Genomic DNA, 71041 nt, shown 5'->3' with positions numbered 1-71041 from the left:
AGGGAAGGCAGCCCCTGGTGCCCCACCTTCAGACCGACCCAATCCGCAGCCCAGAGCTCAGCTGACCCCGCGGACAGGGTGGGGACAGAGACCAGAAGGACCTGAGAAGGGGAGGAACAGTTGGAGTAGATAGCGAGGGCATGGGTGCCAGAGCAGGGACAATGGGCAAGGCCGGAGTGGCAGGGTGCCCCAGCCCATCCTTCAGCCTCAGGGGGGCCCACCCACCCCTCCCCCAGCATCCATGCAGAGGTCAGAGGGCAGGGCGTGGCTGTGTGAAGAGGAGGAGCTGGGGAAGGAAGAGGATCAGCCTCCTTACAGGACTGCTCTCTTGGGCTGTTTGGAAGTTCTCCCAAGCATCTAGCCTCAATCCTTCCTGCTGGGATTGGAGAGGACTTCTCCCTGGAGATTACTCTGGCTTTCTGCCCCTGTTATAAGCCAAACAAATAATCCTGAAACATGAAGATAAAGAAGGAGAAGCAAAAATTGGCAATAGATGAGAGGGAGAGAGCCAGAGCCAATCAGGTAAGACAGGTGTCAGTCAGAAACATTCGATGTGTATAACCCTCTCTCCTCGCCACCGATGAGGAAGGAACAGGGACTAGGCACTCCCCTTGGAGGAGGGACAGGGGCAGATGACTGGGAGGACTTCCCCTACAGGGGTTGAGGAGGCCATTCCCTGAAGATACGTAAGATTATTAGAAACTGGAGATGACAGGAAGAGGGAGGAAGGGAAGATGGCGGAGATAAGAAGGGAAGTGTCTTATCCACAAAAAGAGGAGAAGCCAACACAGAGTGGGCGGGTGGGAGCCATCCGCCTGAAGGGGTGGGGATCTGTCATAGACAAGATCGGTCCACATAACAGCTCTGGGCTTCAGTTTCCTTCCCACGATGGAGGTAACAGTGCCCGTCTGGGGTCTAAATGAACGCAGCTCAGTGCCTGGCACTGTAGAAAGTCAAGCACAGTGGCTTCCTCCCAATAGCAGTGGACAAGGACTCGGAGTAGGAGGCAGGAGGGACCCTAGGAGACCCTCCGGTCTTCCAGCACCACCGCCCATCACCTGGCTGTCCTTCAGAACCACGGAGGCCTAGAGAAACGAAGCCAGGTCCTGTCCCTGGAGCTCCGGTATCAGAGGGGCCCAGGAATCTGACTCTTAAGCCCCCAAGTGATTCTGGGTCAGCACCTGCGAACTGCTGACTTAGCTTCGTGCTGCCATTTTCCAGGGGAGGGAAACTAGGCCCAGAGAAGCAGAGCCACCTGCCCAGGTCTCCATCTGCACACCAGCCCGCCCTACCCCCGCCCCCATGTGCAAGCAGGGAGGGCTTCTCACTTCCCCATGCCTCCTCAGCACCCAACTCCAGGAGAGGTCTTCCCGGCCTCACCTCCCGGTTGGTTCTGGTGTGGCTGAGGCCTCCCTCCCATTCTCTGGCCCATGTACGGACCCCTCCTCTTTCTTCACCAGGACCTGAGCTGGGACTAAGCATCTGATGTCCACCCCAGCCCCGAACTTATGGCAAGTGTGCAATAGGCATTTGTAGAATGAGCGACTCCGGGGGGCGGGGGGGGGGGGCGGAACTTGCCTAGAGCCCCTGGGGAAAGGCCAGGAAGAGGGGTGCTTGCTCCTGTTCCCTCCAGTGAGAGCCCTGCAGAGAGCGGGGACCCAGATGCCTGGGCCCCAGTCCTTCCCCGCCAGCCCTATGGGCTTCCTGGGCGAGCTGCTGGCTTCCTCATTTTCCAGGTAAGCACGTGAGGTCAGCAGGCTCCTTGGGAGGTCAGGCAGTGTCAGTGGCATGAAAAGACCACAGGACATAGGTGCTCCACTGCACCCCCAGCGGAAGGCCAGGAGAGAGATCAACCTAAAGGCTGCTGCTGGATACAGGGTGAGCTTCTGGGGGGCTCCAGCCAGCCTGGCTGAGACCCACCTTCCTGCTGTAGGGCCTCCCAGACGGGCACCCCCCTCGCCCCCACTGTCAGCCTTGGGAGGTTTATCCACCCACCCAAAAGTTCTCTGCAGAAGGCCAGGAGGGCCCAGAGCATGGGAAGGTCAGATGGCGTGGGAGAAAGGGAGTGGATCTGTCCATGCCATTGGTCCGTGCCGTCCGAAGTCACACCTGCAACTGCACGCTGGCAGGCTGGGAACAAGTAGGAGGGAGCCAACCAGATTGGAACAGAGATGGGGTGAGATGCCAGGGCATAGAGAGTAGGCACAGCAAGAAACAAAGAAAGGAGGGGAGGAGAGAGAAACCAAGACAGACAGGATGGCGCCAACGCAGGGAGGGCAATGGCTCCCCACAAGGACTGCATCACGCAGCCTCTTACGGGAGCCCCAGCCCTCACTGCCCAGGCCTGGCCTCCCTGGGGGTTCCTAGAGCACCCAAGGCCCTTCAGAAAGAGCCTTTGGCACCTGCCTGGAAGTCGGGAATATGGGTTCCAGTTCCACATCTGCCACAAATGTGCTCTGTGATTTTGAGATAGGACCCACCGCCACCAGAGTCCTAGTTGTCCCAGCTGGGGGCACACCAGAGGTCCTTAAGACCTTCTGCCTGTTCTCCGTTCTCCACTCCGAGAGAGCAGGAAGCCAAGTGCTTAGAGAGGGGATCGGGCAATGGTGGGGGGTGGAAAGAGCCTGAGCTGAGAACCTGGACGCCAGGGATCCTCTTCTTTTTTTTTTCTTTTTTTTTTAATTTTTTTTTTAAATATATTTTATTGATTTTTTACAGAGAGGAAGGGAGAGAGATAGAGAGTTAGAAACATCAATGAGAGAGAAACATCGATCAGCTGCCTCCTGCACATCTCCCACTGGGGATGTGCCCGCAACCCAAGTACCTGCCCTTGACCGGAATCGAACCTGGGACCCTTCAGTCCGCAGGCCGACGCTCTATCCACTGAACCAAACCGGTTTTGGCCAGGGATCCTCTTCTTTTACAGACGGGGGACACTGAGGCCCAGAGAAAGCCCATGATGCCAGCACTGGAAGGAGCCACAGAGCCTTCGTGTTCAAAGTATGATCTGTGCACCAGCAGCATCGGCGACACCGGAAGTAGCTGATGGAGATGCAGTATCTCAGGCCCTGCCCAGACCTACTGGACCAGAACCTGCATTTGAACAAGCTCCCTGGGGATGGAAAGCTTGAGAGCACCAGGCCAGATGGCTACGTGTGTGGGTTTCACACGGAGCCTGGCTCCTCTGCGTACTGAGCTTCCACTTCCTCGTCTGCAAAGTGACGATCAAACCTACGTCTCAGGCCACCCTGAGGAGGAGAGCCCATGGGGATGAGAAGTGTCTGGCACAGTGCGTGGCACGGGGTGGGCCCTCAGTAAGCAGTCAGCGTGCTTGCTGGGGAAGAGCCGCACCATTGCAGGATACATTATGCTCAGTGCTTGGAGCTTCCCCGGGACAGCCTGGTTCCTGCTGGCTGTGTGATCTTGGGCAAGGATCTTGAGCTCTCTGTGCCTCCATTGCCTCGTGTGTAAATTAAGAATAGTCAGAGTGCCTTCCTTGTAAGGTTGTTGAAGGTTTAAGTCATTAAGTGATCTGATCCATGTGGCAACAACCGCTCTACACATGTTTCTACTGTTGTGATTAACAGAGCCCTGATCTCCAGAGACCTAGAATCTGGGGAAGAAGGCAATCTCCTCTCTGCAGCTGGGCCATGAGGAAGAGGCCAGGGCAGAGCCAGGGGAGCCAGGGGAGGGGAAGACAGGGCCACTTCCGGGGCAGCCTCAGGGGCCGGGCACTGAGCAGGCACTCCTTGGGGAGCCCAAGCTCCCGAATGGAGCAGCACCCACACGCCCAGCTCGTGCTACACACAGACACGCACTTGGTAGAGCAACAGAACAGGAGCCTGGAAGCTCCGCAAACTCGCTGTGCAAAGCTGGACAAGCGGCTTGCCCTCTCTGGGCCTCAGCCTCCTCGTGAAGACAATCAGGCCGTTCGACAATTTCTGAGTCTCTTCTGGCTCTAACATGCCCTCTGGTGGTTCTGGTACATTCAAAAGCAGTCACCTGCCCTGTCCATGTCACACCATGGGTCACCACAGGCGGACACCCCCTCACGCATACAGAGACACAGGGGCAAGAGAAAGGCCCCCGGGAATCAGCCTGGCCTGACCACAGAGACACAACCACGGGCTACTCCTCCTCCATCCTTAGCGCCTTCTCTCAGCAGGGCCAGGGGAGCTGGGGCACCCCCTCTCCTGCGCATCACAGTCCAGGCATCTGCTGCCCCCTGCTGGCTCGAAGAGGGATGGCTGCCTGGTCTGCAGAACCAGGCCTAGGAGCCTGCTCTGGTGGCTATTCTGCATGGGCTCCGTCCTTAGACCCCTCCTCCCCCTCAGCCGCTTCCCCTCCAGGATCCAGATGACGATTGTGAGAAGAAATTGGGGGAATAAGGCCCATGACTAACCCGGATCCCTCAGCAGAGAGAAGAAACAGGAATAAACAAATACACTGATATTTATTATATCAACAGACCATTAGCACTTTATGTGAGCCAGGCACTGTCCTGAGTGCTTTACAAATATTACCTCATCTAGCCTTTGAGATGGGTACTAGTATGATTCCCCACCTTACAGATGACAGGAGCAAAGCAAAGAAATCCCAAAGTTACAGCCGACAGGCTCCCACGGGGGCTGTACCACCCCTCAGAGAGGAAGGGGCCGAGAGGGATCTAGTAGAGGTAGAGACACCACTGCAGAAAGAGGGGGCAGGGAAGGGAAAAGAGAGAGTGGCAGGATGGCCAGGAGAGGGAGGGGAGGGAGGCGGGCTCCCCTTTGACCCCGGGGCCCCAAAGATGCTATCAGGCCAGACCCTGCCGGAAAATCCTTCCTGGATCCCTCCACATTCCGGCCTCTGCTCGGCTGGTTTTACAGCCTGGCGGTGCAGCCGGACACCGTTTATGGCAGCCCCATTCTCCAGCCCTTGTCTCCAGGCCCCAAAGGCATCTGGCCAGGCTAAGGGAGGCTTGTGGGGGCAGGGGTCCCCCCCCCAGCCTCCCAACCCCTTCTTTGAACCCTGCTGGACTCCGGAAGGAGGGGGTGGGTGGGCGCAGGGAGGCCCCTTCCAGGCTCCTCACTGAGTGTCTGGGAGGAAGAGGCAGACCCCAGGCAGAGCCACCTCATCATGACCACTGAATTCCACTCGGCCGGTCCCTGGCCCTGTGACCTTGGGCACAGGATTCCACATGATTTAACCTTCCCCAGTCTCGGTTTACCCTTCTGTACAGTGAAAATAAAAGCACCTCACGGTTATTTTGAGAAGCTGACATATCATATCTAAAGAATCGGCCCCACATGTCGCTGATAGTATTAGCTACCTTCGAGTGTGTAAAAAGGCAAAGAACTAGAGATTCCCACCCCCACTGGGTGAGCCTAGGATGTTCCACTAATTCTTCCCCCAAATCACTACCTGCCTACAGGCTTCTGTCCCACCTCTCACCAGGCACCCCAGACCCCTCAGCCTCCACACTCTTCTGCCTGGGCTTGTGTGTGTTGCCCTCTGCTGTCAGTGGGAAGAACTGCATCCTCCTCTGCCCTCTCGGGGCTAGAAATCTGAGCCTGGAAGGACAGGGGACCCAGGAAGGCGGGAGGTGTTCCTAGAATCTGGGGAAAGCTCTATGGAACCCATAAAGGGGCCCAGAGCAATAGGGCCCAGGGCGGTTTGGGAGTGGGACAGGGACTGGACCGCCTGTGTTCTAAGGAAAAGTTTGGGCAGATGAAACTGATTGGAAGAGGACCCTGAAGAAGGCTTCCCAGTGAGGCAGAGAGAGAGGTCAGGGGAAGGGAGCTACACGAAATAGTTACCTCCTTTCCAGCAACGCCCCAGCCTGACAAAGACTGGGGACGGTGCACACAGAGGAGGAGGAGGAATACCTGTGGTGCCCCAGAGACACACGGAAAGGGGCCGCTGGGGGTGAGGGAGGGTGCCCCCACACGCCCCGAGGACGGGAAGAGGTGAATTGAGTCTGTCTTCAGGCAGAAAAAGGCTCTGGCAGGGCTGGAGCGGGCCCCTGGAGTGTCTTCCTGAAAACGTTCAGAACCTGGCTGAAGATGAACAACTCCGGGGAGATCCCGGCCTCCTCTGCTCCCCCGTCCCTCCCCACTCCCTCGGTCCCTTACAAAGACAGCAAGTCAGACAAGAGGAAGAACTGATAACCACGAGAGAGATGGGCTGCACCCCCCCCCCCGCCCCCGCCGCCGCCCCCTGACCTCCCCAGATCTCCCCGCCTCTGCCCATGCCCACTGCCTAGTGACTTCATAAGCAGGCAGGTCAATCTCAGGGCCTTTAAATGCTAGACCTTTCCTCAAAGTCATCGGCAACAAGCCCTAGAGCAACGTCAAGGGCTGAAGGGCTGTGGTCCCCTCTTTCTGCACCCTGAGACCCTGTAGTAGGTCTGCTCTCCCCCCTCCCCACAACCCCTTCCCTTTCCCACCAACTGCCCCCTCCGCAGCCCCCCTCCCTCAGTCAAGAATTCCAAACAAGAGGCCGGGTTCCAGGCCCCGTGTTTGTGTGTTTATCTCCTGACAGGCTCTGTCTTGTCAGAAGCTGCCCCTGCGCCTGACCCCCTGCCCTGCCCCCAGGGCTCCGCTGAGAGGATACACTGAACAGGGATGCTCAGTGGACAGGCCCTGCGGAGGCCAGGCTGGGTGTGGGTGTCCATATTCTCAGGGCCTGGGCATGGGAGGCCTCCTCCTGAAAGCCCTCCTCAGGAAGCAGGGCCCCTCCACCCCCCCCACCCCCCCACCCCGCTCTCTAGGTAGGGATCCCTGTGTTCAGCCTCCCCAGGCCAAGCCCCCTCCCGCCCCATGTCTCCTCAACCTGCAGGGCTCCGGTCCTCAGACCCAGGCCTTCCCTGCCCTGTGCCCCCCGCAGAGTGGGGTCTTGGGGAAGGGCCTGCCAAGAGGGCGCCAAGAGGAGAAATAAACACACAGTGCGTGAGAGAGGAACCGGAGATACCACATGAAACTGACCCCCAGCAGGTCATAAACAAAGCAGGACCTCTTGTAAATAAAGAGTGAAAGTCACTGTAAACAGACAGGGAACGGGCTGTAACAGGGACCAGGGTGGTCAGAATGATCGCGGGGCCCTCCCCCAGGGGGCAGCGAAGGGAAGGACCTGGGAGCACCTGGCCCAACATGGGAAGGCCTGGGGACAGGGGCAACATACGGGACAAGAGCCTGCTGCCGCTGAAGGGACACCACACAGGATATGAGTGATGGGATCTCCAGACAGCAAGCGGGATGGAGGTGAGACCTACAGAGTGACTTCCTGGTGTCAAGGACAGTGTCATCTGCCATCACTTCACCTTTTCCTTTTATGCTCATACCTCCCCGCCCTCCAGCCCCACAGGACAGTGGGTGGATTCCCAAGAGGTAGCCAAGGGGAAAGACTCAGAGGCTGAGGCCACTCCAAACCCCAGAGGAGTGGAGGTCCTGAGTGGAGTGGAATGTATGGAAAGAGGGCACAGAGGGAATCATCAGACATCCAAGCAAGACAACAATACAAAATCCTGGAGCCGGCAGGGCCCCAAATCCAAAGGCGAAGAGTCACGCCCATCCTTCCCTCCTTCCTCACTTTCCCTTCCCCGACTCCGTCTCATCTGGCCCTTCCCCTCCACCTCCTCTGGTTTCTACCTCCTCTAGTTCTCCTCCTCTCTCGTGACATCTGCACGGTCCCAACACATCAGGTTCAAAGACAAAACTCCGAGTCAATCCCAGCATTGCTCTGACATATCAACTGATGGGTCAGACTGACACTGGGGAGGAGGGGGGAACGGACATCTGGACATCCGGCTCTGCCTTTGTCTCTCCCCATTGGGTCCCCACTGTCCTCACCCTGTACACACACACACACACACTCCCCAGTGAACGTTCCCTTCATTTTCCTCTCACCTCTGTGTACATGTCTGGCCTCCACATCCTGCATCCGGCTAAACTCTGAAAGTCAGGAAGACAAGGATGAAATTGGTGCTTGCCCTTCCAAAGGGATCAGGTGGGCCCCGTTCTGTTCCTAATCCTTATGCATTGCGGGGTGGGGGGGCGGGGGGGGGGGCGGGAGAAGAGATGGGGCCTTCCCAAACCTGCCTAGGACCAGGAGCAGGTCCAGATGTTGCCAAACCTTGGAGCCATAACCTGCTTCACCCTGCTCCCCACCACCACCACTCAATTACTATTCATAGTGCACAGCTGGGTGATTAATGACCTGATTAATAATTACTCGGGCTAATAAAATAATTAATTAATTTGGCAAGCCATTATTTATCTGCTCATCCTCAGCCTGAAACTCTGCAACTAGGAATTTGGGAATCTCCCCTCCAGGCTCTTTCAAAAATGTGCTCATTAATGTGGGCAGGGAAGGGTGGGGGATGGGACTTCTCCATCCTGAGACCCTCGCAAGGTAGGAGAGGAGAGGTCCTGAGGGCCTGAGGACAAGATAGGAAGGCGCTGACCAGGGAGGCCTGGGTGGGGGCTGGGGGAGCATAAGAGAGGGCTTGGGGGTGGCTGAGCACCCATGTTTGGGGAATTCGTGGATGTGTTCTCTCTAGCCAATGATTGATTACACTATTTTCAACAAATGATCTTTATCTCACCTCTTGTCTCCCGAATTTATGATTCTGCCCCCAAGCCCCAGGCTGGACAAGCAAGGACCAGGATGGGGAGAGTTCTGGTGTGGGGGTGGGCTGACTTGGGGTGGGGCCAAGAACCAGTGCCGCGTCTCCAGGACCCTGCAGGGAGAAGTCTCCCCTACCGTCTGTTTCTGGGGTCTTGAGAAATAAAGCTCTAACTGGAGTTAGAGGTGGGTCTCCAGAACCTAGAGGTCTGCAGCACCTCCTCCCGCAGGGAGGAGAGCCAAAAGCAGGGAGAAAGAGCTGATCCCCTGCAGTGGTCGGCAAACTCATTAGTCAACAGAGCCAAATATCAACAGTACAACAACTGAAATTTCTTTTGAGAGCCAAATTTTTTAAACTTAAACTATATAGGTAGGTACATTGTTATTAACTGAATTAGGGAACTCCTAAGGCTTAGGAAGAGCCACACTCAAGGGGCCCAAGAGCCGCATGTGGCTCGAGAGCCGCAGTTTGCTGACCACGGCCCTGGGGGAGGGGCGGCAGAGGCCTGCCCGAGCTGAGAGCAAAGGAGAGACTGGCATGTCCAGTCAGTCTGTAAACAGGCAGGGCGTCTCTGTGTGTTCCAGGCCCAGACACGAGAAACTGGCTCTCCATGTCTGGGGCTAAGGTGCCAGTTGCTCAGTCATGGGATGTGCAAGGACAAATCAGAATCAGGCCTTGCCCTGAGGAACTGAAGTCCTATGGGGGGGGAAAACAGACTTATAAATAGTTAATGCCTTGACCTAAGTGTCTTATTTAAGACAAAATAGGCATGTGTATACAGTCGCTGGCAGCACAGAAGCAGCCTGCCCAGGGGGATCCCAGAGGAAATAATCCCAGAGAGGGGACATTTGAACTGGGCCTTGAGGAATGCATAGGAGTTTGCAGAGTAAAGCCGGAACAGTATGTGCAAAGACATGGAAGAGCAGGATGAGTCTGGAGAACTGTGGGTAGGGAGGCAGGGAGGCAACCTGGTGAGACAGGAGGCCACATCATAAAGGATGGAGCCTGGATCTGGACTTTTTCCTATGGGCAATGGGGAGCTACTAGAGTTTTAAGTAGGCGAGCGACCTGCGATTTAGAAAGAGACTCTGCAAAGGGGAGACAGTAGGTAGGGCGTCCAGGCAGGAGGCTGAAGCCTGAGCTGAGGATCCTGAAGGATGAAGGTTGGGCCCTGGCGGTGGCCAGAAGGCTGGGACCAGGCAGGTTGCCTTTCAATCCTCCACTAGTGGGGACAGAGACTCCGCACAGGCGGCTGCTGAGATTTTCCTCACCACCCGCCACCCCACCGCCCACCGCCCAGCGTGGGTGCAAAGATGGGTAGGAAACCTGGGCCTTTGACACACCACCCTTCTGAGGGGTGGGGGGACGGGGAACCCTACTCCACAGAACTGAGGGGCAGGGAGAGCTGGAGCCAGTCCTGGCAGGAGGACTGGACGCCTGGGATCGGTCCGGCTTCCGCACGGGCGTGGTCAGAACAGACACCAGACACCGGCCCACAACGTGGGCCACTGGGGAGGGAGTCGGGCGGCGGTGCCCCAGGTGGCCAGCAGAGGGCGCGCGGAAGGCGGGCCGGCCTGGAGAGGGCCATCGCTAGGGCTGCCGCGAGGTGGCTACGCTAGCCTGGGCGCCCTCTGCTGGACACAGTGGGGTCCCCATTCGGGTTTCTGGAGTCCCGCGGGAAACGCAGGTCCCGCCTGGAGAATTGTACCCTAGGTCTGGCAGAGCCAGTTCTGGGGTCACCCATCGCATTCTTGGGCTCCCTCCCTAGTAGCTCTCCAGCTCTTACTTCACCGGCCTCCGGCGATCGGGACGTGGCCCCTCCAAGAGCCTAAATGTATCTGTGAGCGCACCTATACCTGCGCTCGCGGGTGTCAGCGCGGCTCGAACTCCCACAGCTCAAATCTGCATAAGACAAAACGCTTTTACATCCATTACTTCATGCCGAACAAGGCACGAGTACAGCCCCATTTCACAGATGAGGAAATGGAGGCTTCCAACCTGGGTCACATGGTTAGTGAATGCAAAACCTGAACCCAGGCCTCCACCACAAGGCTATATTGATGTCCCTACTATGTGCTAATCACGCCGTGGTCCCTATTCTCAGATGAAGGGTCACCAGGGAAACTAAGCGAGCAAGCTTCCGCAAGGGTCGCGGGAAGACATTTCAGGAAGTGCCCTGGGTTCTCCAAAGTGCGGGGCTGCTGGCAACGTGCTGCGGTAGCCCATGAAGGACCTTCGGGGAGGTCTATGCCACCAGCGTTTGGTCTGGGACTCGGACACATCCGGACACAGCTCGCCCCATTGGCTGGGCAGAGCCCTTACCCCCACCCCACCCGCACCCCCGCAAGCCCGGGGGGAGAGGGGGGCGGAGAAGTGGTGTCTAGGGACCACCCAGGTGTCTGCCGGGTGGGCAGCCAGAGCAAGAGCACCTGGTCCGGGGCGCCTACTCCTCAGACCCCGTAGGCGCTTCCGTGGAGGGAGGGCTGCCGCCTCTACCTACACTTCCGGCAACTGTCTAACCCTTAACTATATTGTCTCCCCCGCTCCCACCACCCCTGACGGGTTTCCATGGTAAGGGGGTTTCAGGTAATTCGCCCCCAGCTCCCGGGAACAACATCATCATCCCCTCACACCACCCCCTACCCCCACCCCAGATCGGACTCCAACGAGGAAGTCCTTCCTGGTGTCTGACCACCATTTTTCCTGCTGCAGCTTCAGCTAAACCTAACAAGGTCTGCTCTGTTCTCACGGGAGAAAGTGGTGGCTTTACCTTTCCTCCTTTACCTAAATCATCTCAACCCCCAGCCCCTTTCCATGCTGACATCCCATTTCCCCATCCTGACAAGACCTGCCTTTAGGGATCCCCATCTTTCATTTCTCCCGCTTTGTAGTAAAGGTAATTCAAGATGGTCCAATTTCCCTTGTTACTACCGGACCTCTCCAGTTGTGCCGACACCCAAATCCCACGCGCCTGGGCCCACGGATGGCTCAGTTTCCCCAGTGGAGAGTTGCACCCCCCCCCCAGCGGCGCCCTCCTTTTGGGGGGTGGGGGTCCCGCTCCACCGTGTCTAGGTCATCTCGTCCTTCCCCCAGTTTCAGAACAGGACACTGCCACATGCTTTCTTCCATCTCAGAAACATTTCTTGAGCGCCTACTATGTGTCAGCTCCCAGTTCCTCTCCTCCACTCCCAGCCAGAGGGCTGCTCCCTAGGTTTAGAGGAAGGAGCGGGCGATCGCGGAGTGCCGAACTCCAGTCCGGAGCTCTGGGTCCGAGAGCTGAAGGTCGTCCGCGACTGGGTGAAGCCACGGGGTAGGGCGGGTCTGGGTGCGCGGGGGCCGCAGAGAGGACACTGCGCCAGGCGCCCAGCCTCCCGGCGCTGGAGCCTGACGCAGGACTACCATTCCTAGCGCAAGGAAGACCCCTGGTGGCTGCTGTGGGAACAGCGGGCCAGGGAAGGGATCAGCAGGGGGAGGACAGTCCCCAGCCCCGACTCCCTTCTAGGTCCAGCCCGAGGGGGGGAGGGACTTCCCCCCAGGGGGCTTTGCTGGCCAGCCGTGCCCAGAAATCCTTCACCCCGTTCCCATACCCTCAAAACCCAACAACAAGAACTTCGGGAATAGAGTCTTCTCGCCAAACCACAAGGAAAAATAAAACCAACAGCAAGTGTGACTATGGTTAGACTTCTGGAAGGACTTCTTCAGAAGCGGATGGGAAGCAGGAGGACGGGTGGCAATGAAGGGGTAAGAGAGGACAGGCCTTCCGACCCTCCCCTTCCCGGTGGGGAGAGAGGATTCTCTTGGGCTGGGGCGCGCATGGGGTTATGAGACCCGGCCCTGGGGCTCCCTCCCGCTCGAGGGGCAGGAAAGCAGCTCTCACCAGCAGCGGGAGCTCGGTACAGTCGGCTCCTGGAGCCGTCCCTCTGCCCGCACCGTAGGGGGGGAGGGAGAGTGTACAGGCCCTTGGGATCAGGGAGGGGACCCCACGTTCCTCAGGATAGACTGTCATGGTCCCAAGGCGAGACCGTCGGGGCAGGAAAGATGCACCCCACACACTCCAGTCTGAACGTCTTTCGGGGAACGGAAGAGCGCTAACAATGCTGCGCCCCTCCCCCACCCTTTCACACAGCTAGCGCCGGATCCAAGGCCGAGGCGGCGCTAATTTGCATATATTTGCATACCCAGCTGCGCACAGCTGCATCCGGCTTTGGGCCATAAATTCGTGGCGGGCGGCCGCGGGCGGCGGGGCCACACGCTGGGTGGACGCTCTCTCCCGCGCCGCCGCGCTGGCTCGCGCCCCCCGAGCCGGCGGGTTCTCACGCCTCCCTGAGCAGCCTCCGGCGCTGCCCTGCCCGCCCCGCCTCCCGGGTTCGCGCCACCTTCCTGGCATCTGTCTACCTCGCCCAGCCGCAGGCTCTACCTGAAACCCCACTTCCTCTTTCCTCTATCACTCTTGGGCTCCACGTGGGCAGCGTCTCAATGAATTCACCTTTCCCTGACGCCTCGGGCCTGGTTTCTGGTCGGAGTTTCCTGCCAAGACTAGTGTACCCCTTAAGGTGGCAGTCCTGCCTCCCAGGGTATCTTGCTAAAAAAAAAATTCTCGCCCTGGCCGGTTGCTCAGTGGTTAGAGCGTCGGCTTGTGGACTGAAGGGTCGCAGTTTCGATTCCCGGTCAAAGGCACGTGCAGGTTCCATCCCTGGCCCCGGTTGGGGGCGAGCGAGGCAACCAATCAATGTGTCTCTCTCTCCCTTCCACTCTCTAAAAAATTTTTTTAAAAAGATCCTCGGGTGAAGATTTTTAAAAAACAAACCGGTCTAATCATGGTCAACAGCTTAAAACACTGTGGTCTTCTTAGGCATGAGAATAAAGCTTATGTTGTTTACGCCCATCAAGGAAAGCCCCTCACATCCTGCCAGCATCCTTCTTTTCTTGATCTTTTTTTTGTAATATATATATACATATATTACAAATCAATAATATATATATTGCAATATATATATATGATGAATCAATAATATATATTTCAGAGAGGAAGGGAGAGGGAGAGAGAGATAGAAACATTAATGATGAGAGAGAATCATTGGTCAGCTGCGCCCTGCACACCCCCTACTGGGGATCAGCCGGCAACCAGGGCATGTGCCCTTGACCAGAATGGATCGTGGGAATCAGTCCGCAGGCCGATGCTCTATCCACTGAGCCAAACCAGCTAGGGCCTTTTCTTGATCTTTAGACTTATCTCCAGCATCATAGCCAGACCTGGGCACACCACAGCCTGTGCTTCAGTTACACAAAATTGCAGGAGATTCATTAAATTCCCAACAAGCTCTCTCCCTCTGCCTGGCCTTTACCTGCACCTTGTTTCCACCTGGACTGCCCTCCCCCCCTTGTCTGCTTGACAAACACTTTTTTTTTACCTGCCCTTGACCGGAATTAAACCCGGGACCCTCTGGTCCGCAGGCCGACGCTCTATCTATCCGCTGAGCCAAACCGGCTAGGGCCACAAACACATTTTTTAATCAGTGCTAAAACATTCCCTCCTCTGGGGAGATCTCCCTAATTTCTCTCACCTCTGGCAATTGGTAATGATATCTATTAGCACTTACTGCACAAACGGTTGGTAAGTTGCACCCACCAGACTGTGGAGCGTGCTCAGTTAAGACAGGGACCATGTCTGATTGTTGTGTCCTAGTCCCCGGACACACAGTCTGGCACCAGGAGCTGCTCAGAAATGATGAAAGCATGAAGGAATAAATGAAGCTGCGATTTTCCCAGGCATCTGGAAGATGACACACACACAGAAGACACTCAGGGCTCTGCTGGTCCGAGCAGCCTTGACAAGGCATCTGTGACCCCGCAGGAGATCCCCCTCCTCCGTCCTTTTGGGTTCAAACTCTACTGCAGCATGACCTTGGGAAAACATTAACTTCCTCTCTCTCAGGCTGTTTCCTCAGCTGTAACATGGCAATGACACTGACTTCTTACTAGGACCTTCACAGTGATTGAATGAAATAGTCCATGAAATGCTTACTATATGTCAAAAAGTGTGGGATTCTTTGAGGTTCCAGGCAGATGTGTGGATCCATCTTGCCCCTTCCCCCTGGAGAGGAAAGTACTTCCACTAACAATCTAAGCCAAGCAGCTTGAGAGACTGAGGTCTCCAGAGCCTCAGATTTCACAAATATGCATTCTGCAAGAACATGTGGGATAGCAAGTCACCCTCCCTAGGGTGGAGGTCCTACTGCTTGTTCCCAGAGAATGGTTTTCACTGCTGTTCCCTCAATGGCTACCAGGGGGCAGCACAAACTCCCAAATCGCCTCCGGCTGCCTAAGGGCTAGACTAGAGGCAGGAGAGCCTTCTGAGCCATCCTGAGAGCTGGGTCCTGGTCCCTGCTTCCCCTCCCAGGCAGGTCTTGGTGTCCCATTCCTCTCCGCCACTTTCCCATGTCTCCTGTCTTTTCTGGTGGCTTTGTGCTCCCTTAGCCAGCTTACAGCAGGCTCCCAGGCGCCTTAATTCCCCAACCTGCCCTTGATTATGGCCAATCTTGCCCTACGTTTGGCATCCCAGGAATGGGAGGGGCATACCAAAGCCTCTGGAAACAGAATATAGCAGGGAATTCTGGGGAAGACAGACCTGGGCTCCAATCAGCTGTGACACCTTGGACAGATAAAGGCTTTCACTACCTGGGAAGCTCCACTTTGCTCTATGCTTGATTTATTCAGGGATTTCTCTGACTGCCCAGGATTCAGCCTACCCTTGCTTAAGCCGGAGCCTCCCTCATACCTGCCCTATTTTCTGTCTACTCAGCTTCTTTGCACTGAGGCCAAGACCCATCATCCTTAACCCTGACATCCCCTTGGGTACACGCACCGAGTCCTATCCCACCAAGAGACGCAGTCTGGATCCAGCTTCACACCACACAGGGCTTGCGCCCAACACTAAGGGAACAACATAGGGTCCCAGCACCTCTTACTTATGGAGCCCCACCTGGCATCTTTTCTGGGTGAGACAACTAGCAACTCATTACCTTACAGGAGGCTGCTCTGTGTGTGTGTCAGGGATTATGACATTCAAGAGGCTGGTCACCATTGGAAGTCCCTCTCCCCTCAGCCCACAGACAGAAGGACGTGAAGTTGTCCCTGCTGAGACTCTCATCACCTTCTTTCATGGTGATGGTGAACAGGAGGTACAGGGGCACAACTCAGGTGCCCCTCCCTCACGTGGTGAGTTTTCCCTCACTCCCTACCATACCTCCTCCTTCTCGCTTTCCTTTTATTCTCTCTTTCTCTCTCTTTTTAAAAAAATATATATTTTTATTGATTCCAGAGAGGAAGGGAGAGGGAGAGAGAGACAGAAACATCAATGATGAGAGAGAATCATTGATCGGCTGCCTCCTGCATGCCCCACATTGGGGATCGAGCCCACAACCTGGGCATGTGCCCTTGACTGGAATCGAACCTGGGACCCTTCAGTCCGCAGGCTGATGCTCTATTCACTGAGCCAAACCAGCTAGGGCTCTCTCTTTTTTTAATCCTCGCCCGAGGACGTGCTTAGAGAGAGGAAGGGCAAGGGAGAGCGAGAAACATCAATGTGAGAAAGAAACATCTATTGGCTGCCCTCTGCCTACACCCCAAAGGGGAATAAAACCATTAAACTTTTGGTGCACAGAACGACATTCAACCAACTGAACCAGTCTGCCTGGGAGTATTCTCGTTTCTTTTCCTCTCCTTTTATACACCTACCCTTTCCACTCCCATTTCCTCACTCCTCATTCTTCTGGGACTTAGTTTCCTGCCATTCTTCTATCCTCTAGATTCTAGGTCAGGGGTGGGCAAACTTTTTGACTCAAGGGCCACAATGGGTTCTTAAACTGGACCGGAGGGCTGGAACAAAAGCATGGATGGAGTGTTTGTGTGAACTAATATAAATTCAAAGTAAACATCATTAGATAAAAGGGTATGGTCTTTTTTTATTTAAGTTTTATTCATTGCGGGCCGAATTCGGCCCGCGGGCCGTAGTTTGCCCATGGCTGTTCTAGAGTCTAGAAATCCTATCCTCTCTGCATCCCAAATGCTTTCCCTGCTTGCCTAGGGGAGCTTCCCATCATCTCCCTTCAGTTCCCCTTTCTGTCCCATCCTGGACCTGAGACACCACCAGGGTCCTAATGATGTATGACCCACTTTTTGGCGATCTCCAAGTCAGAAACCATCACCTCTGGGGCTTCAAGGGACATGATGTGCAACCTCACGGCTGGGACAGCCTCACTGATACGGGTATTGAGACCAAGACAGTCCCATGCAGGAAGCAGGAGGGCAGGAGGGAGATCTGTATGGCTGGGGCCAGAAGGGGCCAGACAGTCTGGGCAGTGAAGATCTTGCTAATAGTTGTTGGTGTTCTTGGTGAGTTTCACACTTGTTGGTGATGATGGAGATAAATCCCACCTCCCTCGAAGTCATCTCATTCTTTAAATTACTAGTATGTTCACATCCTTGTTCATTGTCCATCTGTCTGTAACGACCATCCCCAACACCAACTATGTCTCAGACTGTGAGATCCAGAGGCAGGGATGATATGTAACTCCTTCGGTCAAGCTCTTTGCCTGAGACGTCTCCAGGATACTCAGGAGGAGGAAGCAGAAGGCCAGTGGATACAGAGGAAACAGAACAAGTTTGGGGTTAATGAGCCTTGTTATCAGCAGTGGGTGAAGTTTGGAGAGTGGATGAGCTATCTCGGAAGAAGGAAACTGGGATGAAAACAAGAGCTGGGAGTGAAACACGGGAACCACCACTATTTCAAGGGCCCGCGGCTGAGCTGGAGGGCCAGTTGTTTCCCAGTGCCCAGTAGTTCTGGGCTGGTGCTGTGGCTAATTTGGGAGTGAGGTCAGTTGAGAGCTTATCTTGCTTCCTAACCTCTATCCAAACTTCACCTTGCCACTCTTTATGCCGTTGGCCTTCCAATAGCATGCTGCCTCTGAGGCCCTCTGGCCTCCCTGCCTTTCCACCTGAAGAAACACATTGCCTGCAGTTTCCTGCTTCTGATCGGTATGGCTGTCCTGGTGCAGATCTAAGAGCAGTTTTCCTTTGCCTCCATTAATGACTTCTTCCTCTTGACCCAGACAAGCCCAAAGGCACCTTCTAAAGCCCATCCTGAGTGCAACCCTAAGCACCGTTCAGTCATACTCATAAATGATTTGGGGATTATCTGCTGCCTTGAATGGCCTAGGCCAGTGGTCGGCAAACTGCGGCCCCTTGAGTGTGGCTCTTCCACAAAATACCACGTGCGGGCGCGCACGTACAGTGCAATTGAAACTTCGTGGCCACACTCAGGGGCCAAAGAGCCGCATGTGGCTCGCGAGCCGCGGTTTGCTGACTACTGGCCTAGGCCATTGCTTCCCCTCCATTAGAGTAACTCAACCTGGACTCAGAGGAACTTAATATATTCAAATGAGCACAAGCATATATTCAGAGAGTTATATTCAAATTAATACCTCCTTCCAACTCTCATACACAGACAAAGTGATCACTTCAATGCGGGGAAGAGGGAAGCTGTTTGCCCTGTGTCTTTTTCGGAGGCAACAATAGCTCTTCGGTTCTGCGAAATCTCTAATGCGCATTAGGGTGCCCCTACCTGCAACCAGTGACACCTGCACTGCCCACCCCTCAATCTGTTCCCTATACACAGTCCCTTCTCATACCCTGCCTGGGGCCACCTGAAGCAGGCCTGGGGATCAAAAGGAGAAAACATCAGGATTCCAGGCCCTCCGCCCCCCACCAGTGTGGAAATTGAAGTCATTGGGATGCAGAAGGGCCTCCTGAAGTAATCAAAAGTATTTTTTAGATTTTCAGGGCAGTCATCCAGTCTAGGGCGAAGACTATTCTAACTCAAAACACATGAAGGTAAGTGCTAAGTTGATTCATCGCCCAGAGCTCTTCAGAAGTGAAGTTCCAGCCATGAGTCCCTGGGTGAAGAAGACATTCTGCCTGGAGGCAGGGAAGGCAGCCTCAGGCCTTACAGGCCCTGTGAGCTTCCACATTCCATTCCTCGCATGTTTTGGCACATGTGTGTGTGAGTGCACACCCGTGCACACGCACACCCGTCCACACACACACACACACACACACACACACACCCTGCACATTTGTTTTTCCAAGGCTTATCTCCCATCGTTTCTCATTTCATTCCAGTCTCCCAGTTTTTCAGAGACAACCTTGTGCCTCCTCCTCTCTCCTTCACCTCCTGTATCCAAGTTTGCAACTTCAACCCCCACCACAGCTTGACCCAGCTCCTTAAACCAAAACAGAAACCCTTCTCTCTGCTTTGAGTGAAAGAAGCAAGGGGGGAGTAAAGGGTGGACATGAGAGCCAATCACCATTCCTCACCTCCCTTTATAGGCAGGGATGGGGAGGAAATCAGGAAAATGGTTTCTACCTGCCCATGATCCCTTATGTTAATGAATGGAGCCACAGGAAACCCTCAAAGAGGGAAGTTGTTACTCCCATGCTGAAAGGTAGCAAAAAATTTGGATAGAAATAAGAATCTAATTGGTTTAGCTGGACACTAAAGAACAGTGATTTACAGTCTTCTTACAACATCCCAAATGACTCTAGTCATTTCAAGAATGGTTATAAAATTCTCAAGTTATTATCTTAAAAATTTTTAACAGAGACTGGCCAGTGTGGTGCGGTGGTTGAGCATCAACCTATTGATGAGGAAATTAAGACATTTGGGGGGCTACCAGCCTGAGTCTTTACCTAGTTAATCAGTATCCCTAATGCACATTCTTGTTAGCCTATAATCAAGTCACTGCCCCTTCGTTAATTATCTGGTCTTGCAAGACCTGTTCACCTAAATACTCACATTTTACAGAGGCCATAAACCATGAACAATACACAACCCCCGAGGGGGTTATCAGTGCTGGCAGGCCAGGCCTTTAGGTGTGGTCTCACATCCACCATCCCAACACATGGGGCTTTAAAAAAACAAACAAACGTATTTTATTAATTTTTTAAAGAGGGGAAGGGAGAGGGATAGAGAGTTAGAAACATCGATCAGCTGCCTCCTACACACCCCCTACTGGGGAGGTGCCTGCAACCAAGGTACATGCCCTTGACTGGAATCAAACCTGGGACTTTTCAGTCGGCAGGCAGACGCTCTATCCACTGAGCCAAACCAGTTAGGGCCCAACACATGGGGCTTTTTGCAAAGCCTGTGAAAGGTCTGGAAGTCTGATCCATATTTGGGGGACAAAGAAACCAATGGGTATAAAGAGAAAGCTCCCTCCATATTGGCTTGCTCAGAATTTGGAAACAGGCTCCCCTGAGCCACGATACTAGTACATCTGGAAATAAATGGGTTTTTCCTGTGTCTCCGAGTACTACTGTGTATTTTTTGGTCGCCTGGTAAATTCTGTAACACTATGAACCAGGAGGTCACAATTCGAGTCTGAGTCAGGGCATGTGCCCAGGTTGTGAGCTCAATCCCCAGTGGGGGGCGTGCAGGAGGCAGCCAATCGATGATTCTCTCTCATAATTGATGTTTCTACCTCTCTCTCCCTCTCTCTTCCTCTCAAATAAAAGAAAAAGAAAAAAGGGTAAAGAGCCCTAGCCGGTTTGGCTCAGTGGATAGGGTGTTGGCCTGTGGACTGAAAGGTCCCGGGTTCGATTCCAGTCAACCTGGGTTGTGGGCTCAATCCCCAGTAGGGGGTCTCAATCCTCAGTAGGGAGTCGTGCAGGAGGCAGCTGATCAATGATTCTCTCTCATCATTGATGTTTCTATCTCTCCCTCTCCCTTCATTTATATCAATAAAAATATATAGCCCTGACTGGTTTGGCTCAGTGGGTAGAGCGTCGGCCTGCGGACTCAAGGGTCCCAGGTTCGATTCCAGTCAAGGGCATGTATCTTGGTTGTGGGCACACCCCCAGTAGGGAGTGTGCAGGAGGCAGCTGATCAATGTTTCTCTCTCATAGATGTTTCTAACTCTCTATCCCTCACCCTTCCTCTCTGTAAAAAAATCAATAAAATATATTAATATATATATATATATATATATATATATATATATATATATATAGTTGCAAGTTTAAAAATAGAAGGGTAAAGAGCCTTGGCCAGTTTTCTCAGTGGTTAGAGCTTCAGTCCACAGATGGAAGTAATGGTGGGTTCAATTCCCAGTCAAGGGCAAGTACCCTGGCCACATTCAGGGCTTGGGCAGGAGGCATCTTTCTCCCATCGATGTTTCTCTTTCTCTCCCTCCTCCCTCCCTTCCACTCTCTCTAAAAAATATCCTCGGGTGAGGATTCAAAAAAAAAAAAAAATGGTAGAGAAAACATAGAAAGAGGGTGCATCCTCTGTGTCCTGGGAGAGATGCGCCTGCACTCTCCAGGTTGCACCTTGGCAGCTCCATCCCCTCTATCTCTGGCTCCTTGCAGACCCAATCGGAATGGTGAAGCAGGAACCAGAGAGAAAGGGGGTGCGTGACAGAGGACAAAGGAGCACAGCCAGGCCCGGTTCTCTGGGAGCGGATTCCCTGGCTTGTGTCAGGAATCACTGAAACATAAAGCAGCGAACCCAGCTGCAGAGGGAGGTGCTGCTTGCTATCTGAAAAAGCATGAAGGAATGGTCCATCCCATTCTTACATGGCAGGGCTTTGGTTTACCTGCCCTCCTCCCGCAGCTGCAGACCTCACTTGGCCCCACCCCCACCTTGCTGCAGATGTCGAAGCTGACTTTCATAAGCTGCAGAGGCCATGGCCAATACCACAGCTCCCCACCAGCTTCCTTCCCCAGAGGACAGCAGCAACAGGAAGGGGGAGAAAAAAAGCAGAGGGTGCAATAATAACCCCAAACCTTCTCATCTCAGCAGCCCCTCAGTTTATCAGCAAACTCAATTCTCAGCATCTCTTCCTCTCTTCCTGGCTCATAACCAAATGATCACACAAGGCTGTGCTGAGAAGAGGCATGAGGCTATTGGGCCAGCATTGCCTCTCTCCGTCTGGGAGGGGGCATCACATTATATACAGAAAGAGATGCACCTGTTTCCAGAGGTAGCCTGGGGTAGAAAGAGCTCGTAAAGAGTCCCAGATTGTTGCAAAAAGACAATAATTTGAGGGGGTTGGAATTAAATATCCAAATTGAGGCTGTTTGTGGAATTTAACGGGGGTGGTGGAGGGGGTAGAGAGAACATGGGGTGGAGAGACCAGAATTGAGAAGGAAAAAGACAGAGAAAAACATACATAATATAGTAGACAAAGGGGAGAAACCATTTAAAAAAAATACAGATGCACAAATACAGAAGCTGAGAGGAGGGAGCCAGCACCTGGAAAGCAAGATGTTCCAGCAGCAGAGGCGGGAGGGGAAGCAGGAGAGCAGAGTGGGAGGAGGAAACAAAGGCAAAAGAGCCAAGGACCCGAGGACAGACCCTTCCCTTCCTGTGCTGGCAGCTTGGCCGTGACTTTCAGCAGGTGAGTTCTCGTGGTTTCTCTATGCTGGACTTCTTTCCGTCACCTCTGCTGGAGGAACAGCCCGTGTCCGTGTGGCACGCTCACACACCAGTTGGCTCCAGCTTTTGCCTTGTCTGCCCCCCCTCCTCTGCCCCAGGTCACACTCAAGGTTTGAGTAGCAGCTTGGCATGTCCACAGGCTGAACTGCGCCCTCTGCACACACTCACATGCAGCAGCCAACACTAGGCTCTCCCCCAGCTCACACTTCCTCACAAAGGCAGAGGCTGCCTGGGGGCTGCTTACTCTAACAGGGCGATTCCCAGCTGTGTGCTCAGTGATCCAGCTAAGCACAGGCTCCCACACAGTAAGCCTCCATTTTCCCCAGCTGTCAGTGCTGCATCGATTTCACTGGCTCTGCAGCCCTTTAGTGGAGACAAAAGGGGAGGCAGCACTGCCCAGCTCTGGGCTTCTCCAGAGCTCCGAGTGGCAAGACTCCTGGGAGAAGAGTTACGAGTGATGAAGAGCTCATCTGAATGAGTGCCATGCAGGCAGACCCCTGACATCCTGGAGGGAAACAAACACCAAGCCCGCGCTGTTCAGGAGTGGCAGTGCGGGTGTCAAACCCTGGCGTCTCGGATGGGCCCTAGACAGGGACAAAGTGGCGCGAGAGAACTGGAAAGAGATTGAAAGGGAAGGGGCAAGCAGTCCCAGGCTTCAGAGTTAGGGAATAAATAATGTCCAGAAGGTCTGGCTCTCAAGTGGACCAAATGGCTCTCCTATCCCATGTTTATGGGTTCATGGACCATTAAACCAGCCAGTCTACAGATGTCTTCATAAGACTTTACGACATTAGACCGAGGAGACCCTATAACTCAGCAGCAAGAAGGAAGAATTAGATAAGAGATGGTGGAAACAAGAGGGCTCAGCCCTTCGGAGTCACATCTCAGTGGGAGGATGTCTGGGTTCCGAGACCCCTGTCTTGCTCACTTTTGTCTTCTGTGAGTTTCTGCCCATCTCCATTCGTCACAACTGCACCAGGCTTATATTACCCAGTAAATTCTTGATAATCTACATACTCTTTCCCCCTCTAATCCAACTTCCACTTGCCCCCACCCCCACCATACTCCTGATCTACAATCACTTGGTCCTCAGAGAACAGTTTCTTTGGTATTTATGAAGTAAATCAGAAAGATAATGAAGTTATATTTACAAACACACATTTTGGGATTTTCAAACCTGATTTAGATTGTCAATATGGTTTCCCACAAATTCTAACCAGGAGCTGACTCTTTTAGGAGTCCCTGGATTCCTGGAGGGTAATGTTTATTCTTTGAGCCACTGGGAGCAGAGACAAGCAAGGACACCAGGAAGGCATACAACCTGAATTGGTTAAGGGAATAGAGTAAGGAACAGGATACATACATTCTTATTCCCTCAAACTTGCGCCACCCTGTGGCTATTTGCAGAAAGCCAGGGACCAACAATCCTTAGAAAAAAGCCCTTGTTCTCCGAAACTCGCTGCTCTTTCAGAAAGACGTGTGACTACTGGCTGACATTGCAGGACCCAAATTACGGAAGGGGTGTACGACCCAGTTCTTCAAACCACCACTCAGGATCCATATTTGAAAAGCAACCATTTTATTAGAATCAATACAAGAGTATGAAAAGAGGGAAAACAGGAGGGTAGAAGAGGGGGAGAGAATGAGGTCTGCATTGGATGTCAGTTGTGGAAACACATAAATTGCCTACTTTGGAACATTTACATTTAAAAGGTGAACATATATATATATATATATATATCACTTATTCTAAAAAAAAAAATTAAAAATCAAAAGCAGAAATGTTTGGCTGAAATAAAACCAAGAAACACAACCAATACTCCCCCACAAACCAGAAAGTCCAGAGAGAATTTAATTTTCCATTCAGAAATCTGGCTATAAAGTGTGATTTGTTTTGCTACTCAGGATGGTATGGTGCTGAGAAACCCAGCCTCTTGAGTCGCTTAGAGCCCATCTGTGGGAAGGCTGTGGGCCATGGCTACTCAGCAGGATGTCAGCCAGTGCTCTTCATCCTCCAGAACTCCACAGAACATGTTGCCGCCAGTGCTGGGTGAACAGAGGAGCAGAGTCCACAAAACACGGAGAACCGGAATGTGACGGCAGCAGGCGGCCAGGACCTTGTGCTTTTTCATGGGTTACACATCTAGGGCCAAGGAGGGGAAGGAGAAAGAGCCCTGTTGGGAAGAGGAGCTGGGTAAGCCCCTAAACTGAGATGGAGAGTAAGGCTCTTGAGCCCACACCTGGGCAAATAGGAAGTGTCCAAAATTCTCCCAAACTACAGGAAAAAGTCAGTCGGATTCACTGTGGACACTGTGATGCTGAACGCAGTGAACTGAATGAAGCTTTAAAGCATAGCAATGCCCAATTCCAAGTATTAAACATGCCTCTAGAAAAAATTTCCTAGTGTGGCTCTTTTGGGGTGGGTGGGTGGAGGAAGTGGTTATGTTTTTCAAACCAGGTGGTTTCTGTGGGGCGGTGGAGGCTTGGGTACAGGTACCATGAAGGGCTGCAGTGTCCCAGTTGTCTGGGGGTTAGTTTGGGGAGTGATAAGCAACAATATAAATCAAACCCAATGTCTTTACTTTGCTTCTGAGACAGCTCGAGTCTGTTCCAAGTCCCTGGGGCATGGAACCTTAATTCCCAACCTGCAGAGAGAAACAAGCAGTAGCTCCCCTGCCTGGTGATCCCTGAATCCAATGCTCTTGGGTCTAAAACAGCCTCTCTGTGGATGCGAGATACAGAAAATACTAAGTGCCTTCCCCCTAAACATCCTAAGTCTGGACTATGAAGACTCCAACATTCACAAAAACACTGTCAACATCTGAACTAGCAGCTTTGATGAGGGGTGGGGGGCAGAAAACTTTCTGAGCTCCAACCATGGGACAGCTCAGTGAGGACTAAAGCCTATGTCAGGCCTGGACTTAGGCTCAAAGCGTCCTCCATTGAGGACCCTAAAGTATTTTATCAACTTTTTTGATTTACAATGCCTCACAACACCCCTGTGAGGTAGGTCAGTATTATTACCCCCATTTGACAGATGGGGAACTGAGGCATTGAAAGGAGTGACTTGCCCAAGGTCAGCCATTATGAATCAGTTGAGGAGGTTGGCACACATAGTCAGCATCCACTCAATTCTTATTCCACTCCCCTGAGCATCTGATTTCTTAGAGTGCACTTGGGAGCAAAAGGAAGCCAGTTAAGTACACATCGCTCTGCAAACTAGATCAACTCAAGCAACCCACACATATTAACTGAGGGCGATTATGTATCTAGCATATGTGAGGAACCTTGGAGAAACAAACTGCTTCTGAAAGCCATATGTTAATAGATGTTTTGAAAATAAAATTACATTTAAAACAGTAAGGTGAAGGACTAAGTCACACTGATTTCCCAAAGTTCTGCACCGAGTAATCCAAATTCCTAAAATCCAGAATGAAGCAAGACCACACTCAACCAGAAAGATTAGAACCATTCCCCCAGCAGTGGTCTTGGTAGTGCTCTGAGCTGCAAGGTTGGTGGGGAAAGGCTAACAATAATGGTGACAGCAGCCACATCTCTACAGGCTAAACCAGGAGCCTAGGAACCGAGCACCACCAACCTCCCTCCTGCAGCTTCTAGAAGACAATTCTAGAAGACAGAATCTTACCAACCTTTCTAGACTCAGCTCAACTTCTGGAAATGCAGCATCTTCATAAACAGCTCAAGATTAAGGATATAAATGGTGACCCCCTACTTTTCATTTCAGAGAGAGGGGATAAAGTATTCTCTATAACTAGTCATAAGACTCTTATAATATTCTTTCCTCCTGCCAGTAACACTTTAACAAAAAGCAAGCAAAAAACATGTTCCCCGGCTCCGCTGGATTTACAGTGGATTCTGGTAGAAATCATTATGGCCCTCTTCCTAAAACTAGGGGGGAGTGGGGCGTTAGACTAAATCCACAGCCTGCCTTGGCTTAGAATCAAATACTAAACCCATAACTCCTTGCAGTGGCCAGAGCAGCAAGACCCTACATACATCAGAAGCCCAAAGAATGATTTATCAACACACACAGCATATATTCAGGGATACTCTACTTCCGGGAAGGACCAACCATTCCAAGACCTAAATATAAACCTTTTCTCATTGATTGCTGATCACACCAAGTCCAAATGATGAAGTTCAAGACCAATTAACAGTGGCAATGACAGTTCAGATACAGTCTGTGTTTGGAACTCCTCAAAGTGTGACAAACTGGCCACTGGGGCCCGGATCAACTATGAGGGTCACACCTGCCAATGCCAGGGGACATCACACACACAAACACAGAATGGCAAGATTAAAAGTTCATTGCATTCAATTTGACCTAATTTCTTGATAATAGTTTCCTATTAGACTTTCTGATTAATACTGATGGCTCTTACCTAGGCTGTGATAATTAGGTTTTGATCTATTGTGACATTAATGATCACAATCAGTTGACTTTGAAATTGTCTTAATTAATGGCTCTTCCCTTGTAGGCTGCCTCCAGTGCAGTTCTGTCCCGCCTCCCCCCAGCCCAACCCCCGCCTTATTTTAACTCCTTCTCCTACTGATCTGAGGCAAATAGCATTTGGAGAATCACTTTCTTTCCATAAACCAAGATTTTAAAACATTTCTCTGAGAAGCAGTATGTTAAGTGAAATGAGGATTGGGATGAAAAGGCGAGAGAACATGCTGCCAATGAATAGGAAGAAATCCATCTTAAAAACAGCCAAAGTCAAGCATGTTAGAGGCAATGACAAGTCGAAGTAACTCTAGAAAGACAAGATGAGGTAGTTTAAAATTTAAGAAATCCAGCGCAAGCAAAAAGAAACTAAGATTGTTTTTATGAAACGATCCCAAAAACCTTCTCACTTTAGTTTTCCAGGAGTTATTCTAATTCTTGGGAATTCTGACTTCTAAATAGTAGCCAATTCTCAATTGTCCAGGCAGAAAAAAATATCTTTTTTTTGTGGTCAGAGCTAAAAAATTTCTCAAGGTCAGATTGTTACTCAGTAAGGCTAGGCCTCACCCAAACTGATTAAATAGAAAATTCCAGGATATGTATGTTCATGGGTTTCCACATAATTGAGACAAGTCTCTGCTGAGAAATCACCATCTCGCAGTGCTGGATAAAACCACACTGCCCAGAGCAGATGCCCAGGTGCCAACAGAGGTGCCCCCGCCTTCTGTACAGTAAGTCTCCCGTCACTGTCAAAAATGTCCCTGTCTTAGGCTTAAAGCCAGCCTCATGTTAATTCCTCCAAAAGAAAAGAGAACATGAAAAAGGCGTGAGAAACTGATAAAATGTCTATGAGGAATAAATGTTACAGAACCCACAATAACATAGCAACACATAATTGGATCTGCAACACAGTATTCTCCACAATAAGGATTAACTATACCATTACTTTGGCAAAGAGCCTATATTAGGGATCAAAATCTGGGGTTCTCAAGCCCCACTCACCTGTTGTTCTCTCTCAGTAATAGCAGCATTTCTAACTAACCTTCAGTTCTTTTTATTTTCTGGAATAAAACAAGCCCTTGTGGTCTATCTATGACCAGTTAACTCAGTTCATCCAAGGCCACAGGTCTTTTCCACATGTCAACCAATCTTGTTAGCCTCCTACTTTAGGGCCACAAACTGTACCAACAGCTGTCTCTGCCTCCAAATCAGAAATGTATATCCTCTTAAAGCATTTATTACACTGAATATTAATAGTCAGTTTACCCCACACCAGTATGACAGTTCTTTGAAGTCAGGAAGTGCATCTTTTTGAACTTTGTATCCCCTGGGCCAAAAAATGTTGAATGAATGTTGATATACACTAGTGTAGCTGGATATGGATGGCTGAATACAAATCTGCCACTATTAATTGGGTAGAGGTACCCAATTCTTAGCATATGCTCTTGGATGCATGGCTTGGTAAAGTCTGTTTTTGAAAACATAACTTTCACAATTAGTGGTAAAGCCAACATGAAATTGGAATACTGGGTCCAGACCTTTCCTTTTTCTGCTTTGCTACAGGTATGCTTGCTTGGTGGTCTGATTACAAAGGTACAGACCTCAACACTAAATTTTTAGTCTAAAAATTTTTAGTCTAAAAATCTAAACCTAAAGAATGGAGTCATGGGTGCAAAATAAGCTTTTCCTTTGACCTAATTTGTGAGAAACAACTTCTACATTTTAAATCTAATGACATAACCCTTTCTGGGGTTCTCATGTCACTTTAGGCCTGTAATGTCAGATCCTAAGGGCAAAGACAATCACTCTCCAACCCAAAACAGATGCCGCTGTATGTCAGGTGAGCTGGCCTAAACACAGATCCAACAAAATCACAGGAAGAAAATCCCAAGCACCTCCTCCAAGGCCCTATGATGTGATCTAGTAAATGGAAAGTAAATGGACGCCAGGGTGGCTACAGAACAGGAACAAAAAGTTAAGAATAACTGCCCAGGCTATGGGAGCAGACCAACCTTTCATGAAAAAACAAAAGGTAACACACAGATATGGCTGGGGGGACAGCCAAGGACCATCCAGACTTTTGTGTTCGAGAGCACCACAGGTCCAAATGCTCCCGAGCAGACAAAAACTGCCTGCCTCTCTCCAGGTTAAAAATGGGTGCTACCATCGGGGCTGATGTTTCTAACAGTTGATCTTAATGTGAGGGTATCAGTCCTGCCCAGAGCTCAGAAAAGTGGCTACATTAATCTTGGTAGACTGCTGGGCAAAGCTTTACTCCATTCTGTGAAAGAGAGATCCTTGAATGTTGATCACTAAAGAAATTATTAGAAAAATGTTTTCAAAGAACTCAACACAGCAAAAACATACTGAGCATCTAAGACCTAGATGTTTGAGTGCTTAGCCCATGGCTATTAACTCTTCTAAGAGAAAACCCCATGAAAACAAGTTTCTGTTTGAGGGTGCAATTCTCCAAGGGCCAGGACAGCTTCTCAACATTAAGAAAAGCTTGAGGCCTCGGAGGGCATCTGGTTTCCTTTCTGCTGAGGGCTGAAAGCAGTACTGGCTTCTGGCTCCCTACATTCCTATAGAAGCAGCTGTGGACAGGCAGGAGAGGGAGAGAACAAAAGTTGTTTTGGTGGCACTCAGTATTAAGACCTTGATTCAATAAACTGTGGACAGAAAAAGGTGAGCAAAAAGTAAGGTACTGAATGTATAATATAATACTGGGGTTGTTAAAAGAAAATCAGATTTTGATAAATGGCTACATGGTTAAGCAGTCATGTTCTCCACCTGCCAACTGAGACCCAGATCACTTCCTCAGGGGCTCTGGCCCACTCTAGTCCTATGCTTATATACCCTAATTGATATCCCCGATTATCAGTATGACAAATCAATTTCCTGACCACCCTTTCTTGTGAATGCCCATCAGATTAGTAGTAACAACTGTCAATTACCTAGCGCTTGATCTAGGCCTTTAATTCCTTCAGAGAGTAAAGGAAGATGGAGATTAAACCCTTACCTACTTGAGATATGGGTAAGTTCTTACCTAATCACAATACCATTCAGAAGGATTTTCCTGGATGACTTAAACCAAAATCTTCATGGTTCCAGTCTGTCATGTCACTGCATCAACAGCTGTCTTTTCAACTGTGCAGTATAATTTTTGACATAATTTATAGAAGCACACAGAATTCAATCAACAGCTAAGCAGGGAAGCAATGTTAACAAATGCTATGAATGGGTATATGATTTGCATATTATTCAGCTCAGTTCATCTGTGGACTAGAAGCAATCTATTCATTCCCCTCATTACTCAAAATAACCTAGAAATGGTTGAATACTCCTGCCAGCTATGTTTTAAAAATCAAAGCAACAACAAAAACAACCTTGATGACTGGTGAACTCGAGTTAAGGCTATTTCAAGCATTTATTCTTATTCCCTCAGCTTTGGGCTAGGACAAGGATGCTCAAAACCCTACTATTTCTCCTTATTTTTAGTTTTGAATTTTTAGCCTCACCCTCCCCCAAAAGAAAAAAAGAATAAAGAGAAGTAGGGCATTTCTTAGCAGATAGACAGGTTATCAGAAAAATAAACTCTCAATATAATGGCAAAACAGGAGGAAGCTAAAAGGAAAACGGTTGTGTCAACATGCTAATGCCAGGGCCTGTCATCTTCTGAGGTGATAGTCTTCCATGGAAACACATTTTTAAAAAGATACAGAGTTTTAGGGTGGAAAAAGGAAGAGCACTGGGGACTCTTGGCAAATCCAGGAGTCAACAAAGCAGGACATTTATGACTATAAACAGTATGAATATTTAAAACTGATAGTGTTGCCAATGGCTCCCCTCCAAGAATTCCTCACTGAAAATAATGGCGTACAGGGGAAACTGGTGTCCACTGAGAAGTGAGGGTCAGGTTCGAAGCCTCTTTGGTTAACAGGAATGCTTTGGGAGGCCACAGACGTTGGCAGGGTTGGAGGGTGCCTAGCACCTTGGCACAAGCAAGCACCAGGCAGTCACTCACACCTACATAAATATATAGTCCAAATGTGAGGAACGGAAGGAAACAATACATATATACCATATGTAATAATAAAGACAACTGTATCCTACCCCGTCAGCTTCATGTCCTAATAGCTAAAAAGCTCCACAGTTATTAATCTTGTCATTTTATGACAGACTACACCAACTTACAGAAGCAGAATTGGGGATTGCTAAGAAACAAAGCCACAAGTCCTGGGGCTAAAAGGAGTGCCTTGACAAATGTGAATGTAAAATTTCAAGTCCTCCAAGGATGGAGCTACTCTGGGAGGATGGGTGAAGATGAACAACAAAGGGTGGCCCAGAAGACCACACCAGAAACCCTGTATTCTCCTGGGTAGAGCTGAATGAGGTTGGGAAAGCCCCAACAGGTAGGCAGTTGCTATCGGCTATTTAAAAAGACGGGTAACATCTTTTCCATACCAAGATCTCAAGCAAAGGCTAGCTGGTCATCAACATGTTTTAAGAACCAATTTTACCATCATTGTAACAAAATCCCCCAAATCTAAAAGTGACCAACCCTGAAAAGATCAAGACTCTCAGGTGATTAAAAAGTTAAAACTCATCTTGAGGTCACAGGGGAGCAGAAGAAAGAGATCAGGGCAAAGGAAAAAATTGTGGGAATTTTACACACAGTATGCAAATGCCTGGTCTTCACAGAGAGACACTAATCATGAATCAGACCATCCGTTATGTTACAAGAAAACCAATACCAACATTTCTCCCGTGGAGCACAGTGATAAGCACATTTTTGTATGAATGTGTTTAGGATAGAAGGGGTAGGTAGGAGGGAGAGGAGGCAGGGAGGTGAATGTATTATGTACAAAGAGAAATGACAGAGACCACCCCCTTCTTTAGCTCTTTGCTGTTTCTTTCTCTTTGTTTTCCGCATCCTCAGGATATGCATGCCACGTCAGTCTCTCTTCATAAAATGCTATCACAATCTGTGGACATTTTACATTAGCTTCTTTTGCAAGAACCAGGTCTGCTTCATCTGTGTCTTTCCTGGGGAGAAAGAACAGGAAAGAGACTTAAGAGGAAGTAAGATTGAGTCTGTCCAAATATAGGTTCCTGTATTTAGTTAACTTGATTTCCTCTTCATCCTGATTTCAAAGTGAGAAGAAGCCTACCAGTTCAACAATTTCTTTTTAAAATTTTTATTAAATTTATTGGGGTCTAATTCAGTATTTTCAAGGAGAAATTTAAGTAAATTAATTAAATGATGGTAGTCCACCTCTTATTTGTGGTTTCACTTTCTGCAGTTGGTTACCCAAGGTCAACAGTGGTCCACAAATATTAAATGGAAAATTCCAGAAATAAATAATTCCTAAGTTTTAAATTGTGTGCCATTCTGATTAGCATGATGAAATTTCGTGCCAGCCTGCCTAGGATTTAAAATCATCCCTTTGTCCAGTGTATCCACGCTATACATAAAGATATCTTGAGCCCAGCCAGTGTGGCTAAGTGGTTGAGCATCGACCTATGAATCAGGAGGTCATGGTTTGATTCACAGTCAGGGCACACATGCCCGGGTTCCAGGCTCAGTTCCCAGTTGAGGGGGAGAGAGGGAATGTGTGCAGGAGGCAGCCAATCAATGTTTCTCTCTCATCATTAATGTTTCTAACTCTCTCTCATTCTCCTTTCCTCTCTGAAATCAATAAAAATATCTTAAAGAGAGAGAGAAAGAGAGAGCACATAAATCTGATTACAGTAAACTGTTCTATTTTATCATAGATTATTGTTGTTAACCTCTTATGGTGCCTAATTTATAAATGTAACACTATCATAGGTATGTATGTATAGGAAAAAAACATAGTACATATAGGGTTCCATACTATTTGCAGTTTTCAGGCATCCAGTGGGCAAGAAGGGGGGAGAGGTTGGAATGTATCCACCACAGATAAGGGAGGATGACCATATTACTAACTATTGCATTAGTGAATATCACTTAACTACTACATCAGACAAAAACAGCAATCTTGCCGAAACCGGTTTGGCTCAGTGGATAGAGCGTCGGCCTGCGGACTGAGAGGTCCCAGGTTCGATTCCGGTCAAGGGCATGTACCTGGGTTGCGGGCATATCCCCAGTGGGAGATGTGCAGGAGGCAGCTGATCGATGATTCTCTCATCGATGTTTCTAACTCTCTATCTCTCTCCCTTCCTCTCTGTAAAAAATCAATAAAATATATAAAAAAAAAAAAAAAAAAAAAAACAAACAAACAGCAATCTTCACAGCTAGAATTTAGTTGGGAAATAGCAGGTGTAATCAAAAGGCTGAAAATTATATAAATTCTGTTCCCATAATTTTTATTTGTATGTGTGAGCATGTGCACGAACACACAATCAAACCTACATTCACTCCTACTGATTATGCATAAAGAGATCAATCCAGTTTCTGGATCAAGTGAAAGCGTCCTAACCCTCCTCATCTGGTGTCCTTTTAAACATTCTTTATCCTTTTAGCCAGAACTGTAGATTGGAACAATAAGAGAACAGAAATTTAAGTCAGCAACAGTACTTATAAAAGGGAGAAGAGTAGGAAAAATGTAAAATCTAGTACTAAAATGAAATGTAGGAATTAACCTGCAAAGTTCAATTATCCAAGTTACATAGGCTCTACTATAATATATAACAAAAAATACAGCAAGTTTCTTAACCAGGATTCCAAATCAAGGAAAAAAAATTGTAATCAAAATTCCACTGAGATGTGAGTAAAGACAACTACGTCCTTGCCTAGAAAATGGAAATGTTTAATTCATAAAGGTAAGTATTATGTATGAGAAGAGGGGAAGACTCATGGCTTAGAGAAGATACTCAAATTTGGACGGTGGTGCAAAGAGCTAGTTAATATGTGACTATAAACCATAAGTAGCACACATGATGGAGTGGGAAAAGCAGTCAACACAGCTCCTTACTTCTGAAAGAGTATAGTGACTCTCCAAAAAATAGGTTTTTGGGTAATTTACCAGCAAAATTTTGATCAAATAGCCCTAGCTGGTCTTTCTCAGTGGTTAGAGCATTGGCCCTCAGTCTGAAAGGTCACGGGTTCAATTCTGGTCAAAGGCAGGCTTGATCCCCAGTGCTGTTTGGGGTGAGAGCAGGAGGCAACTAATCAATAGATCTCTCTCACATGGATGTTTTTCTCTTCCTCTCCCCCTCCCTTCTAAAAATCAATGAAGAAAATATCCCTGGGTGAGGATTAACAACAACAAAAATGGCCAAATTGCTGCTCAGAGAAAAGAAGAACCCAGGAACTTCGTAGGGGATCATCCCTGGCAGGCAGGCTGGCCCCACCCCAGGATCAAATAAAACGTTACACCTTTTGATTATACATTTAAGATAATTAGCTTCCTAAGTGGTACTAGAGCATGAACCCTCTATTTAGAGACCAAACCTAAATCATAAGCTCAGAGCACTTGGATAGAGAAGGTAGTGGGGCCAGACCATAAAACACCCTGTCTTTTAGAAACCAAATTGAGTGGAAGTAACTACACTTTCCTCTAAGAGCCATTCCCTCCACTGGATGAAATTCTTGTGCTTTGGCCAGTATTATCCTTAATTTTTCTCTTTTATTATTGTTTTTCTCTTTTAGACATTATTCAGTGGTCTTGGTCCTCAGTGATGGCAGAAAGCCCACTCGCTCCTATCCTATGGCCACAGGCTCATGGTCTAAGGCAGTGGTTCTCAACCTGTGGGTCGCGACCCCTTTGGCAGTCGAACGACCCTTTCACAGAGGTCGCCTAAGACCATCCTGCATATCAGATATTTACATTACGATTCATAACAGTAGCAACATTACAGTTATGAAGTAGCAACGAAAATAATTTTATGGTTGGGTCACACCATGAGGAACTGTATTTAAAGGGCCAGAAGGTTAAGAACCACTGGTCTAACGGTAAATGATTCAGAACTGTGTAAAAAAAAAAAAGTGGTTAGGTCATGTTTATGTTTCCCACCTCAAATCTACCCTTGTCTGGAATCTGGGCTAATATAATTTGGCTTAATACCAAAACTTGAGAATGTCTTGAATTCTTTAATTCATTCCAAACCATAATTCTCATTTAATACAGATAGTTGGTGTCAAATAAAGGTCCTTGACAATCAAAATATTTGGCTGGGAAATACTCAGTCTTCCCTCCCTATCTTCCATACAAATTCAAGTCACTGGCAAAAGAAACCCCACAATTGTAGAGTAATATCCAATCGCTCTCACCATTTCATTAGGAACATTAAATCGCCACAGGAATCTGTCGCCCCAATGATCTTTTCCGGTTCCAGTCCTCTCTCAAAGCCCCGAGCAATATCATTGCTTTGCTATAAACAGAAGATGAAGAAAAGTTACAGCTGGGTAAAAGTTAAAACCTATTTCTCAGCTTAGCAAAGCACAACCTAATTTAATATCACCAGATACCATTTTTGTAATAAAATTCTTAAAATTTAAGAAATACAATACTGCATCACCCAGTGACAGTGATGCCAAAAGATATTTTTGCAAGAAGATGCAGTTGTCCCACCAGTATTCCTTCAAGATTAGGAGTGGCCCCTAAAACTCTTTAATATCCCGGAGTCATCACCTAGGAACTCCTCTAATCCAATCTCCTTAGTGATATCAATTGCTTCTGAGATGATAAACAAGTCCATGTTTACTCAAACTAGACCCTTTTTTATATTATAAACTTCAAGTATACCACATCTCTCAATCTTTACTTTTTTAGACTTTTAGTTTACCTTAACACTGACCAATATTTTTAATACTTCTTTTCACAAAGTCATCCATATTTATGAAAGAACAGAGGTACGAATGATTCAAGGAAGTACCATAAAACAACAAATTTCTTTCAGAGTTCACACAATGCATTACGCATGCTCTTGAAGAGGCCCTGGTCTGTGCCTATCCGCTCCTAATGTGGGTGAGTCATTAGCATTAGAGAACAGAACTGGAAGTGATTAAAAACAAACAAGCTGATTATTCTCTAGGGGAGTATTCAAATTTGGCCAGAATGCAATCAAGGTAAGGAGTACAGGGTCTGATCCAGGTCTGATGGCACTGGTGAGAACAAAATTTTATGCAAAGCAGGTAATTTTTAATTTTGTTCGTTTGTTTGTTTCAGAGAGAAGGGGGAGAGGGAGAAACATCAATTTGTTGCCTCCTGCATGCACCCCGACTGGGATCAAACCCAAAACCTGGGTATGTGCCCTGACTGGGAATCGAATCTGACACTTTTTGGTGTGCAGAATAATGTTCCAACCAACTAAGTCACACCAGACAGGGCACAAAGCAGGTGACTTTAAAAACCTTATTATGGAAGATAAAGACTGCACAAATGAACTCACATCTGATGTCTGATTTTCATAAAATCTCTTTGATCTGACATTCACCTCCCTTGCTCTCTTCTGAGACATACAAATATTCAGGGTCCAGGCGGTCTCCAAAGATACCAGAACCCACACTGGGAAGGAAATTCCATGCATGGATCAAGGGAGACACTGACTCAAAAACATAGCCTTTTTGGGGAGCTCTTAAGGGGAGGAGGTTCCCAGATGTGCACACAGATGGTCACAGCTGGAATGCTGGCACATGAACTGAGTCGTAAATCATAGCTGGCAGCTGAAAACAGTTTGCCACATAAGGAGGGAGGGGAAGAAAAATGTTCAAGCTGCTGAATAGGTGACGAGGCGAGGAAAATGCAAAAATCATCACACAGGCAGTAATCTTAAATCAGGCATAATGCCAACTGACAAATTTCTTCTGCAGTGGTCAAAAGAAAGAAAGGCAATCCCCTCCTGTACCTTTAAAACTTACATCACCTATCTTCCTAGCTGCCTAGATGACAGCCACCAGCACTGTTGAGAATGCTGTCGGGGCCCCAGATGAACATTACAATATGAGGGATGAGTGGGGACTGTTTTCAAGGTCGGCAGCATCAGAACCTGGCCTAGGAACAAAACTCTGCTTTGGCCAGTAGCTCTAAGCCAGACTGTTCCTTTTTAAAAAGACAGAAACCTTACATTGAGGATATAAACACTGTATGTCACAAATGGCTAGTTAAAGTCTTATGCTGTGTTGTTTTCGGTCTCTTTACTTAGCTGTAGAATTAGTCAAATGACAAAAGCCAGAATACAAAAGGACTAATAAAAAAAAAGAAGGTATTTTAAGTGTACACCTGAAAGGTATATATTAACCAAGGTTACCCCAATAAATTTAAAAAAGAAAAAACCAAATCTTAGCTCCTTAGAGAAAGGCATTCTCAAATTCTTTATCAGCAGTTTATTATAACGATATAGTTTATCACAATGATATACACACCTCACCAGAATAGAGCAGTTTTAAAAATAAGGTAAAAATAAAATCAATGAGGGAAGCAAATAAGGAGACAGCCACAAACCCAGAGTCCTTTTTCACTTGCAGCCTCCAATCTTTCACTCTTATATCAATTCTTTTGGGAAAGCTGGTCTCCCATTTTCTCTATGGAGACCAGATCCAACCCACAGAAATTGAATTTAACTGGTCTAGGGTACATTTTTGGCTCTGGAGGTTTTTAAAAGCACACTCCCCACACCCCCGTGGTTCTAATGTACAGCCAGAGCTGAGAACTAATGCTCTAGAAAGACAGGTATCCAAGTAGAATGAAGATAAACAGGGATGCTTATGACATTGATGCTAGAAGATTCAGAAGCAGACTTACGCTTTTATTTTATGAAACTTTAAGGGTATGATACATCCTTCACCACAAAACGCTTCACGACCTTGAAATAAAGGAGTGGAAGCTTGAAGGGGGTGTATATGTATATGTATATGTATATGTATATGTATATGTATATGTATATGTGTGTGCACTGATGGAAAAGATATAGATGAAAAAAGAGGCACTAACACTGCTCATGCTGGTAATTTGAGATCTAAAGCAGCTGAATAAAACCAAAATTTTATAAATAGACTTTCCAAACTGAACAATAAAAAGATTTCAAAAAGAGATGAAGCCCCGGCAAGTGTGGCTCAGTTGGCTGGAGCATCATCTCATGCAACAAAAGGTTGTGGGTTCAGTTCCCAGTTGGGGCACATAACTACATTTCGTGTTTGATCTCTGGCCCTAGTCGAGGCGCAGCCAATCAATGTTTCTCTCTCATATTGATGTCTCTCTTTCTCTCTCTCCCTCCCCGCTTCTCCTTTCTCTCTCTCTAAAAAAAAAAAAAAAATGAACGTGTCCTTGAGTGAGCAAGGATTAAAAAAAAAAAAAAAAAAGGATGAAATTAATTTCTTATGTAAAGTACATAAAAATAAGATCTAAAAAGAATATACATGTCAATGAACTATACACTTTAAAATGGTTAATTGTATACATGTGAATTTCATCTCAATGAAAAAAATGAAAGAATATAAAGGATTGAAAATAAGGGACTATCTTTGGAACAAAAGAAAAAAGAAAGTAAAATAGTAAATGTTTTAAAGCCCTTTTCTATCCTTAAAATTCACCAAAAACATTCCTCTTTAAGACAGCTTAGCCTTGTTTGAAGACAGACAGTGGCTGAATGTTTTATAGGGATTTAATTTTGCCACCTTAATATAATTCAGTGTACACATATTACATTTCTCATTCAGCCAGGAGGGGGCACTGTAGTTAATCAACATACCTCCCTAGAAGCTCTTTTGTTCAACTATTTTACCTTGAAGGCCATCCTTAGAACAGAAATAAACAAAATGAGGCTCTTTTTTTTTGGGGGGGGGGGGGGGGTGAGGGGGGGGAAGAACGGGGTGGCAAAAGAATAGTTTGTGGGAAAAGGGGGAAAGAAAACTTACCTCTCTCTTTTTTTTGGATTTGATATCATCAGTACTGTTAGAGAAACTGGATTTCCTCTTGTTAGTTTCTGACTTCTCCCTGGGTTTGTTATTTTCACCCTCCTTCATCTTCTTATACTTTTTCATAAACTCAGAAATTAGCTCAGGGCAATCCAAATTTTTCTCAGGTTCCCAAGTATTGTGCTCCCTGGACAAGAACAGAGAAAAGAATTAGGGGGGAGAGGGGAGAAATCTAACACCTTAGTTTAAAAAGGACAAATAGACAAAAGGGAAAGAGACCCTACACTTAAAAGGAACAAATTTAATCCTAGGAATCTATCCAAGAAAAAAAGGAAAAAATTATATACCCACAAAAAAACTTGTACACAATTATTTATAACAGCATTTTAATAGCCAAAAGTTAAAAACAATTCAAATGTCCATGAACTGGTGAATGGATAAACAAAATCTGGTATATCTATACAATGAACTTCTATCCAACAGCAAAAAGGAACACAATACTAATTAGTACACGCTACAACATGGAAGAACAAAACATCAAAAACATTATCTAAGTGAAAGAAACCAGATGCAAAAGTATATATTGTCTGATTCCATTTATATGAAATGTCTAGGAAAGACAACTTGAGACCTTTGAAAGAAAGCAGATCAGTGGTTCCCTGATGCTGGTGTCTGGGTCTTGGAATTAACTAGATATGGGCTCAAGGAAATTTGTGGAGAGGTTATGAAAATTTTCTAAAACTGGAGTGTAGTTACACAGCTCTATAAATTTACTTAATAAAAAATTCATGAATCTTTTATTTTCAATGAATGACTTTTACAGACTGTAAATGACACCTCAATAAAGGTGTTAAAAACTCAAATATGAACTCTGTAAGTGGCAAAATGTGATTTCACACAATCATCTATGCAAATTGTGAGAGGACAATCTAATAAATCATACCCCCCCCCCCAGTTAAATATGTTACTTATATCTTGAAAAAATGTCAACAAAATTATTGGAGGATTGGAAATCGTTATTCAAAAAAAAAAAAAAAAGAAAAAGGCAGTTTCAATCATAAGACGACTCAGAAGTAGGAATTGGAATGATTAATTCAATGGTCTGGATTCAAGTCTACTGTTACTAGTCATTCAAAAATATATTATTATATTAATAAGCAAAATAAATAAACCCAAACTAAATAATTGGGTCTAATTAAACTTGAATCAAGGTAGTCCTATTGGGTTATATAGAAAGGACTAGTTTATATTAAGATACATCTGTAAACATATCGGAGAAGCAGTTCCTACAATACTTTCATTGACTTGGGAACATTATTTTATGTCCTATCCATTTTAGATATTTTACTGCTTTTAAAATAAGGTATTTTTAGATAGGAATGGTTTGAACACAAGACATAACTTGATTCAGGTAAGAAGCAGAATGATGAAAAAATTTGAGATATTTACTCCAGACTTAAAACAACTTTCTGCAGCCCAACTGGTGTGGCTCAATAGTTGAGTGTCGACCTATGAACCAGGAGGTCATGTTTCAATTCTCAGTCAGGGCACATGCCTAGGTTTCGGGCTTGATCCCCAGTGTGGGCTGTTTAGGAGGCAGCTAATCAATGATTCTTTCTCATCATTGATGTTTCTATCTCTCTCTCCTTCTCCCTTCCTCTCTGAAATAAATAAAAAAATATATTTTAAAAAAGATATTTGCAACAACTTTAACATAACACAGAAATATCTGCGGCTGCTATTAATGACAAAGTCATGGGTATTTTTAATTAAAAAAAAAAATGAGACAAAATTTACTTTTAAATCATTTGAGCTAGAACTAGAAAAGGCACTTGTTCATAGCCCCCTTTCAGCCAAAAAAGATTCTGTACACAATAGCCTTCCCCATATCCACAGACCATATAGTTTACTATCCCAGAAGAAATTAAGGTACCAAAATCAAGAGGCATGACAACACTAGATGTAGGGGTAGGAGAGTCTCTGTTCACAGCATGAAAGGCCAGTCCTATAATGGGATTATCCCTTTTCCTACCATATTGATAATGCTGTTTCTACATCAACCAAGGAAGAATCTGACCACTGCCTCACAAGCAGTAGGTATTTAGTCGTAGACAATGCTGAAGGGGCAAAATTCCAGTCTTTAATAAAATCCTGGGCATTTCGACAAATGCTTAATCTGTCTTTTCCTTTTCTATCTTTCTTTAGAAATATGAAGGGTATATTCTGATTGTTGTGATACCTACCTTTATAGCGCTCTATGTGATAGAGATCCTATAATGCACAAACTATCCCACTTAAAACAGTGCTCAAGATAAGAAAATTTGATTCATGTAATGAAATAACCTTATGTTCCAAAGGCTCCTGATTCATACCTTTATCCAAAGATACGTCAAAACATTGAATCTTTTAGTATACTTAAGCCTTACACTTTAAAGCTGTGATGTTCAAATATGGTAGCTACTAGTCACACGTGACTCCTGAGCACTTGAAACGTGACTAATCTGAACTATGTGCTATAAAATGTAAAATATACATCAGATTTTGAAGACTTCATATGAAAAAATAATGTAAAACATCTCAACAATTTTAAAATTATTGTTGAAATAGCATTTTAGTATGTTGTATTAAATAAAATACTAGTATATTATTAAAATTAATTTCACTTTTCTTTTTTTTTTTTCTTCTTTTTTTTTTTCACTTTTCTTTTATGTGGCCACCAAAATATTTAAAATTACACATGTGGCTTGCATTATATTTCTACTGGATATTACCACCCCAAGGAGCCTAAACCATGTCCTATCAGTTCACTGGAGTTCTGAGAAATCTATTCTTTGTTATCAGACATCCTGAGAAAAGAATTAACCAGCAAATGAGGCAAAATGCCTCATGATTACTAGCTTCATATATTTCACCTTTCAAGCTACTACTTCTATGCTTCAATGTATCTAGTTCTATTTATTCCAAAGAAAATAATAACCTACTTTAGTACTTCAGCATAAAACCAGTTACTGTCTAACAGGCATTCTGTCCATCACTTTAACAGGGGTGGGCAAACTTTTTGGCTCGAGGGCCACAATGGGTTCTTAAACTGGACCGGAGGGCCGGAACAAAAGCATGGATGGAGTGTTTGTGTGAACTAATATAAATTCAAAGTAAACATCATTACATAAAAGGGTACGGTCTTTTTTTTTTTTTTTTTTAGTTTTATTAATTTCAAATGGGCCAGATCCGGCCCGCGGGCCGTAGTTTGCCCACGGCTGCTTAGTATCATCCTTAAAGCTGACTTAAAAAGGTTTTTAACTGGGTATTTTTCTTTTTTAAAATATATTTTTATTGATTTCAGAGAGGAAGGGAAAGGGAGAGAGAGATAGAAACATCAATGATGAGAAGAACCATCAATCGGTTGCCTCTCCACGCCTCCCACTGGGGATTGAGCCTGCAACCTGGGCATGTGCCCCAAACCATGACCTCCTGCTTCATAGGATGGCACTCAACCACTGAGCCATGCTGGCTGGGCAAATGGGTATTTTAAAAAAATAGAATGATAGGTAAAGGAATAGATGGATAGGTTACATTAAAATGTTTATTGTAGTTGCCCTGACTGGTTTGGCTCAGTGGATAGAGCGTCGGCCTGCGGACCGAAGGGTCCCAGGTTCTATTCTGGTCAGGGCACATGCCCAGGTTGTGGGCTCGATCCCCAGTGGGGGGCCGTGCAGGAGGCAGCCGATCAATGATTCTATCTCATCATTGATGTTTCTATCTCTCTCCCCCTCTCCCTCTCCCTTCCTCTCTGAAATCAATTAAAAAAAAAACTTTATAAAAAATGTTAATTATAGAAACTAGATGTTATGTATCTGAGTGTTCACTCAATTTCTTTGACCTCACTGTACATCTGAAAATTTCAAAATAAATACTTGGGGGCAGGGGGTATGGTGAGGGGACAATACACGGGACTGTGGCCTCATATTTAAGTATCACTGTGATAAGTGCTTTAGCTCAGTTGGTTAGAGCACCATCCCAATATGCCAAGGTTATAGGTGTAATCCCCAGTTAGGGCACATACAAAAGTCAACCAATGAATGCATAAATAAGTAAAATAACAAATTGGTGCACCCCCTTTCTCTCTCTAAAATCAAATTTTTAAAAATCAAGTAACAATAGAACTGGAAGGAAGGAAGGAAGGAAGGAAGGAAGGAAGGAAGGAAGGAAGGAAGGAAGGGGCTTCATCCTAGGGCAGTTCTGAGATCCAGGGATCATTTTGGAAAGCTATGGGCTATAGAATCCATGATGATGACTATTTCTTTATCATCTTCTTCAACATACGTATTTTAGCTTAGTTATATACAAAAGAATAGTAACAGTAACAGTTTCTACTTACACTGAGCTTATGTGTCAGGCTCTGTATATCTACCCAACATCTCTATTACAAGTATTATTTCTTATCCCTATTTTACTGAGAAGAAAAAAAAAAGATTAAGGAACTTAACCAAGGTCACCCAGCTCACATCATCATAAGTGGTGGCATAAGAATCTGAACCCAGGCATCCTGGCTCCCAAGTCCATGTTCCTAACCAATTCATTATACTTACTGCCTCTCAAAAGCATTATCATTAGAATACCAGCTCCAAAGAAGGGGAAGACTTTGTTTAGTTTATTGCTGCATCTTCTGACTCTTAGGAAAGGAGTGCAGGTGGGGAAAGAAAAAGACAAAATGGTGGTAGTTCATGGGGAAATAAATCAAAGGTGTCTACCTCTGCAGAGTCCTAAGGCCTAAGAGAAGGCACTTACTCAGAAAAGCCTTTCCACTTCAGTAGATATTCCACTTGCCCCTTAACCACACGCCTATCTAGCACCTTCTCCACGACGTATTCCTCCTCATCCTCTGAAGAAGAACTGTCAGCTGTTCGCTTGGTTTTCTTTCCCATGTCGCACGCTGTTCCACCTGAAGGACTAAGGCCACTAGGTTCCTGTAAATGGGAAGGACATAATGGTCAGAATCCATGTGAGGAGTTAAAATTTGTCTCTTCTTTAAAATCCTCACCTGAGGATTTGTTTATTGATTTTAGAGAGAGAGAAACAACAACTAGTTGCCAGGCCAGTGTGGCTCAGTTGTTAAGTGCCGACCCATGAACCAGGAGGTCACAGTTCCATTCTCCATTAGGACACATGCTCAGGGCTGCAGGCTCCATCCCCAGTAGGGGGCCTGCAGGAAGCACCTGATCAATGATTCTCTCTCATCATTGATGTTTCTATCTCACTCCTTCTTCTCCCTTCCTCTCTCTGAAATCAATAAAAACATTTTTAAAAACCAAAACATCAATATCCGGTTGTTTCCTGTACCCTCCCCAGGGATCAAACCCGCAACCTAGGTATGTGCCCTGACTGGGAATTGAGCCTGAAATATTTTTGATGCACAGGACAATGCTCCACCTACTGCGTTACCCAGCCAGGTTTCTCATCCTTTAAAAGCCAGCCCTATCCTCAGGCAGGCCCTCCTAAACTGAGAGAGACCTGCTGTGCGTTGTGCTAGACACCCATTACAACTGAGCACAGGGGAGCAGAGAAAGCATAGGCCAGGACAAGTTTCTGTCTCTTCTTGATGAGATACAAAGGGTATAACACAACTGCCAGGTACCCTTCTCTCAGGCCTTGAAACATTCTACATATGAATCCTAAGAATTTAATGAAAAATGGGTCTATCCCCATTTTCCCAACCACAACTTTCTCTTCAACCAACAGGACCAAAATTAGATGGCACAACTGTCTAACTCCTCTAATTTCAGATTCCTAAAGTCAAGTAGTGTGATATGTCTCTCCTGGCTACTACTGTAATTGTTTACAAGCCAGAAACTAAAATAGAAATATGGAAAACCTGCAGTTAAAAGAATCATGATAGATAGAACCTTTCCCTCTATAGTAAATAAGGTTCTTTATAAAACTGAAAAAAGAAAAGCCACCAAAATGTAACTTTCTGCTCTGAGCATCTTGACTGGTCAGTCTCTTAGCAGCACACAAAAAAAAAGCATCTTTCACCACATTTTCAGTGACTCGGTACATTTTCCTTAAACAAATTGAGCTTGTCTCTTCAGGACATCCATCAGCTCACAATAGCAAGACATCTCAAACACACTGAAGCTCCTTTTTCATTTGGGGATGGGAGGGAGGCAGGGAGGAGAAAAAAAATTTTGTCCTAAAAATCAAAATTAGTCATTGGATTGCTCAGTAATTCTCAAAACTCAACTAATACAAATAGTTAAGGAGGTACCTCTCCCCTTGAGTTGGCTTCAGGCCAAAGAAAGAGGAGGAGGAAAGAGAAGTCTGGCCCCAGACTCACATCAACATGAAGCCTCAAAACACAGAGGAACCATTCATTGGCCCAAGGAAAGCTGAAGGCAACACAAATGGAAATTGAGTTAAGCTCAGAAATATGCACAACCAGGGGGTACTCAACAGAGAATCTAGTTTTTTTTAAATTCCCACGTTGTTACCATAATCATTTTTAAGAATACTTCTTTAACCATGTTAAATGGTGCCTACAGTCTGGATTATAAATTAGCAGGAATTGTTTTCTTAGCTGAACTCCATATTTATCTTTAAAGATTTGTTTCAGCAATCTCTATAAAAATATTTCCATCTTGACCAAGACCATTCCCAGAATTAGGGAAGGTCACTACTAATCTCAGAATTTTGTTCAGGCCAAGTAGCATAAAAAGTTGCATTTAATTTACTTCAAATAGCAAAATTTAAGGAATTATTCCAAGAGTAAATAGTTGGACACCGTATCTTCAGAACTTGCTAGCAATAGGTCTGCCCACCAAAAAAACTGTCTGTACCCATTACTGCCCTGTAATAAAACTAAGCTTTCATTAAAATACTTTATTTGGAAGAGGAGGTGGACGGGAGAATGTAAGTATGGGGCTTCAAAATAATTTTTCAGCTTCAAGAAAAAAAATATCTGATTTGATTTATTTAAAATTAAAATAGCCTCCGACCTCACCAGAGACAGGAAATGTCATATTCCAGGGAGAGCACCCCACCCCACCCCCACTCACCTTGGAATTTCCGGGAGCTGAGCAGTTTAGTTCAGAGCGCTGGGGTTAAAACCAGCCCTGGGTTAGATGCATGCAGTTAAGCATTGTGGCCATGGCCTCCCCAGCCTCACGAGGAAAAACAAGGATTTACATATGTGTTCTTCAGTTTGAGGGAGAAAAGGGGAAAATCTCCCTTTACAAATTCATGCAGAAGGGGCTCCCCGAAGGGAGCAGATGAAGGGGGGTTCTCTCCTTTACCTACCGGATCGCCCCACTTCTTTCTTTCCCTCTGGGCTAACAGGAGGGCCTCCCCTCCCAGATCTGGGGCTTGGCGGGCAGGCAGCTCCCCCGCCCCCACCCAGCTGCCTGGGCGCCACTGCGCAGCTGTCCCAGTCCGTTGCCATAGCAACTGGCAGCAGTACTAGACTAAGAGGGGGAGAGGCAAACTGAAAAGTTAAAAGCCTTAACTTTCCTTTTCAGTGAAGACTGGGCGAAGAAGTTGGAAGGTACCTACCTTGGCCTCAAGAGCTCAAGGGAATTGGTTCTTGGGTTTTAAATCCAAAACGGTGCTTATTCCTAAAACCACTGGAAATTAATCAGTAGCATTTTAAGATCATCCAACAGGATTATAGCTCAACTGGAAGGGGGAAGGGAAAGGCTAGGTTCCTCTACAACAGAATCAGTGCAAACCACCCATCCCCTAATCCAGCCCACCAGAAGCACTTTACACAGGGCCTCTTCTACCATCTGTCACTGAACAGTTAATTAAAATTGCTTGGAGAGTATTTGGGATACGATATAACTGTCCTTCTTTAAGAGATTACCAGATACAGAAACAGAACCCAGAGCCTAGAAGCACTACCGAAGAACTTTTCAACTGAAATTATAGATAGAAAAAAAATACTTAATCCTTAAGTACTTTTAAAAAAGCGTAGGGGAAAAAACAAATGAAAATAAAAAAAGAAAAAAACAAATAAAAAACAAAAAAGCGTAGGGGAGAGCAGTCCAACCCAACCATTACTGTTAAAACCGCTTCTCACTAGTTGTTCTTGTAATGTTATATAGAAAATTTTAAAATAATTACTACCCATCCAAAATATATATAACTAAAAATTATATAGATATCAATAGTCCCTATACTTGAGAAAAGAAGGACTGAGACAAAGAAAAATACCTAGAAACCTGCAGTCCCATAAATTTGCATTTCTCCTGGTCCTAAAGAACATTTTAGAGAACTCCAAAACCCTGCTCTGCTTTATAGAAACTTGTCTTTAGAGCTAGAAGTGGCTGCCGTAGGCCAGTAATAAAAAAGGGATAAAAAAAAAAACCAACCTGAGGAAAAAGCAGAGAATGGTGATTATTTTGGTTATCAAACAGAAGAAATTACAGGGTATGACAGCAAAGCAGACAAGTTTTCAACTACAGATTTTCTCAACTTTGAATGAATCCATCATGATATCTGAGTAAAAGTTGCTTTTTGTAACTTTTCCTAACTTTAACTTCGCAGCTAAGGGATGAGAAGAAAAATATTCCAAGATGTTCTAAATTAAAATTACAGCAACCAGAGTGAGAGAAAGAGAACATTAGTCTGGTAATAGCTGTGGACCAAGTCTGAGAAAAAACTTCTCACATTTCCTATGTATCCGTTGGAATTTAGTATTAATTTCCAGGTGGCTATTTCTGTGATTATCCAAAAGGGAAAAGCCAGGTGCAACAGAATCCCAGGAGACTTCGCATCTTATTTACACATGAATTTTCCAATCTACTGCCCACAGCTAATCACAAGAGGAGACATTTCTTCCTTAAGGACTTTACTTGTGCTATCCCAGAACCAGTCCTGTTTTACCTTCTCCCATCCCCTTTGTCTAAAACTAACGTAAATCCTTTCAGAACAATTACATCTTTCTCCTCCCTGATATATAAAAACGCTTGCAAAACTCTAGGACAACAGACATGTTGTCTCTCCTACCTAGCCATGCTTCTGGTGGTTTAGACACCATGCCCCAAGACCAGTCTTTTTTTTTTTTTTTTTGCTAGCAATGGCATGATAAACCTATTTAAAAAAAAAAAAAAAAAAAAAAAAAGACTTGCTTTAGTGGAAACTAAAATTTTTTTGTTTAACTGGTATATGAAAATAATGCCAAGGAACTAGATCAGTGTTCTGATTCTGTGATGAACTTGCCAAGTGTGATCTTGAGTAAATAAATTTTCAATCTAATCCCAGAATCACTAAAATGGGCCAAATAAATCCCCACCACCTACCTCCTAGGGAAAGAGTGAGTTAATGTTGAAACCAAAGAGCTGTTCAGTCCCCTAAAGAGAAGCTTTTGTAAAAATATTATAGGGCCGAATACAACAGCAGCAGGAAATATGACCTTCCAAATTCCTAAGCCATTAAACCATATCACATATGCAGTAACTCCTGCAGCTCAACATGTTAGACAGCAAGAAAGGAGGAACAGTGTCCCTGTTAATTAGGCAATGGTAAACTAATAAACTTTCAGAGGATTGGTATGCTCTCTCTTAAGGGTAAAATACTTATTCTTATGCTTTAAAACTCAAAAAAGCAAAGGAGATGGCAGAATGAAAAGACTAAATAGTAATTCTGTGAAGGGATAAAGGACAGGAAAGAAGATTAACACTTTAGCAACACTATCCTTTCAGGGGAAAAACAAGTGAATTCAAGGAGGAAGGGACAAAAATATTCTGGAGTCCACCCTTCTCGCTAAAATAGCAAGGACTAAAGAGCCAGATCAATTTCCTTCTTCCCACTCTTAAGACCTGCCTAAAGGGCACACTGCTGAAGTCCCTTATTCTTTGGGAAATGGGTTTTGTAACAGCTGACAAATCAAATTGGGCCTGATGCCAGGAGTCAGAGTCCAACCATAATATTCTGTAAAGAATGGCATGCAATTGTCTTGTAAATCTCCTGGACAGTCACAGATCAGAAGCTGGCAAGGATGACGACATAGTTCTGATGGAATGTGTCTTATCTTAACCTTGAAGTTACAGATCTGCTCAGGAGCAGCAGTAAGAAATGAGAAATGCACCCTGACATCGGAGGGGACATAATTCTCCTTTAGACAGTGCGACCCAGTGTATTAGGGTCAAATGAAACACAAAGCCAGACAGACAATTTAAGGGCTAGAGCCTGGACCAGATAAAGCATCAGGACTGGTGGTTCAAGCTGAGCTTGGGAGGAGGGAGCGTTCCAGTATGAGAAATGAGACATGGCTGGCAGGATGATGGAGTGATTATGGTAGAACCCCAATACGATGCAGGAGGAAGAGAGGATAAGCCTCTGAATGCAACCTTATCCTTGTGGAAATCTCCATGGGAAGGGGTGAGTAGCTTCTCAAATTTCTAGTCTTTCAGGCATAACAGTTCTCACAGACCCTTTCTTGAATAGACGCAGGAACTCTCTGTTAAAGATATCAACATCTATAGACAGACTCCGGCAACTTAACTGCCCATAAGGATACAAGAAAAGAGCAGGCCCCACCAACCCTTTATATCAATGATACAAGGCAAATTCACCTTACAGGCCTCTCGGTGTCAGGGAAAAGACACCTAAACCAGGGATCTAGTGAGAGTCAGCCTTGGAAAAACATCAAAGAGCACTAAAGCCAGGCACAGTCAGAATCCACATTCCAAGTTGATAACAGAAGACATTTTTAACAGATGAATCTTCCAGGGGGAAAAGGGGGCACGCGGGGTGGGGAGTGAGGAAGTGAGACAGAAAGAGAGGAACCAAAAACCCCACACATTACAAGGATAAAAGAAAAAATGTGTTAAAGCTGCCAACCCCCAGAAATTAAAGAGGAAAGCTAGGGAAATCCAGAACAGGTAATGGTTAACATTTGCATTAACCAATCAATCCTGAAAGCACAGAACCACCCACATTGGGTCTCTGATATGGGTCTGCTCTGTATAATTCAGGCTCTCTCTAGTCCCTCTTCAACACTACCTGTTTTGGTGGTTTTTCTTAGAGCTTGGTGTAGCAAATTTTATTTTCATAATTACTTACAAGCAAAGGCATATATATATATATATATATATATATATACACACACACACACACACACACATATCATAATTCTAAATCTTTCTCTAGGCTTTTTGTGTATTATTTAAAAAGTTATGAAAAATCACTGGTGCCCTAGCCAGTTGGGCTCAGTGGATACAGCATTGGCCTGCGGACGGAAGGGTCCCAGGTTCGATTCTGGTCAAATGCACATGCCCGGGTTGTAGGTTCAATGCCCAGTAGGGGGTATGCAGGAGGCAGCTGACCAGTGATTCTCTCATTGATGTTTCTCTCTCTCTCTCCCTCCCTCTCCTTTCCTCTCTGAAATAAAAATATATATATATATTTTTTTTAAATTAGAAGAAGAAAAAGAAAAAGCACTGGTAAGTTGCCTCACTGAACTACTCAACTATTTGATGGTGGTAGTCAGATCAAATGTTAAAATGTATAATCATTGAGCTCTCTCTCTTCATTTTAGAGTTTCAATATAAATTCTGTAAGTCTAATAAGAAGGCAAAATCCTCCAGGAAAAAAAAAAAAAGCCATTCTAAAGAGTAGAGTAGGTTGAGGGCATATGCAAAGCTCCCTCTCATATGTATTAATTAAATATGCCACTGATGGGTGACTTTACTAGGCCCAGCCTTAAGAAATTCCTATTTCCCCTCTAAGGCCCTTGGGGAAGGCTAGTGGCCTAGGTAAAGATTATATTGTCAGCTACAACTTGTCTTCAAAGCATCCTCTATCCAGTCTTATTGTGACAAAACAGATGAAAAGAAACCAAATTTATACAACTATTTTAATCGGGTCATGTTCTTTGCTCTTTAGGACCTATAAGTACAAGTGGTTTTAGATTTGTAACACATACTGCATAAAACTAAAATACCCTCTATAAAGATGCTTCCTTCCACTAGATTTATGTTTTCCAAAGTATCAGCTATGTGGCATTTTGACAAAAACACAGCATAGAGATGCACATTACAGCTGTCCTGGCGATCTCAGATTTTGTTAAATGGGCTGATAACTACCATTCCACCTCCACCAAAAGCCCATGAGTTCCCAATTCAAAAGGAGTTAAAAGCTTTTTAAGAGACTGGATTAGAAAAGAGTTGAGAAAAGATTAACTGTCGTCATTAACACCCCTATCATTAACAAGTCACATATAGACAACACAAACTTTATTAATAGAGAGTGTAGGAGGAAATGTTCTCCCTTTGGCTAGCACAGGTCCAGTTTGCGATCCTTTAAAATCAGGCCAAGGCACTGCTTCAACAAGTCACAGAATGATTCTGAGGCCAAGCATTCTGCTTGTTGATTATCCAAGCATCATGTTCCACTGAGTAAGGGAATAAAGGGCCTTTTTCTTTCAGATTAAAACATATACATCACAAATGGAGATAAAGGCTGCCTTATAAATTCTATTTGGCTGCCCTGTCCTCCAAAATCAAAGTACCATTAAAAAATATAATGAGTATGTACTACAGCAATGTCAAAACTGTTTTGAGTTGTAAGTCTGGTTCACTGGTATATTTGCAGTAGCACACAAATTCTTGATATCTCATTATCAGATCACATTCCCACAAAATAAAAATTTTATATGGGATTTGTTTCTTTCCTTTATTAAAATCTACTGAATTTCTTCTCTCAAATGTCAATCTTTGTTAAATTCAGTTACGGTGCACTTAAACCATCACAAAGCAAGAGATTAGATACCAAGATTTATGAGAAGGTAGAATTCAGCAGCACTATGGGCAAATGTCTTCCAGATGGTACTTTCCAACAACTCTATCCTTGGAATATACTGAACTCATCTCAAAGCACTATGGCCTCAGGTGGGTGTTAAATCTCACACCTACCCTCTCTTAATTAAATGTGATGGTGCATGAACTAGATCCTGTTATCTTTTGTAAAGAACCTGGAGATTTCATCATAAACAAATCTTAAGAGAAATGAGCAATAGCCATGTTTGAGTACATTACCATGAATCTTATAGCAGAACATGTTCACAAAATATGGAAGGGTTAAAAGAGAACGAAAGAGTCCACCCCCAAATAAAATTATGGTCATAAAGCATTTTTCAAACAGCCATAAAATTAAGGCTTGGTACTTACCGCTCTCATTTGTATAGATTTTAGAATTCAGCAGCTTAGGGGTAAAAAGGCCCTTTCAGGTCATTTTAAACAAATCCTCATTTTAAGGAAGAGTTTCTACTATGTCAGACAATTTATAGTCTCTCATAATCTAAGTTTAGTGAAGACATTCAAGAGATATAAAAATTAATTTGTATAAGCATAACTAAAATTTCTAAAATACCTCTATTTTAACTGTTGAGATGGTATTAGAATTTAAATCAATATGCTAAAATCTGATTAATAGATGCTAACACAAAAGGGAGGTTTCATATAATTGGAATAAGAAAGATATCTCAGATTATAAAATTTCAGGGAGTAAAAGAGAGCACTCATTCAACATATGGGATAATTTTGTGCTTTGCCGTTACCTTGGTATATTTGCAACATGAATTATATTGAAGTCATAGCCTACAATTTAGATAAATAAAATCAAGCCAGTATTGAACTTTTCCCCATCCCATACAATAGAATCCTTGGCAGCTCCTTGGCCATCTATTATGATCTTGACCAATTTCTCTCTGTGGCAATTTAAAAGCTATAAAAAAATACATAATGGGTGATGACAGGAGAAACAAACCCACACCAGAAATTATTGAACCTTGTAGGTCTTTGCAAGTATCTATATTGACATTTAAGTATGAGTTACTATGCCACAATATCATAAAAGTGTGCTCTACACCTCAGATATATTGATAGTTAAATGCAAAGGCAGGCCACCATCAGATAAACGACTACAGGGATGGCCAATCTCAGACCACCCAGCTCTTCCACCGAGTATTCTGATGTGTTACTTAAGACAAATAAGATGTTCCTAACTCTCTTTTTGTCCAGCTTCCAAATACAATCCTGACTCAAATCCTAAAGGGATGATTAACATAGTAATTCTGATCCTTGCTCTAAAATTGTTTGCTTGGTTATTGAGGGCGTATTAAGAGTCTAGCCCAGTCTTCAACTCAATGGCTGAGGATTCTAATAGTTTACCCTTGGTTAAGTCAGTGGTTAGCCCTGTCTCCAAAGGTTGTTATAAGAAAACTACTAAAGAGGTAACTTGTTAACAATGGTAAGATTAGGGGTAGGACCCTGGCTGGTGTGCTCACTTGATTGAAAGTCATCCTGTGCACCAAAAAGTCGCCTGCTTGACTCTGGGTCAGTCTGTATGTATCTTTCTTTTTCTTTTTCTTTCTCTCTCTCTCTCTCTCTCTCTCTCTCTCTCTCTCTCTCTCTCTCTTTCCTTTCTTCTCTCTCTAAAATCAATAAAAACATATTTTTTTAAATATCAGGACTAGGAATAAGATGTGGGTCCTATTCCAACTAAATCACTGAAAGGTTGAACTGAACAGTTCGCTTAACCTTAAGGATATTAGTCATTTGCTCTACTTATGTCATAGGTCTGCTTTGTGAGAAAAATAAAACTAGAAAACACACCCTAACCGGTTTGGCTCAATGGATAGAGCGTCGGCCTGCAGACTCAAGGGTCCCAGGTTCGATTCCGGTCAAGGGCATGTACCTTGGTTGCGGGCACATACCCAATAGGGAGTGTGCAGGAGGCAGCTGATGGATGTTTCTAACTCTCTATCCCTCTCCCTTCCCCTCTGTAAAAAATCAATAAAATATATACTTAAAAAAAACAAACAAAAAACAACTAGAAAACACTTCAAAAATGTAAAGCAAAAGAATTTAAGTGTCTGATAACAGATGAAGTTAAAAATAACAAATGCTTTGGTAAGTGTTCCCTCCTCTTACATTTTCCTGAGACATTGTGTAGAATTGATATTTCTTCCATGTCTCTTAAAATTCACCAGTAAAGCCATCTGGACCTGGACTTTTCTCTGTGGGAAGGTGTTTAACTACAAATTCTATTTCCTTAAATTCTATAGGGCTAGTGAAGTTCTGTATTCTGCAGTAAGCTTTAGTATTTTGTCTTTTAAGGAGGTGATTCATTTCATCTCAGACACTGAATGTACTGACATAGTTTTTCATAATATTCCCTTACTGTTTTAATGTCTGAAGGATCAGTAATGATATGTCTTCTCTTATTCCTGATCCTAGTAATTTGTACTTTTTTTCCCCTTAATCAGACTGGGTTTATTAACTTTATTGTCCTTCTCAAAATACCCACTTTCTCTACTGTTTTTGTTTTATACTTCTATTCCTTACTGCTTCCTTTGGGTTTAATTTGCTCTTCTTTTTCTAGGTTCTTAAGACGGGAAAATAGGTCACTAACTGTAGACCTTTCTTCCTTTTTTTTTTTTTTTAAATCTTCACCTAAAGATATTTTTCCATTGATTTTTAGAGAGAGTGGAAGAGAGGGAAAGACAGAAACATCAATGTGAGAGAAACACATCGATTGGTTGCCTCCTGCCTGCACCCTGAGGAGGGCCTGAGTCAGGGAAGAGTCTACAACAGAGGTACCTGCCCTTGACTGGAATCAAACCCAAGACCCTTCAGTCCACAGGATAAGTCTCTATCCACTGAGCCAAACCGGCTAGGTTGACCTTTTTGCTTTAATTGAAGCACTTAATACTATAAATTTCTAAGCACTGTCTTAGTTACATCTCACAAATTTTGATATGTCATGTTATCGTTTTTATTCAGTTCAAAATATATTTTAATTTTCTCTGTAATCTCTTCTTTGACCCATGGGTTACTTAGAGTATGTAATTGCAGATATACATTATTTCAGTTCTATTGTTTTTTCTTTCATACTAGCGGCCCAGTACACGGATTCGTGCACTGGTGGGGTCCCTTGGCCTGGCTGCAGGGATCGAGCCGAAACCTGCTCTCCAACATCCCCGAGGGATCCCGGATTGCCAGAGACGGTGCAGGCCAGGCCAAGGGACCCTATGGGTGCACAGTCAGGGCTGGGGAGGAACCCCAGGAGGGCTCCAGGGTGTGTCTGGCCCATCTCACCCAATCGATCAGCGGGACCCCAGCAGCAAGCTAACCTACGGGTCAGAGCATCTGCTTCCTAATGGTCAGTGCGCGTCACAGTGACTGGTCGAACAGTCAGACACTTAGCATATTATATAGGATATTTTGAAACTTTATTATTAGTTGTGCAAAATTTAGGATTGCTGTGTCCGCTTGATGAATTGATCCCTTTATTATCTAACCTAGTGTTAGCAATGTCCCTTACTTACCTCATGCTGCTATGGAAAAAGAACAAGAAAACACTTTGGAAAATATACAGGAAACAGAAGGTAAAACGTTTGATGATAGAGGAAGTTAAAAATAACTTTAATGAATTTTCTGAACTATCTGTAAGTTTTATCTATGCTTGTCTCCAACTATTCATATAAATAAGGTTTGCTTATGTTTTATCAGATCCTTTGATATAATTTATTGCTGTAAAGTACTGAACAAATTAGCAGTATATTACCCTCCACATCTCCATCTGAGGTGAGTCTTACTGATTTACTCCATGTGCCCTGATGAGAAACAAGGCACATGAAGTTCAAGTATTTGCCTCAGAAACCAAACTTAAGACAGAGTTCCCAACCTGTTGGTTGACCTCGTTAGCACAGGGCATTTTATTCCAACATAATTAAATTATGCCTGCTGGCTCAGATATAAATTTGCTTTATTCTAAGAAATGTAGATTATAATCAGAAAAATACTTGAATTTGGTTCCTCCTCTCCATGAAGAAATAGATGAATGTGTTATAAAACTTGATCTTGAAATAGTCCTTTCAGCAAATAATTCCATAATTTCTAGTGTCCTTCCTAGCAATGAAGCACAATGCAACAGGAACTGAGTGAGTTTGAAGAATCAGACTACATTTGAAAAATTCTAAAACTAGGCCCATGACCTAGTTTCAGGTAGAAAAATCTGTCAGTGTTTAATTTTGAGAAACTACTCTTACTAGAAAGGAAATCCAGACTACAAAGTCCACAGCCCAGCTAGTCCACTATTCTCTTTTTAGAAAATCACACACAATTAACAAGTACAGGTTTGTTGCCCTGTGTTAATAATACCGCAGGGAGTTGACAACCAGCCAACAACTCAATCTTATGTCTCTCAAATCCTAGGCAAGACCACACCACCAAACTACATTGACCCAAAATATTAGATGAGTTTTTTATTTAAAATTATTGACTTATTGACTTCAAAAACAAACTCCTGGACATTTTAGGAGTCACTTCATGGAAGTGTTATGTCTAGAAGGTTATTAGCTATCACCTACCCAAATTCTTCCATCCTATATAATAAAAGCGTAATATGCTAATTAGACCAGACGTCCTTCTAGACGTCCTTTGGGACGAAGCTGAGGCAGAGGCGACCACCATGGTGGCAGGGGCCGAGCCCCTTGCAAGAATTTCATGCATCAGGCCTCTAGTATAAGAAAAAGAAACTAAGGACAAAAGAGGAGAAATGGCTCACCCAAGGTTACTATATCAATACTTCATGGCAGAAATAAGAACCCAGGTTTCCTGAGCCTTTTTCCCCATTTGCCTCTCTCATTTGCTTTAAAGTAATCTTTTCCTTCTTGAATTAGCTAAAATTTATCTGGATAGGAGTTAGAGACCCAGAGTGTACGGATATGAATGACTCCAAAAAAAAAAGATATCCATGTCCTAATCCCTAGAACCTGTGAATATTACCTTATATGTGATTAAAAGATGGGAAAGGAGAATTTCTCTTGGATTATACAGGTGGGCCTTAAACGCAGTCACATGTATCCATGTAAAAGAGGCAGAAGAAAATGGTAAGACAGAGCAAAGAGAGATGAGACCACAGGCTGAGGCTGAAAATCACCAGAAGCTGAAAAAGGAAAGAAGGGACTCTCCCCTAGAGCCTCCACAGGGGGCTCAACACTTAATTACAGATTTCTGGCCTCCACAATAAGTTCCTGTTATTTGAAGCCACTAAGTGTGTGGTAATTTGTTATAGCAGCCACAAGAAACTAACACCCAGGGAGACAAGAAAAAAAAAAGAAAGGAAGGAAGGAAGGAAGGAAGGAAGGAAGGAAGGAAGGAAGGAAATTAAAACAGGGGAAATAAAAACTTTAAAATCATAAACTGAATATATATAAAACCAATTACTGATACAAAAAAGAAATGTGCTTCAAGTGACCCAAAGATTGCCTAAAACCTCCAATCCCTCATTTCAAAGGGTAAATTGAGGCAATCACAGGATGCAATTTACCCAAAAATTTTGGCAGAATCTGAGTAGACAAAACCAAAAAGGTTTAGTATTTACACAGCTGCTAAGAAAAACAGTGTAGGCTTCCCCTCAACATGCTAGCTGGTAGAGCTCCTGGACAGACTAAACATAGGCAACAGTTGTCACTGCGGGTGTTCTGCCAACAGAAGTGTAAAGTTGTCATCAGAAATGAATATGTGGCTTCAAGTGGCTTACAGAAATCCAACAAATCTGCATCTTGGACTCTGCACAAGCCAAATCTTCTCAGGATGACCTGGACTCCTTCCCATTAGTACAATGATCAGCTAAAGCCATCCTCTATAAGGAGCGAAGGAAAATCAAAATTTACATCAGGAGAAAAAGATAATAGCCCAGAGTCCAAGTTCAGGAATAACAATATGTAAATAGCAGCCATAGTGACTGAGTCAGTTACAAGTGATATTTCACACTATAATTTATTACTTTCTAAAATCACAGTACACAGCTTTAGGCCCAATTTCAGATAAGGTGAATGGAAATAAAAATAGAGCAAGTAAAAGAACAAAAAAGGAAAGAAATGCCTTACCAGGGGTTGTTAACCCGTGGTCGGCAAACTGCAGCTCGCGAGCCACATGCGGCTCTTTGGCCCCTAAGCCTTAGGAGTACCCTAATTAAGTTAATAACAATGTACCTACCTATATAGTTTAAGTTTAAAAAATTTGGCTCTCAAAAGAAATTTCAATCGTTGTAGTGTTGATATTTGGCTCTGTTGACTAATGAGTTTGCCGACCACGGGCAATAAAATAAATAAATCATGCTATGTGTTTAAATAAAATACTGTACCTCCATAAAGGCAAAGAGTACTTGTCTTCCTCAGAAGTTTGTATTCTGGACACCTTTCTCTCTTTTCTGGAGCTACTGTCAGGGCTCTGTAAACCACCAGAACTTCGCTACACATATAAAGATCCAGTCAGAGGTTATGTAATTTCTTTTTCCTCAGCCATCATTCTGCTCACCTATTGATGGGTTTTCAGTAAAGATGTGTTATTTTCCCTTTTAGGTTTGGCTGCAATAGTATGCCTCTAAAGACTGAGCACAGTGCTCGAAATTTAATTTTTGTAATATAAGCTCAACATTTTGTCTTGTTAACAACCAAGCCAGGTACTCCGAAGGCAAGAAAAAAAGCTCTGGCTGGGTAGCTTAAATTGGTTAGAGCAGTGGTTCACCTTTTTTTGGCCATGCCCCACCTAAGCAGCTCTAAAATCCTGAGCTCCCCCACCCCGTGCCATATAATTCTTATTATTCAAAAAGTGAGCTCCTATTTACGTGGAGGAAGCCTAAAAGGTCATTAACTTGGTCTAAACAAGCTTCCAAAGAACATGGCATCCATGAAAAAGAAAAATAAAAGAACAAAAGGACAGTTGTATTGAGGAAGAAATCACTAAGATATTGTTTAAAAAAATAATATGAAGTGATATGAAAAAATAGCAAAGTTTCAAAACATAACAGAAATGCATAAATAGGTCACAATATATGCTTATATACTGTATATGAAGCTCCTAGAACCACAAGAAATGCATAAATTTCACTGTTAATAACTCATTCTCGAACTGCCCCCCTTAAAAATCAAATTGCCCCCCTGTGGGGCGTGTGCCCCACATTGGGAACCACTGTGTTAGAGCATCCTCCCCCTATGCCAATGCTGCAGGTTTGATCTCTGGTCAGGGCAAATACAAGCATCAACTGATAAATGCATAAATAAGGGGAAAAACAACTAGATTTTCTTCTCTCTCCCTAAAATAAATAAATAACTTTTGAAGGCAAGGGAAAAATAAAAGGCCTAGCATTGGAATTTTCAATGTAATACTCTAAGAACATCAATGAAAAATTACCCACTGCCCTAGCCGGTTTGGCTCCGTGGATAGAGTGTCGGCCTGCAGACTGAAGGGTCCCAGGCTAGATTCCGGTCAAGGGCACATGCCCAGGTTGCATGCAGGAAGCAGCTGATCAATGATTCTCTCTCATCACTGATGTTTCTCTCTCTCTCTCCCTTTCTCTCTTAAATCAATAAAAATAAATAACATAAAATTATTTTTAAAAATTACCCACTAAAATTTCCCCATCAGAGAAATCTTCATCAGACCTAGTAACTATGACACTGTAAGAGAATTCTTAATAAGACAAGCAATTTTTACTTGCACACCTCAGTAAACCAAAAACTGAAATTTCGAATCCTGAAATCTTTCAAATTAAAATATATAAGAAGCATCAAATAAGGGTTCACTGATTATTTTGTTTATAAATCTAAGTAACTTGGGCTAGAGATGGGAGGAATTCACTCAGAGAGTAATTTAAGGTAGCATAATTTGGTTACCTATTCTATAGATCAGTTGTTTTTCTTTCTCTAAACTGTAGGTCAGTACACAGCTGTGAAATCAGTTCAGTAGAAAATGACCTACGTTTTTAAGAAAATGAAAGTGTACTGTAGATGCAAAAAATATCAGTGTTTGCACTTGTATTTGTACAGTGAAAATTGTTTCATTGTATGCACAGGGTCAGAATAAATGTGTTTCTTATTAAGGATCAAGGTAAAAAAAGTTTGAAACGGATCCAAAAGAATCCCAGTACAGAGGCTTAACTCACATGAAATGCAAGAAGCATCTAAAGCAAGTCTACCTTCTTAGAAAACATATTTGCCATTACTTTTGGAAGCCAAACGTAAGATGCAATCAATGATAAAAAAAACAAAAAACAACTTCATGCCGGAACCGGTTTGGCTCAGTGGATAGAGCGTCGGCCTTCGGACTGAAAGGTCCCAGGTTCGATTCCGGTCAAGGGCATGTACCTGGGTTGCGGGCACATCCCCAGTAGGAGATGTGAAGGAGGCAGCTGATCAATGTTTCTCTCTCATCGATGTTTCTAACTATCTCTCTCCCTTCCTCTCTGTAAAAAATCAATAAAATATATTTTAAAAAAAAAAACCTTCATGAAATTTTCCCTTTATCCAATGGAACAATGATCATATCTGAAGAGATAATCATTGGGATTTAGTGATCCATTTACCAAAGGCCACTTCCCAAACACTTCACCCATCTTCTCCCTCAATTTCTAATTGGTAAAAGACTTAGACAAGAAAATCAACTCTAGCATCTGCAATTTTATTTTTTTAATCGCCTGAGGATATGTTTTTATTGATTTGAGAAAAAGAAACATCGATCCTTTGCCTCCCATACACGCCTGGACCAGGGATCAATGCTGCAACCTGGGTATTTGCCCTGACCTAGAATCAACGCCAACCCCTCAGTGCAAGGGAGGAAGGATGCTCAACCAACTGATCTACCCGGACCAGGTCAATAGTTTTCAACTGGTGGAGATTTTGCTCTAATACCCCCCCAAGACATCTGGCAATGTCTGGATACATTTTGATGGACACAAAAGGGGGTAAGGAGAGGTGAGATGCATTCCTCCTACCAGAAATGTCAACAGTACTGAGGTTGAGAAATCCTGTAGACCAAGACTGTAATCTTTTCAAACCTAAAGAAATCACGGAAAGATACCCTGAACCTATAGCCCTTTAGTTTTTATAAACTAAGCAGTTATATTATTAGCATACCTACAATAGTTCATAACCGAATATGAAATAGGTTTGTCCTTTTGCAAGTGCCAGAGAACATGGAAATCCCTCCTCTGTTCACTATAAGCTCAACAAAAATTATCTGTCTTTTATGTTAAAAGGTCTCTAATCATAAGGGTACTTCATATGTAGCTGAACCTGTTACAGTATTTAAACATTTTTCCCTTGACCCTAAATAAATCAGTGACTAGAGCAGCATATATTCTGATATAGCCAAAATGTAATGAAAATTTCTATATTTTGCTAAAAATCTTAGAATAAGCAAAATGGGCATTACCAACAGGAGATGGACTACAAGTAACCACTTTGAAGGAAATATAATCAAAAGACAATAATCTAAGTGATGAATGAATCCTCCTGCCACAAACAACCTAAATATCACCCTCCTCAAGCAGCTTCCTTCTTATCCAAATTCAGAAAATCTCAGAGAAGTAGCAAAAAGAGAGGATCAGAAGCTCTTTAATGTGGTGTAAAGAGACATATGTGGTGGGAAAAGTTCCTCAAAGAAAAAGGCAATGGGAAAGATGAATATATCTTGTAAAGGACTTAGCATGATGCCTAGCAGATACTAAGTACTCAAAAAGTTACTTTTTTATTTATATGTTTTAAACCGAGAATGGCCTTAGTTTCCTAAGGGGAAAACAGCACTCTTTCGCGGTAAAAGGAGAATGGTGGTGAGAAGTACGCGATTATGAATGGAAACAAACAAACAAAAAAACTTGACTTTTTAGCTTAATCTTAATCACAAATTCTTATAATCTCTGCAAAGATTTAAACATTAGAGATACAACTTGCCTCGATCCCACTGTATCATGAAGCTTCCCAAAACTTTCTCTATGTTTTTACAAATATTGAGTTGCCCGTGGAAATAGGCATCATGTAGATTTTTTTCGGATGCCTTTCCACAATACATAGAGCTTTATCCCATTCATTCTAACACTTCAAGGAAGTCTTCCTAATGGAGCTAGTCAAAAACCTCCCTTGGATGGTGGGAAGTACAGAGGTGGGAGAAAATGGCAAACTCAAGGTATCCAGGAGCAAATGCAGTTTCCCTATCAGGGAGGTTTATAGGATGGAGGCCTAAAGGCTTCGTTAGAGAAGTCAGTGTGGACAAAATACCCACCCCCGACGCGCCATCACAGGCATCGAATACCCTTCCTTGCCACCCCAAACCTAAGACCTCTGTCTTTTGGAGCGCTGATTGGACGACCAGCCGAGCGCTCTCCATAGGATGTTTTACTGGCTCCAGATTTGGTCCATCCGTTTAACCGCCCGACTCCCTCATTCCCCATTGGAGTCAAACCGCTGCCTCTGGGAGGAGCCCAACCTACCGCGCGCTTCGTGCTCATTGGCTCAGTGAAATGCTGCTCAGGAGGAGAAAACCCGCCTCCCACATTCCGATGGCCCAAGGGCCGATCAGTCTGCAGCTAAAGACAGACTCAATTGGTCTATACACATGCCAGTCAAATTCTTCGTGGGCAAAGCTCCACAGAACCTGCGGGGGTAAAACATCCGCCCCTGTCCTTCCATTGGTTGGCCAGACCCACCGCTCCCCCTTCACTAGCCCCCACCCCGCGATCCATTCATTTCACACAATAACGGGCTCAATTGGAGTCGGTTCGAGACCTCCCATCGGTAGGCAAGACTGTCCGCCACTTACCCGGGATCGAGACCGATCTCTCACGCAAATGTCTTCTCTGTTTCTCTGTGATGAGAGCCGGACCACAAGCCACCGCTGCCGCCGTCTTCTGCGCAACGCCAACCGCCCGCCAAAACGGATCCTTCCCTGCGCCTGCGCTACCAATCCTGGGACCAGACCTTTTCTCCGCCCATTACGCCTGCGCAAAACGAGGCACAACTCCCGCCATTACGCAGGCGCTGTAGGTTCGCCACCGTCTCCCGCCCGCCATTTCACGTGTTTCTTGAGCCAGGCGGAACTTCTTAATGCGCCTGCGTGAACTCGCCATTTTACTATACATGCGTTCAGCTGGCGGTTGTTGCAAAAAATAAAATTGTCACATTCTACTTTTTGATACATAGTATTAATCATGCTTTGACAACTGAGTACAATGTAACATTTGCAGCGTGGAAGATTAGAATGTTATTTAAATACCCTAGGTATATTTAAATATGAATGATTGGTTGGGTAGCCAATCAGAAGAGTTAAGAATAATACTACTCGGGAACCAATAGTCTCCGAGGGGTGGGCACTGCGTAGAACGCCCAAAAGGGTGACGTTACAGCAATGCGGCACCACAGACCAATAGGAGCAGGAAGCTATGTCAGTTATCCTATCAGAGCTACCAAGGGGCGGAGTCTACCAATGCCGCAAGGGAGGAGGCGGGATAAAAAAGCGAGGCCGAAAGTAGGCTGGCAGATACGCTCCTTAGATCACTCCTTTCTGCTGGTGAACGCCGCGGAGTAAGCATCGTTGGAATTTCCCCTGTAGCAGTCATCATGTCTAAGTCTGAGGTGAGTTAGACGCTCTCTACAACTTCACTTTCTCCCTCGTCCCTTCCTGAGTTCTATGGGATGCAGTGTGGATGGGCTGCTTGCACCAGCCCATTCGGCAGTTCTTGGGTCGCGCCCAGGGCCTACCCCTCCCGAAGTTCAGGTCGCCATTTTGTCCTCGTCGTGGCCATGAGGCCGTCGTCCTGAAACCCTTAGTTATCAGCCGCTCGTTCCTCCCAGTAAGACACTTAGGCATTACACCGATTTTTTTTTTTTTGCTTTGTCTCAGAGGCGAATTTCTTAAAAGCAATTGTAATCTCTTACTGGCAATGGATCCCTCCCACCTAGTCCTTTTGTTGCGCGTGCGTCGGGAAGCAGGGACGCATGCGCCCGCGGTTTCCCAGCCCCAACAGAAAGTCTCCCCCACGGGGAGAAGCACGTGGCCAGTTGCGACCCGCGGGAACAGTATGAGAGCTACCACCGTGCTGTCTAGTTCTGCTTCTCTTACGGGAAAGGTGTTTTGCGTTAAGCGCCCACTTAACGCTCCCCCCCCCCCCATTCTTAGTCTCCCAAGGAGCCGGAGCAGCTGCGGAAGCTCTTTATCGGAGGTTTGAGCTTTGAAACAACCGATGAGAGTCTGAGGAGCCATTTTGAGCAATGGGGAACGCTCACGGACTGTGTGGTAAGGCCTGGAAGAGACAAAAGGGCAGTAGAACCAGTCGATTTTCCTGGGCTTGTCTTGCTCTAGTTCTGTCTGAATGCTTGGGAAAATTAACAGGATTCCAGTTGCAGATAACTTGGGCGGGAAGGTGTGGGCTTAAGTGATTAAAAGGCTTTTATTCCTAGATTTACTCTAGGTGGGTAATGGGAGCTGCAGGGCTTTGTATAAAGGGCCAGTATAAAGTTTCCTGTACCTTATTCAAGGTGGAAATGTCAGTGGCTTTGGGGATCTTACTGTGTGTTAAATGAATTACATCTCAGGTGATGAGAGATCCAAACACCAAGCGCTCCAGAGGCTTTGGGTTTGTCACCTACGCCACCGTGGAGGAGGTGGACGCAGCCATGAACGCGAGGCCACACAAGGTGGACGGAAGAGTGGTGGAACCAAAGAGGGCTGTCTCGAGAGAAGTAAGAGATGCTTTTTCTTTCCCTTGGAAGTGTCCTGTTATGTACACTAGGGATGGCAAGAAACTTCGATCCTAATTTTGGGATAGATCCTGCTCTAACTTAATTGGGGCCTTTTCCCTCTTAGGATTCTCAAAGACCTGGTGCCCACTTAACTGTGAAAAAGATTTTTGTCGGTGGTATTAAAGAAGACACTGAAGAACATCACCTAAGAGATTATTTTGAACAGTATGGGAAAATAGAAGTGATTGAAATCATGACTGACCGAGGCAGTGGCAAAAAGAGAGGCTTTGCTTTTGTAACCTTTGACGACCATGACTCTGTAGACAAGATTGTCAGTAAGTATCAAGTGACATGTTTGCTAAGGGTTCTAAACCCTGAGATACTGTGTTCTAAACCCTGAGATACTGTGTTCTTTTTATCTTCAAATTTAGTTCAGAAATACCATACTGTGAATGGCCACAACTGTGAAGTAAGGAAAGCTCTATCTAAGCAAGAGATGGCTAGTGCTTCTTCCAGCCAAAGAGGTGGGTTTTTTGCTTTTATTAAACCTTAAAGTCCAATTCTAATTTGTATGGTTCAACACTTAAAACTTTTCTTGTTAAGGTCGAAGTGGTTCTGGAAACTTCGGAGGTGGTCGTGGAGGTGGTTTTGGTGGAAACGACAACTTTGGACGTGGAGGAAACTTCAGTGGTCGAGGTATTGGATTATACTCCACTGTTACCAACTAATAGTAAGCTTGTAATTTAATTAACACAGATAACTTGCCCTTTATGTAATCTGTGGCAGTTATTGTAACTACTGGTCAACATTTCCAAAGTTACATTTTATCCAAATGTTCTGACTTCTCACTAACCAGAAGTTAAAGACTCTGGTATGGAAATCATTTTTATAGTGCAGGAACTACTTCCTAGAGTTCATACTTAAAAGGCTGGAATTTGTATGCAATTTATATACTTCAAACCTGCTTTAAAATTTTGCTCTCTTACAGGTGGCTTTGGTGGCAGCCGTGGTGGCGGTGGATATGGTGGCAGTGGAGATGGCTATAATGGATTTGGTAATGATGGTAAGTTTTGTTCGTTGTTTTAGGAATTAGACAAGTGAGAAGGTTTTTTGGCTGTCTACAGAATAGATGGGTAGAAACTAAAACTTGAGTGCATCTAGTGCATGACAAGCTAAACTCTGACCATAACAGCATGATTCAAGCAGGCCGTTTCCCATTAGCCGTAAAACAGATTTTGATTGTTGAATACTTTTGTCTTATTGAGAAGAATTGTATTCTTGTAGGTGGTTATGGAGGAGGCGGCCCTGGTTACTCTGGAGGAAGCAGAGGCTATGGAAGTGGTGGACAGGGTTATGGAAACCAGGGCAGTGGCTATGGCGGGAGTGGCAGCTATGACAGCTATAACAACGGAGGAGGCGGAGGCGGCTTTGGCGGTGGTAGTGGTAGGTATCCAGTGATCCAGGTACTTGGTGCAGTAGCTAGATTAGTCTTGTAGAGTTATGCCCATGTGGGGATGAGATGCTCTTAAAAGCATTATGTGGTACACTGCATGGTACTTTTTAATGGGCTTGCTATGCTACCTCCTAGCTTTAAGCTGGGGCCGCCTCACTCCCAACTAGTTGAATAAGTGGATAGTGGCGTGTTCAACTGGAACTAGATTAGCTGTAGTAGGATTTAGTGTTTTAACTTCTTTGGGACCATAGGCACTTAGTTGATGTATCCAGCATGTGTTTGCAGTGCCCCTGGATGGATAAAGGCCTTCAAGGCTAGAGAATATGCTCTGTTGTCATGGTGAGTTGGGTACTTTTTTTTTTTTTTAAAATACTGGATTATTCAACTGAATGCCTTGTCCAGAAAATATAAAATGCAAAGATAAACGTTGGAGCCATCCGAGTTTGGGAGAAAGAAAGGCAAGGCAGGTCGTGCAACCTCGTTTTTCCCCCCCCAACTCTGAACACTAAATAGATTCAGTACAGCCCTCTTTCCATTCCTAGGAAGCAATTTTGGAGGTGGTGGAAGCTACAATGATTTTGGCAATTACAACAATCAGTCTTCAAATTTTGGGCCTATGAAAGGAGGAAACTTTGGAGGCAGAAGCTCTGGCCCTTATGGTGGTGGAGGTCAATATTTTGCCAAACCACGAAACCAAGGTAGGGTGCATGTATATGTAGTATTAGGGGGCTAAGTGTATTTCTAACTGGTACTGGTTATAAAAAGCTGATTTAAAGCCTTCAAAATACTGAAGTGATTGGTAATTTGCAATCAAATTGAAAATATCATCTGAGCTTAAACTCAGATTTTAACTTTATTGCTTCAAATATAAATGCATTACTATAGATATTTCCAAAAGTTTAAAGGAACAACCCTTATTCGTAGGTGGCTATGGCGGTTCCAGCAGCAGCAGTAGCTATGGCAGTGGCAGAAGGTTTTAATTACTGCCAGGTAAGTAAACATCTTTTTGTATTTTGGCTTAGTTTTCATAATTGATAATGAACCCAGTAACCCTAATGTAGCTAAGCAGTGCAACATAGTTAACATTATAACTTCAGTAAAATTGTGGATATTAAGCTAATAATTCAGATCAGCAAAATTTGTGGGAAACAAAACTTGATATTGGATTGTAGCCTTTAAGTCTTAATATGTTTAGATTAACAACTTTATTCCATATTGTTCAACAGGAAACAAAGCTTAGCAGGAGAGGAGAGCCAGAGAAGTGACAGGGAAGCTACAGGTTACAACAGATTTGTGAACTCAGCCAAGCACAGTGGTGGCAGGGCCTAGCTGCTACAAAGAAGACATGTGTTAGACAATACTCATGTGAATGGGCAAAAAAAACTCGAGGACTGTATTTGTGACTAATTGTATAACAGGTTATTTTAGTTTCTGTTCTGTGGAAAGTGTAAAGCATTCCAACCAAGGGTTTTAATGTAGATTTTTTTTTTTTTTTGCACCCATGCTGTTGATTGCTAAATGTAATAGTCTGATCATGACGCTGAATAAATGTGTCTTTTTTTAAATGTGCTGTGTAAAGTTAGTTTGCTCTGAAGCCATCATGGTAAATTACCCCAACAGTGTGAAGCTAGAATTCCTTCAGGGTGATGCCAGGTTCCATTTTAAATTTACTTACAAACTGCTTGGGCACAGAAGCCATTGTCTTCAGAAACTTTGGTGTAGTTGAATTGACAGTTACTGTGTTGTGACCTGGAGTTCACCATTAAAAGGGTCACCCAAGCAGAGTCATGGAGTTTATTTGGTTATTAATGATTGTTGGCACATCCTATGCAATATATCTAAATTGAATTATGGTACCAGATAAAATTATAGATGGATATGAAGCTTGTGTATCATCCATTATCATGTGTAATCAATAAACGATTTACTATCCTCTTGAATGACAACTGTATGGATTTGGGACTGGCAGAGCTTTGGACTTTCCCTACCCACCACCCCTGATAATGTTGAATACTTCTATCACAATTCAAGTTCAAAGCTTTGCCAGAGAATAGAAACCAGCTGCTGGCTAATGCCACCCCAAAAGTCAACAGATTTAGAGTATTTGGGAGATGTTTTTTAAAATTGGCCAGCACCAGTAAGAAATTCCTACTCCTACACAAAATAGGCTTACATTAAAGGAAAACTGCAGTTTCCTTTGTTCTGGTTGGGTGGGCCTTTATAGAGGTTTATAGATTTTAGCCACACTAGTTGCCTATTTGGAAACAAAAATTATGGGCATGTTTAGGAACCATACTGCTTACAAACATGATGACTGCAGTTTTCCTTTAAACATGGCACAAGATCACACAACCATCCTAAAATGTTAATTGTATGGAAAATGGTTTCTAAATCTTTTAAGTTACATACTATCCAGTCATTGTTATTTGTATATAGGTTCTTTTGAGCCCTCCCCTTTGATATTTTCAGTGCCATTGTACTTACCTAGTAGCATAGAGATTTGTTTATCACTAGGACTGTATTTCATCCCATGGGTGTGTTACTTGGAAGTCTGGGGGCGGGGTGGTGATGGGTGGGAGGTGGAGTGGAGGTGGGTGGGAAAGCATGGATGGATGATACAGTTCCATGGGTTTGATATTGGCTGAGTTTGCAATGGCAGGTGGAACCTTAACTATTGAGGGAGTTTGCAGATACCTCAGGATTCCTGACAATGCCTTTAAAGATCCAGGAGAGATGTTCAGCTACTAGGAACTGCTAGCAAGCATAGCGCGAATGGCTCCGAGCTCAGACACTCTACAGCTGAGAGTAGACACTTGTGGTATGTGGAGTACAGATAAGCCAGGGGCAGGCCACGGCACGCTCCATGACAGCTAGGAGGGAGTGAATTTTCAGTGACCATCGCAAGGAAGGAGGCAGACAAAAGTAAGGCACACCTGACTCTTAGGACTAGCAGTCAGAACCAGGAGGAAAGGTTTTATTGCTATGCTGGTAGGTAAGAACAGATTTTACTTACATCCATATAGTTATGTAAAATCCAGTTTTCTGTTATATTTCCTTATTATATTGAGCCAAAACTAGTCCAGTTAAGCTGAACTTGGTTTTTCTGGAGATGGATTGTTTTAAATTGACACCCTAGCCTTGGTGGATAACAATTGAAGGAAATGAGTGCTTTAACTATCTACTATGAATAATAAATTTTTGGCCTTTAATTTTATTTCCTACTTCTTTGACCCATTTCCTTAAAACAATGGCTCAAAGTAATGCATTAGACTCTTCCCCAAAGTGATGGTGGGAGGGTGGGTGGACCATTAATTGGGGGGTGGGGGACTTAGCCTGAGATGGGACTTTATCTCAGAAAAGCTAGTTCTAAAGGTTGTTTGCTTTTCTAGGGAGGAGTCTGGTACTACAGGCTTATCAACACGTCTTAAACAGAAACTCATCTGTCCAAGCTCATGGCTAAAAGGTAAATTTTTATAAAGCAATGGTAAGCAAATGATTGGTATTGCCAAAATAGAATGACACAAAATAGAATAGACTTTGCCTCAGAACCAAAGTCTTGCTAATCTGATCTAATAGAAATCTGTTAATAAAGCAACTGGATTCCCAGTAAAAAGAATGGGAATCTTTCATCTGCTTGTGTAAATACTTAACTTTTTTTTTCTTTTTGCAGGACGGCCTTATGAGGACGACCTTTATCTGAGCCAATGTGTACTTCATTTTCACTGCCATGCAGTTTTCGTTGGCTGTGTTGCAGCTTGAATTAATCATTCAGTTTTATGAATGGGATTTTAAATAAAATGCTTTTAACTTTGTTTCTTACTTTCATTTTCTCCTTTTCATGATACTTAGGGTAAACTTGACACTGCACCCCTCAAGTTTGAGAATGGGAAATAGAGGAGGTAATGATATACCAGGTGTCTGCTAAACCAGAAAACTTACTAGCAGGATCAATCTAAAGAAACAGGGCCTCATGTAAAAAGTCATTGCATTTTGAACCTAGCAGTTAAGGTAAATGTTTTAAATCACAGGCTGGTGTTCAGATTAACAAGGAAGGATTGGGTTGTGGGAACTGAAATCTGAGAGGCTGGGCTCTCGCTGCAGGGCTGAATTGTGACCGGTAGAAGTACGCTGGTAACTGTTGCTCTACTTGAGAACACATCTTTTTTTCTAGTTCTCCTGGCAAGAGAGAAGTTGTAAAAGCCAGAGCTGCCCCACTCCAGTCTCATAAGAGCTATCCTTATCTGTTAAATTCTGGAGGCGCATAGTGTATATCCTCTTTGGTGAACAAGTATGTATTGGCCAGGTATCTTAGGCAATTTTAGCAAAGGTTTAACATTTTTCCCTGCTATTTTTAGGAGGTCATCCTGCCTCAATTTTAATCAGCTAAGGCGGGGTGGGGTAGCAAGTACATTATCTTGCTGCTTAATCTCCATTTGTGACTTAAAGTTGCTAGATGTGGTTTTTCACATGGTGGTTTGGTGGGATAGGGCAACTTGGGCTACCAGAGTTTACTAAGTACATTTTTATTTTTTTAATTTCCTGGGATGACTGGTTAATAAGAGCTAAAAGCATTCTTATTGAAGAACTTCAACCCTGTCCAGTGTGACTTGGTTGGCTGTTGTCTCATACACCAAAAGGTGGTTGTATTCCATTCCCAGTCAAGGTACATGCCTGGGTTGCACTCTCAGTCCCAGGTAGGGGGACATGCAGGAAGCAGCCAATCAATGTTATACTCACATTGACATTTTCTCCTAAAAATAAAAACAGTTGTATTACATTCTGTGTACTTGGATGGATGCTTTACTGATACAAGTTAGAGGAAATAGATTCGAGGAAGATAATTACCCTGTGCTAGTTCTTCAAAATAGGCTGACATCCAGTCTACTCTCCAAAAGCCTATTCCCCCTGCTTTAAGCACATACCAATGTAGATGGATGGTCTTCGTGGTAATGTGTACATAAGCATGGCATTGTCCTCACTATGTCTCATTCTTTGAACCAGAGCTTATTTGGTGGTCAGTGAATTGTTGCCTTTATGAGCTGGATTAGAATGAAAACTGGTGTCCCTTAGGGCAGCCTGCAGTCACCAACCAGTGGTCCATGAGGTCTGAAAGGTTTGCAACCACTGCCTTAGGGGAGTAATAAGTTCCTGAACAGTTAACCCCAGGCCCTGCCCTCTACAACTTGGTCCCACATGTTCAATTTTTTGAAAGAACAAAAGTTGCCAGCACCGGTTTGGCTCAGTGGATAGAGCATCAGCCTGTGGACTGAAGGGTCCCAGGTTCGATTCCGGTCAAGGGCATGTACCTTGGTTGCGGGCACATCCCCAATAGGACATGTGCAGGAGGCAGCTGATCGAAGTTTCTTTCTCATTGATGTTTCTAACTATCCCTCTCCCTTCCTCTCTGTAAAAAAATCAATAAAATATATTTAAAAAAAAAAAAGTTGACAAGTGTGGACTCTTCAGATCTATTAGGAATAGAAAGCATTACATTACTTTCAATTCCCTAAACTTGGACATGTTTTGCAGAATGTGCAGACAGGAAGATTTCACATCTTTGATCACTTTTCTGCTTTTGTCTCACAACTGTAGTGTCGCTATCAGAATCTGGAAGTAGCCTTTGCCGCTTTGGCTCAGTGGACAGAGCGTCGGCCTGCAGACTCAAGGG

General features: G+C 44.7%; 2 protein-coding genes and 1 non-coding gene across 10 annotated transcripts; 1 reads left to right on the top strand and 2 right to left on the bottom strand.

The window, feature by feature from the left end:
• Positions 1–23659: 23659 nt before the first annotated feature.
• On the bottom strand, positions 23660–62157 carry CBX5 (chromobox 5). 6 transcript variants are annotated; one of them, XM_036298659.1, is made up of 6 exons: positions 62002–62148; positions 56945–57046; positions 43190–43368; positions 38402–38588; positions 34817–34917; positions 23660–31608 (listed from the first exon to the last, which is right to left on the bottom strand). In XM_036298659.1, the coding sequence occupies exons 2-6, from the start codon at positions 56963–56965 to the stop codon at positions 31458–31460; spliced, it is 639 nt and encodes a 212-aa protein (XP_036154552.1). In that variant the 5' UTR covers positions 56966–57046; positions 62002–62148; the 3' UTR covers positions 23660–31457. The 6 variants fall into 6 exon arrangements, with proteins under 6 accessions (XP_036154552.1, XP_036154555.1, XP_036154553.1 ...); XM_036298662.1 differs by lacking the exons at positions 56945–57046; positions 62002–62148 and adding exons at positions 45454–45558; positions 61673–61689; XM_036298660.1 differs by lacking the exon at positions 56945–57046 and having other exon boundaries at positions 62002–62157.
• On the bottom strand, positions 43848–43983 carry LOC118652372. The gene has a single exon (XR_004966608.1).
• Positions 62158–62675: 518 nt separating the features above from the next.
• On the top strand, positions 62676–69192 carry HNRNPA1 (heterogeneous nuclear ribonucleoprotein A1). 3 transcript variants are annotated; one of them, XR_004965991.1, is made up of 12 exons: positions 62676–62813; positions 63358–63474; positions 63774–63920; positions 64045–64255; positions 64352–64444; positions 64524–64616; positions 64909–64983; positions 65205–65363; positions 65916–66071; positions 66298–66363; positions 68763–68836; positions 69044–69192. XR_004965991.1 is itself a non-coding variant. In XM_036298665.1 (11 exons), exons 1-10 carry the CDS (start codon positions 62799–62801, stop codon positions 66351–66353), a joined length of 1122 nt encoding a protein of 373 aa, XP_036154558.1. In that variant the 5' UTR covers positions 62676–62798; the 3' UTR covers positions 66354–66363; positions 66600–67313. The 3 variants fall into 3 exon arrangements, 2 of the variants coding, with proteins under 2 accessions (XP_036154558.1, XP_036154559.1); XM_036298665.1 differs by lacking the exons at positions 68763–68836; positions 69044–69192 and adding an exon at positions 66600–67313; XM_036298666.1 differs by lacking the exons at positions 65205–65363; positions 68763–68836; positions 69044–69192 and adding an exon at positions 66600–67313.
• The last annotated feature ends 1849 nt before the right edge of the window (positions 69193–71041 follow it).

This window comes from Myotis myotis, unplaced genomic scaffold (assembly GCF_014108235.1).
Source record: "Myotis myotis isolate mMyoMyo1 unplaced genomic scaffold, mMyoMyo1.p scaffold_m19_p_3, whole genome shotgun sequence".
NCBI lineage: Eukaryota > Metazoa > Chordata > Mammalia > Chiroptera > Vespertilionidae > Myotis > Myotis myotis.
The sequence above is the reverse complement of the archived record's forward strand: the minus strand, read 5'-3'. Positions and strand labels throughout refer to the sequence as shown.

Coding starts and splice junctions, on each gene's coding strand:
- HNRNPA1 (XM_036298665.1), top strand. Junction 64,256..64,351: donor CTCTGTAGACAAGATTGTCA/GTAAGTATCAAG, acceptor CTTCAAATTTAG/TTCAGAAATACCATACTGTG. Junction 64,984..65,204: donor TAATGGATTTGGTAATGATG/GTAAGTTTTGTT, acceptor GTATTCTTGTAG/GTGGTTATGGAGGAGGCGGC.
- CBX5 (XM_036298659.1), bottom strand. CDS start 56,965: ATGCAGATTTGTTGGATTTCT. Junction 43,369..56,944: donor TGCAGATTTGTTGGATTTCT/GTAAGCCACTTG, acceptor TCCCATTTACAG/GAACCTAGTGGCCTTAGTCC. Junction 38,589..43,189: donor AAGTGGAAAGGCTTTTCTGA/GTAAGTGCCTTC, acceptor GTTCTTGTCCAG/GGAGCACAATACTTGGGAAC.